We start from the raw sequence: 67445 nt of genomic DNA on the forward strand, positions 1-67445 counted from the left end.
ACCAGATGTTGATACACCAATAAGCATATATTGCATAGTTGGTGTCCCCTTCTATAGTTCTGTCACTCATTCCTAATAACCCACCTATAAAATCATGAACCTAGGTATGAAGTCATATCTACCAATGTTATCCCGATAGCAACAAAATTCTACAGCTCGTAAATGATAAAGAACAGCTGATAAGTACGAAGAAGCAAACCTGAGTATTGGCAAAATGGCAACATTGAATAAATGCCCCTAATTTGCAACACAAGCAGCCCAATTATCTTTGGACTTCTCAACAACATTTGATGCTAGAAGAAAGAAGTGAAAAGAGTGAATATATCCATAACACATAGATAAATATAGGCTAAATCCTGCATCTGTATAGTATGACCGACATCAATGGAGGAGAAATTGAACAGGTCAGGCTGTATTTCCCATCATGTATCCTCTCACTGGATCACAACACTCTAGAGCTCAAACTCCTCCTCCCGGAGTGCCAGCTCTGCAGCTTCCTCCTCATCCTCATCAAGAGCGAAATATTGGTTCCTCTCTGCTGGCCTGAACATGTAGAACATGAACAGGTAGAATGCCACAGTGGCCACCTCCTCTGCGGCAACACTCACCCATCTGTACTTGTAGTTGGTGATTGTCTTCAGAGCATACACAATGATCCTAGTGAAGTATAGGTATCCAATCACAACAACATAGAACTGGCGGAAAAGGGTGAGCTTGGCAAGGGTTCGGGCCGCCTTGCCGTCTGTCTTGGATGACTCCCGCAGCGACCGCATCGACCACACAACCGGGAAGAGCACAGCACAGCAGCAGGCGACATCAACAAACAAGAAGATCTGGTTCCATGTTACCCATCCCTGCAAGAATGGACCAGTCTCACCGACCACAGCTGCAGCAATGTTAGCTGCAACCTGCAATGGGATCACAACCATGAGGACCTTCTTCTCCTTGTCCTGAAGGAAGGGCTTCAGGAATGACCAACCGGTCCCAATCAGAGCAATCACAGCAAACAAGATCACACCCTTCACCAGCTGGAACAGGTAGAACATCACATCCCACCCGTGTGGTGTCCCTGCGATGCGGATGTAGTGCTGGTCCTCGGCCGCGGAGATACAGTAGAGCATGCGCGCCGCGAGCAGGCCGGACATGAGGTGGTGGATGCGGTGCGCCGAGAGGCGGTTGCGGTAGAGGGTGACGTAGAGCCAGACGGCCAAGAACACGAGGTAGCAGACCGTGAAGAAGGCGTAGATCGCCGGGACGGGGGCCTGGCCGACGGAGAGGTAGTCCTTGGAGCCATCCAGGTTGGTGTTGTACATGTCGGTGCGGACCTCCATGGTGACGGCCGTCTCCGGCGCGCAGTTGGCGAAGAAGAGGCTGTACTCGTCGGGTTGGGTGACCGGGAAGGTCTTTTTGTAGTTGCCGTTGCCGTCGAGGTCGGCGAAGCTGAAGAGCGGCTTGACGTAGGGGCTGGAGAGGACGCATCCCGGGTTGGGCTCGGGGTTGGGGTTCAGATCCGTGGGCGGCGGCTGCTCGTAGATGGCCTCGAAGAGCGCCTCGTCGGAGAGGAGGAAGAACCCGAACTGATCCGGCTCCGCCTTGGCGAGCTTCGAGGAGGTCCTCGCGCCGGTGATGGCGATGGACACGAACCCACGGCGGGAGAACCCGAACTTCTCGAAGAGGATGGACGCGCGGGAGTCGTCCTTGAAGGACTCCTGCTTGATCTCCGCCGCCGCGGGACGGAGGAGCGCTCCGGCGACGGCGATGAGGAGGAGGAGGGCGCGCGCGGCGGCCGCGGCGGTGGCCATCGCGGCGAGATCTGGGGGAGATGGGGGAGGAGGTGGAGGAGGTGCGCGAATTTGGCCAGACGGGTCGGAGGCGGTGACTTTCCTGGAGGCTTATGGAGGTAGGCGTGGATCTCACGTCCGTTGGATTTGCATCGAGATTGGTGCCAGGTGGGTGGGTGACTTTGACCGAGGGTACTCTTAGCAGGGAAGCAACGCGTCGGTTTCGCGTCGGTTGGATCGTTGGATTGTGATTGGACGGTGGATCTGATTAGTCGCGGCTCGATCAGTTTAGGCATTTTTTTTCCACGTTAGTTTAGGCATGTTTTGGACGCAGTAGCAAAATGTTCGTGCTTTCACTGGGCTCGGCCTAGCATAATAATAAAATTCCGGCGAAATTTAAGACGAAGAAGATAATTCTAGATTCTAGAAGGTTTAAACAGGATAAGGGATCGATGGAAAAGAGGGCGACGGCATGCCGGGTCAAGCACGGTCATCTCCTTCGACGTGTTCGAGAAGGCTAAAGTCGCCGTGCTTCGTACAGCCGCGGCCGTGAGATTATGCGCCTCAAATTGACCCGCAGGAACGAAAGGGTGTTTGTGTTTTAGGATATGAAGCAGTGAAGCACTGCTGGAGGCAGAGCGCGTATTGACAATGACATACCATTTCGGTCTGTTCGGATTGGTGCTATTTTTAACCGTACCATTTTTTAATAAAATTATAAAAAATAATATCTACATTTAGTTTGTTGTCAAACTTTGATAAATACATGAGAAATCATACCAAAATTTTAGTAATATTAACAACTTGCCAAAATTTTAATATTGCTAAAATTTTATAAGGTTTATTTTAGCTATAATCTGAACAGACTCTTCACCCTGGTGTTTTTGACGTCTAGAGAAATTGGTAGTAACACACTAGTAAGCCCATGACAATATGACATAAAGTACTTTCAGTTTGGCTATTTTCCCCATTTTCGTTAGCACGTTTTTAAACTATTAATCAGAGTGTTTTCTGTAAAATCTTTTTATAGATGAGTTGTTTTTTAAAAAAATAAGTTTTTCACGGTTAATCATATATGTAGCTAATAATTCACTCCCGGGAACTGACTTTAGAACACACCCAGAGCCTAACAAGCCAGGTTTAACTTTTCAATTTCGACGTAAACCATTGCTCACCGATTTACCCAAGTCCAATCGAAAACGAGTAAAATACCAACGATTTTCAATCAACACCATAAAAACCAACTATACCGATCAGTTATCACAAACCAAAACCTAATAGTTTCACGAGAGCCAACCGATTTTCGTGAAATTCCATCGATTTTGTGAGCCTTGCAAACAAGCGTCCGTGTGTCTGGGAGAGGCACAGGCTGAGGCGGTAAACACGCCTGTGTTTTATCCCCTGCCGCTGCACCGGTTTGTGCAATGCCTTGAAGACTTGAACGCACACCACCTTTCTCTTGTGGGTTTGGCCGGACTAATCACGCGTTTGACGTGAGGGCATGCGTCGCGGCGGGAGGAATCGGCAGCCGGCCGCGTGTTAGGAGTAGTAGCTAGCGAGCGTCGCCGGCGCCGCGCAGCGCTGGCTAACAAGGCCGGAGCTCCGAGATAGTTACTAGAAAAACATCCCAAGCGTGAGCCACGCGCCCGGCGGCAAAACCGGTGCGGAGCGTGACCCCTTTGTCGTACGTGGAGGGAGCGAGAGAAGGTACAGTGTCACCGCGCACCACACCACCGACAAGGGGCTGCGTCGCGTCGGTGCCCGCCCGTGCACCGCGGCCGCTGCGGCAACCGACGGTCCAGCCGTCCAGGCAGAAGGCAGGGCGGCGTGAAATGCGAGAGATGCTGCTACCGCCGAAACGCCGTGGGCGGGGTGACTAATCGGTAGAGTAATAATTTGCCAACGAGTATAAAATTCGTTTCTAAATCGAAATATCTTATATATAACTTATATCCTAACTCACAGTGTCAACTTTAGTCCCTCGATAATATAATAATTAGTTTTGGATGATGTAACAAGTGAGACTCATATGGATCCCGCATGTCATAGGCTAACTCTTCTCCTCCCCTCCCCCCCCCTCCCTCTAAATTGAAATATCATATATATAACTTATAGGGAAAATTGTAACCATGCCATTATAATTTTGCAAAATTTGAGATATGCCATCCTGACCCACATGTCATTGACCCTAACTTATATCCCAACTCACAGTGCAGTGTCAACCTTAATCCCTCGGTAATACAATGATTGGTTTTGGCTAATGTAACGAGTGAGACTCACATGGATCCCGTATGTCATAGGACAACTCTTCCCCCCCCTCCCTCCCCTCTCTCCATCTTTCTAGCTTCCTCTCCCTCCTCCCTCATGCATGAGTTTTATTTATTGAAATATTTAATAAAATATTTTGAGTAAATTTCACAAAACTACAGATATTTTGCACAATTTATCACAAAACTACGGATTTAAGAGCTTGTTTTTACAAAACTACAGATTTAGTGTCTTCGTTTATCACAAAACTACAGGTACTTTGTACAATCTATCACAAAACTACAGATTTAAGAACTTGTTTCACACAAATATAGATTTGGTGTATTCGTTTATCACAGTGCTACACATTTAGTGTCTTCATTTATCACAAAACTACAGATTTAGTGTCCCAATGGGACACTAGATTTGTAGTTTTGTGATAAATGAAGATATTAAACCTGTACTTTTGTGAAACAAGTTCATAAATCTGTAGTTTTGTGATATATTATTCAAAGTACCTGTAATTTTGTGATAAACAAAGACATTAAATCTGTAGTTTTGTGAAACTAGTTCTAAAATCTGTAGTTTTGTGATAGATTGTGCAAAGTATCTGTAGTTTTATGAAATTTACTCAAATATTTTTTGGTTTCAGAGTTTTACAAATCTACACCCTTAATTTTCTGCGGAAGGGTGTTTCTTAAAAAAAATCCCTTACAAAGGGCGTTTTTATGGTATGGCACACATCGGTTGACGTATGCTAACAATCACGATCGGCTATTTTTCAGGCAACCTCCTTATCACCCTCCCAGAAAGCTGCAAGAAGCACCTGCAAAATAACTGAGCTAGTCATTTACAGACAGCCCCCTTGCCACCCTAGTCCTAGAGGACTACAAGGTGACCGCTTGCAAAATATCGTAGATCACATTTTACATGCAGTCCCTGTCCATTCTCCCTCCGCATGACCGTTACACACTAACGGGCATGTGTTATGTCATAAAAAAGGCTCTTCGGAAGAAAAGCGTCCTCTCAAAGGGCAGTAGGATGTAGATTTGTAAAACTTTAAAACGAAAAAAATACTTTAAAAATGTAATAAATAAAATTAAAAAATAAAAAATTATACCGTCTTGAGGTACCTAAAGCGGTGCGGTGGGCCGGTTGGAGAGGCTCGGGGCCTGCAGATTAACTATTATGTGTTTGGGCTTACGGTTAAGATAGACAGGGACTTCTGGCTGGGCCAATAGCACTTGCAAGTCGCGACCTTAGTTTGTTTGGGCCTCCAGAAAATAGGAATTGGCCAGGTAGAGCGAACGCTCTCAGGCTGACAGGCCACGATTCTTGCAGGTTACAGTTCTGAAGAAAGTGTCACGAGAAATCGAGGTCAGAAAGAAAAACACACAGGTCAACTGCTTGATGAGGTATTCAGCCCATGGTATTTCTTCTTCTGCTCCTTGGCGCAGGGAGCCAAGGTTCAAGATGTCTTTCGATTAACGTATTATGTTTACTGACCATCATATCATGGACAACCCTATCACGCTGTTCTTGAGCAATCACATCGTTCTTATCTTTGCCTTAAAGCGCTCAAGGCCTGGAACTCTGCACGGAGGGTGATCTACAAGCGCATTTTTCCATTTCGGCCTTCTTGAGCCACGTTGCCTTTCCTCTTGGATTTGCATGAGCTTTTGTCAGTGTTCAACGTATCAATTCTCCTGCACCCATCTTGACAGCTAGCCCGTCTACAACAGTGTTAGGCTTTTACAAAAGAAACGAGCAAAATAATACTCTCCATCCTAAAATGTATCCTAAAATGTAGTAATCTAGGTTGGATCTAAACTACCAATCTGGATATAGGGTTCGTCAGGGGCGGATCCAACAAAGATTAACAGAAGGGTCTGAACAAACTATATAAAATTATAGCCCCCTCTTCTAATAAATGTATGACAGAACATTTTAGTGGGGTCTTCATGGGGTCTCCCATAGTTACAATACGGGTAGTGGGGTAGAGACCCCACGGTGGATCCGCCACTGAGGTTCGTAGTTTTAAGATGAATCTGATCTCATTTTAAATTGCTATATATTGAGACGGAGCTAGTAATAAATAGCATAAGCTGAAACATCTGTATGTATTATTGTACTACATGCAATGCATTTGCAGAAACAGGACTAGCGCCTTCAGTGCGAAACAGGTTGTAGGTGCATGTACAACACACACAGCATAAATTCCGATAAAGAAGTCGTCACAACTGCAACTTTTCCATAAGATAAGCAATTTTCCTTGATAAAGGATGTTTGTTCCATTCGTCTAAAATAGGTTATCTTCCAAACAACTAGTTCAGTCACATCACAGCAAATGTGTACAGTTGAAAGGAACCTGGTGTTTCTTGCGAGTATCACTGTTCATTGGCTGGGATTCTTTTCAAACATTTTTGGCAGTGCGAATCTAGTTATGCAGATTAAAGCAGAGAAGATGACTGCTTAGTGCCATATGTAATACGGAGTAATCATTAGGATCGGTACCTGGAGATTTAAGCAGTCAAAATTCTTCATGAACTTTCTGCCTTTAGATGATCAGATACCCCAGAATTGCTGCAAGATCAGAAGCTTTTGCTTGGTTCCAAGTTTGGAGAAGCGGCAAAGAACACCTCGAGCTTTGAGAACTTTCAGAGGGCCCTCCTCTCTTCTTACAGGGCAAAAAATATTGGACTCCCACCAAGAAATGTCCGGCAGCTCTGGCCTCGCTGCCCTCGCATGGGTTTAAAAAAACAGACATACAGTTAAAACACTATGCAGCGTGTTAGATTACTGTACAGGAAAAAAAAACTAACTCTACCATAATTTAATCGTTTAGGGTTTATACTGTCACCTCAGGCGCCATGCATTTTCAGGTACAATCATGTCACCATGTCCGTAAGAAAGGTGGTTATGAAGTTTTGCATGGGTTGTTCACCGTTTCTATAATATTTCCGAGTGCCTATGAATCTGTAGGGGGGCAAACTTGAATCTTTTTCAAGTTCCAACCAACACTAACCAAGTAACAGTGCCTGCAAAACATTCACCTTTAGACCTGCAATTCAGGGGATTAACTGTTCAGAGTTGCAGACTTTTCTACGACGATATTTTGATATAAACCAATATGTGGAATTTAGTAGGGTGTTAGGCACTCGATCAACACCTAACCTAATTGAGACCACTTTCTAATCAGCACTATCACCTGCAAAAGGTGCAGGCCTGGCCTGCAGTTTGTCAATGGGTGTTAGTTTAGATATAATTATGTCATGGATTAGGGCTGGGGACCTGGTGTTATTATAATTAGATCTTTAAGCCATTTGTGGAACGTTGCTTAGTGCTCAAGCTGGTGCTTGGGGTACTAGCAGATATAAAGAAGGGTTCAGAAGAATATCATAAAGTCAAGGGCTTTAATTTAACGGATAGCAAATGACAACCTAACGAATTTGTATATAGATATGTATAGGGAACAAATACCTCTGCCGAAATCCACGAGCTGCCAAGGTTCTTTTACCTCAGAACTTCTTCAGGGGCAATTAACCCTTATGTTCTAAGAATCAAGAAAGATATGTATATTAGAAAAGGGGGTGAATAACTTCTACAAACAAAAGAGAAATATCAGCTCAGATCAGAACGAGATAACATGAGCTTAAACCATGTCCACCTTAGGATAAGTGCTTATTAAGATAGGGTAAAAAAAATCCATCGTGTTCAAAACGTAAATTATCACGTGGAGGAGAAAAAAAAAAGAAAAAAAGAAACGCACTGTTTCATCAGTGAGTCTAAATTATAATGGTGCTAAGTTGGTCGATAAAGTTGTATGCAAAATACAATTGAATTTATAAAAAATAAAGGAACGGTCATATACCAAACCTAATTGTACTATTAAAATCACCGCACAGAATTGTATGGAAAAATCTGCTACTCCCTCCAATTTATATTATAGGAAAAAGTCCAAATACCTCCCTAAACTTTACATGGAAGTTTGTCTAGCACCTTGAGTTTTAAAAATCGGACATCCAACCCCCTAAACTTTACCATACCATCCATGTTATCTCCTAAGATGGTTTTAGATGATGGTTTTGCATATTTTGGAAGCTTAAACGAATAAGGTTGAATAATTAATATAATATATTTGTTTGTGAGTGAGACCATCCTATTATTAGGTTGGGACTTGTTTATGAGTGAGAGCTAATAAGGAGCAAAATGAAATATTTAAATCAAAACTTTAATATATATGTCCAAAGTGTATGACATGTGATCAAACTCATTCAACTTATATACAAATTAGATAAAAACCACTATGCAAAACTAACTTAGGGGGTTATATAAACGGTATGGTAAAGTTTAGAGGGGTTGAATGTCCGGTTTCAAAGTTTAGGGTGCTAGATAGACTTCCACCCAAAGTTTAGGGGGTTATTTGGACTTTTTCCTATATTATAAGTCACTTTGTACGTGTCCTAAGTTAAACCTCATTTAAGTTTAATCAAGTTTATAGAAAAATATAGTAATGTTTCTAACACAATAAAAATACAAGCAAAATGTATTCAATGAAACTAATTTTATTGTAGATATTAATATTCTTTTATAGATTTAGTCAAACTTAAAGATATCTGACTTAGAATAAATCCAAAGTGCCTTGTAATGCCGGGAGTAGCTCTTAACCATGCACAAAGGACTCGATGAGAGCTAATGCACGCCCAGTGATCAATAATTACAGCAAAGAGACAAAGTTGACATTGGATGCCAGCCCAGGAAGGGACAGTGGTTGCTAGATAAGAAGATTAGGGAGAGAAAATGCCAAGAAACAACGTCTAGCTGCGCACGCCCAGTTTGGACAGGGAACTTAAACAAGGGGCCTGAGCTCTTCCACTGATGTCACTCTCACACTTCCTCAGGTTGACATGAAGATGAAATAAACAAATAGCATGTTGATCCATGTTTTGAGGGCATGCGCTCGTCCTTTAAAATTTACAATGATAGACTTGAACAGGAAAGGTCAAGCAAGAGCTAATAAGATGTTTACCTTGGAAGCAAGTTCACTCCAGAAAAACCTTCCAATTGTTCAAAGGTCTTCCCAGGTCAGGTAGTTTTTGCCGGGATGATTTAACCATCCTGCACCTTCCACTCCTCCACAAACAAATAATTCAGGGCTACCATCAAGCGATCCAACCATCACAAAACCTCTGTCTACACTATCTTGCTTGAAGGAAAATGAGGCTTCCCATTGCAACCATACATTATCAGAAGGTACCAAGCAGTTTGTAAATCTTTGGTTAAAGTGCGCACCTCGTTGGCCTAGCTCTTAATGGATACCTTGTAAACCTACACGTTTAAACAAACATATAGCTTAAGTCATGAGAAGAGAAGCATGCGAAGGACGAAACAACTAAAATAGCCTAATCACCAAATGCACTGCAGCCAAAAAATAGGGCAATAATAGAGCACGACAGTAAATATGCACCATACTGGTACCATAGTAGTACTGCATTGCATATTGCCGTGACAGAAAGAGGATTAGGATGCTAACAAAAGGCAGATCATAGGGTTTAAGGGTAGGTCCCTCATAAGTAGTACTAGTATAAGCCAATTAATAAGACTCTTTAGCTACAGGCATCCTGCTTTAAAGCATGCCGAAACTCCTTCCACTTCCTTCCTAAAACACAACCACTATCTCTGCCAAAACCAAACCAGAAACACACACCAAACACACAAGACAAGGTAGCAACAACAATGGCGAGACATGGCCCTCAAAGCCATGACCAACCACTCCAAGAAGAGGACTACATAGACATGGACCTGAGCTCACCTGCAGCGGCAGAGGCGGTGACTGCCAGTGCCAGAGCAAGCTTGCTCTGCTACAGCACAGCCATGGCAGCCTCCCCACAAAACTCAAGGGAGTTCGAGTTCCACATGTCGGCTCCGGTTGACAAGTGGGAGCCCGCGGCATCACCAGCCGATGAGCTCTTCTACAAGGGCAAGCTACTGCCGCTCCACCTTCCACCACGCATCCAGATGGTCGAGAAGCTCCTCGAGAGTGCAGCTGAGAAGGGCCTCCTCTCCGCGAGCACTGCCCCAGCAACGCCATACCAGTCGTGCAATGCATCACCGGCAAATTCATGTTATGTCAGTGGAGAGCTCAATGCTGAGCATTACTTCCACGAGTGCACATCAGCTGGTATTGGTGCTGCTGAGGAGGCCGCCGCCTGCGAAAAGAAGCCATGGTCCAAGAAGCTCAAGTTCATCAGGCATCTCAACCTTGGCCTCAAGCTCAAGGCATCAAAAGCTTATATCAAGACAATATTTGCCACTAAAGCAGGCAATCCAGATGGCAAGACTGGTACACCTAGTGCAAATGAGCTCTCCAATGCGCAGTTCAAGTCTTGGAGGAAGAACCCATTTGGCCAGATCAGAAGCAACAGGTACATAGCCTCGCCTATCAGCAACAGTGTCACACTTGGAGGGAGGCTTAAAGAAGATGAGTGCGGCCACAGGAGGTCCTTCTCCAGCGTCATTATTCGATACTCATCATCAAACAAGACATCCTCAGCGTCATCATCGTCATGCTCTTCATCAAATTCATCCTCCTCCATACTAAGCTCCACTGACTCTGGTGTGGGGCCAGTGCTCAGGAGGAGCAGCAGTGCAAGCTCAGAGATGGACAATCCAATCCAGGGAGCAATAGCATACTGCAAAAGGTCACAGCAACTGGCCTCGGTGAGAAAGAGTGCAAGCGATGCAGGTTTCCGTTTCATGTCATCATCAGCGTCAAGGATAGCTGCAGAGTCTGAAGATCCAGATGATATAATTGAGATTTGCGGACGATGAAGTGTTTATGTACAAATTTAAACACTTTTGCTAATTCTGTACACTTTTGATCTTCAGATACCTGCAGACATGATCTTATAATGTCCTTCAGAAAAATTCAAGTAGCTTGTGTAATTTGTGTAAGAACAAATAGTTTCAAATTTCTAATTCTAATCTTTAACACCAAATAGTGTAAGCACTTGGAATGACTGTCTAATACCAGAGTGCAGATTTCCCATCAACAAACTAAACTGAAGTAAAAGTTTCTCTCATAACCATCCCTATTGCAGGTGCATGTGCAGTAGGCTACTAAGAAAAAAAAAGAAGTAATATAAACAAACATCACAATTAAGAGAAAATGGAGCATAATTAACCAAAGAGGGCCAATTACTTTTTGGGTGGACCTGTCGCTTTATTCTGTTTCTGTGTGTGTAACTGTCTCCACATGCAACCAATTCCTGATTAGATCTTAGTTGCTTGTTTCTTAAACACAATACAAGACACATTTTATTTTTAGAGAAGGGTATTTTTTACCCGGCCTCTACATCCAACCGGATATATACGGCCATTGAAAATAGGGAACTTAGCCCCGCAAACAACCCAATCTGAAATTCGCTCCATAGGAGATTTGAACTCAGGACCTTGGGGTACTACTCAGGTCACTATAACCACTAGGCTACATGCCCTTTCATATTCACTATACAAGACACATATTTACTCTCAGAAGGCTGTTTTTTCAAATGCATGCCCAGATAAAGCAAGACAATGAAGTTCTTATTGTGCAGCTTGAATATTAACAATCGGCATGGGCGGAGGGGCCTTACTTATGTATGTAACAATGGGCAAAGTGCGCCACTACATTAACTCAAGGGAGTCCAGCTTATGCACAAAAAGCTTTTCTGGCACCTTGGTATTAATAATTTAATCTGCATCTTGAGCTTTGCACTTCTGTATTATAATATTTATTATTTCAGGGGTTCTGAATGCAACTATCATGGCTCTAAGTTAACCAAGGAACACACCTGTACTATGGCAAGTACCTTGATTGGGAAATACACAGCACTGGTGGCCGACACACTTAAAACATGAAATCCAAAAGGACAAAATCCCTTTCTAGTTGTATATACATAAAAAAAATCCATTGTAGTGCTTATTAGAAACATCTGCTTATAGTCACATAATGCCCAACTCTAAAGCTGTGAATCACAAGGGAAGGAAGAATATGATAAGGCAACAAAATTAAATGAAAAAGAAGGGAAAATGTGAAAACAATGGAGGCAAGAGCTTTATGTTCACACTTGATGACTGCCTGGGTATCCTGATCTGTATTCGAAGACAGATTAAGATATAGGCCATTGGATGTGACAAAATTTCTCAGAATTTGCATAATAAATATCAGGGATTGATTGTGCTATAGTTCCATTGATGTTATTAGCATCATCTTTAGTGCTCAAAAAAGTTTTCAAGAGATGTCATTGACCAAGCAATTGCAATAAGAACAGGAGGTTCAATCAACAAAGCATGCCAAGGACATATACCAATATACCACGCCACCAATTAAAGCACAAAACAAAGGCAATCGTCCAATTTGGCCATTCCCATTTGGCATCAGGAGAACTGCAGCATGACGGAAAAGATCAGCTTCATTTCTGAAGTACTAAATTTCCAACTGGTTGGTTTCTTCATTTAAGCATAAAGTGATGAAACTACAGAAGATCATCTTTCCTTTTTTAAGAAATACAGAAGGTTGGGTAATAATATATAACACTCCTTACTAAAGTCTATCATAAATTGAAAGAAAAAAAATCCACTCAAGGGAATATTGTGTTTCTTGGCTTCAAAACAGAACATCTGGTAAATAAATGACCAAGTGAAGACAAATAAGCCTTAAACTAAAAGTGTGTGTCGATAAAAGGCAGGGCAGCATTGAAGCCAAAGTTAAGCAGAGTTACCGACCACATTGATGATGTTGGGCTGTGTTAGGATAGTACGCATGTAACAGGGCCTACTTTATGCCTCCCTGCTTCTATATAACCCTAACCCATAGTTAGCCAAATGTTTTCCATTGTTTATGAGCACATTGGTCTGTGTAGTTTGCATGACATAAGCTGCACAATTGTGCTTTTCATGAATTTAAAGTGTTCTAGGATTGCTTCCCTGACTTGTACTGTCCATTTCCTAATTAGTGAGCAAAACAATCGTAAGTTATTCTGGTGAGTGGTGAACCAAATCAGTCTTTTCCCCAGTGAGTGACACCTGTAATGGAGTGTAACCAGGGCACAGGCATATCAGAGACCATTTCTGCTCTGCACCAATCATACCTTTAGGCTTATGTATCTGGGTCATTTTTTCCAAAAAAAAAAAAAAGCACCCCCCCCCCCCCCCAAAGTACAGAAGAATCATTGCCACAAGTAAATATACGATGTAGCGAGGTGAGTATTGCTTCATTCATTACACTAGGTAATTTTGCTAGAAACCTACTGATAAGATCCAGGAATACCCTTACTAGTTTTGCTAGAAACGTTATAGATTCAATAGAAGATTGAAAAGGTCCGGGAAAATAGAAAGGCAAAGTTACAGACTTACAGCCACATAATTTAGATCCACAGTAAAATTTTATTTATGAAACAACATAAAATCAGTATTGTAAAAATTACATCAAAGGGCAACATTGTAAGAATAAGATGACCAATAGCATAAAGGGAACTAAAACGTGTCAGGTTCTGTTGTTACATTATGAAAACTGAAGAGCGCATCACAAACTATAAGTAGGCACAGAAAGAATAAGAAAAAAAAATCCTTTCTCATGAAAGTTGGCAATAGAATGAAAATCAAAAACAAAAAAACATGCAACTCACTGTACAATAGGTTGAGCTCGTTTGGTGCCATAAAATTCTGCAGCTGAAGGAGCCTTGCACAATTGGACAATTGGTATTCCATTTAGTTCTGAGTGGTTTGGTTGATACAGGAAGGAATTGTAAAAATCAAGAAATACTGTGAGCTATGTTATCTGTTAATGTGTATATCTGGAATTTTCATGTACATATCAATCCCAGAGACAGAGACTGAATCTAGGAGACCTTTTCTCTTACAAGGCATACACTTGGTTAAGCTCAGTCTCTGAGAGCTCAGTATTATCATACCAGGAGCTAGATCCACTTCTTCTTGACATCTTCTCTTTTTTTCTTATCTTCCTCATGCGCTTTGATTTCACCACATAGTATGTCATTGTACCCAGAACACCAGCCATTGTGATGCCACCTATCAAACTAACTAGTAGTGCTGCCCATTGGAAATGGCGGCCTAGCACAATATAGCAAGAGGCAATGAAAGAAATGGTAGTGCAAACTGATGCCAGCCACATAAGCTTGTTGATCACCTCAACAACCTTCCTCTCAGACTTAGTTTCTCCCCTGACAACCGTTATCTGAACTACGACCACCGCCAATGATGTAAACAGAGCTATAGCATTGAAGATGAAGAAAATTCTAAAGGAGGCTGCCTGAACAACAACCGCAACTCCATTGTTGGCATTTCCACCAGGCACAGTGAATATGGCTGCAAAGGCTACCGTGGCAAAAAGTACTGCAACAACAGTTACAGAGTTCGTTGCATTATTGATGCCTTCTCTGTGCAACTTTCTGAGTTCCTTAGCAATCCCATGCACATTTTTGTTCGTTTTTCTTGTCTGTTCCAGCTGTGTGTGGACATCTTTCTTGATCTCTGTCACTGTTTTTCGGAGCTCATCTCGAGGCTGATTCAGCTCCCTAGATCTGAGTGCGCCATGCTGAGATAAAATATCCTTTATTTCAGAAGACTCCTCACAGAGTGGCAAGGCTTCAGCTATATCATACGCAGTCTTGTGGTCTCTGGTTAGTGCATTGACATGGGTATCTGGTAATCGCAAGAGAACAGCAACTATCTGTAGAAGATAAGAAAAAAGAAATTAATGACTTATTTGATTATTTTAGATTATATTTATTAATACAAAAGGAACTAATGACTATCTATTCTGGTGAACCAAAAAATGCACAAATATCACTTAGCGCATCCTAAGAAAGCATTTGTTCATACAAGATAATTTGATTAGCTAGGAGAATAACTTGGTTTTAATAAATTTGATTGGATGATGCCCATACTAAAAGGGGTAACAACATAGCTAATCAAGGTATTTCTTAGAAGGTGAAAACACATGGCATCACCTATTTGATTTCATTTAAACTGTACATTAATGTTTCCAGAAGAAGAGTAAATCTTAATGGATATTTGATCATTCAATTAACAAGATATAACCATCAGGTAGAGTTCCATGTTCTTTTTACATTGTAGTTTTCTAGATATGAAGTAATCATATGAAAGATAAACATTCCATAGTGTTAGTAATTGTTTTCTGTATGATGTTCCTTCAGAACTGAAAAAGAATGCCAGTGCACAAGGGAAGACATAAAATTATTCAAAATGAAAACATTGAGAAATATGATTAATTACCTCTGCTCGCTTTTTCCTTGTTGCTACATGCAAGGCGGTGTTTCCATTTTTGTCTGGCAGCATTACAATTGCTGGATCAGCGTCGACAAGTGCTCTAAGCACATCACAGTTTGTTCCTTTTACAGCCATATGCAAGGCTGTTTGACCTTTCTTGTCATTTCTTCTTGCTAGCTGAGGATCTTTCTCGAGTAATGCTTTAACAATTTCAACGTGCCCTTGTCGAGCAGCAAAATGCAAGGAATTTTTCCCATTATCTTTAGCCATTTCCACCAATCCAAAATCATCTAGTTCTAGTAACAATTTGACAACTTCGGTGTGACCCCTCGTAGCTGCTGAAATAAGTGGACTAGTATTCGCAGGCCCAAAGGTCTTGGCAAGCAACCTATTGTGAAGTAACATTTCCTGCACAACAGCTGCAAGAAAAAAATGTTTGCTCAGAGGTTTGCATACTATATACATAAGGGATAACATCAAGATACACTGAACTGGAGAAAGACATTAGTTACATTATCCTAGTTGTTCCTATGTATGAAGAGAAAATGAACGACTGCATATATTGGCTTCGCTGTTAACATGTATAAATGAGAAAGTGATAGGTTTGTTCAAAATTCAGAATGTGTAGAACACATAAAAGACCAAAACTTTTAATTTGATTATGGAATTATGCACAGTTTTCTGCTACAAACCCAATATCCAGAAATTCAAGGTTACAAGTTGCCATGCTAACAATGAAATAACAGGCTAACATATTTTTTGAATCACAACAATTTACATAAGTACACTGACCTCAGAGGAAAGTGAACAACTAATATTCATGGACAGATGGGGGAAAAATCAGCAAGAAGAAGCACCGATTAATATGTGGTAGTCAGTTAGACATGAGTTTGTGTCTAAAGATTATAGAAACAATATTGTATCTAGCAAACTCAGGTCCTAGCAATAATTAGTGTTACGAAACACACACTGTTACTGTTTTTAATTGGAATTTATCCCTCCCTCTCTCTATGGACTTGCTAATTGCAGTGGAAGTTATACCATAAATTTTTATCATAAGAAATCTCGAAGTTTTGGAATTTACAGATCAATCAGACTTTTGCATCGAGTCCCAGTTCCGTGCATACGTCAATGCTCAAAATCTTGCCCAGCAGATAAACATATGGCAACAGTTGCTCTAAATGTGTCATCTCACCATGACGGCCTTCTCTCGCCGCGACGTGCAGCGCGTCGTACCCCGACCTGTTCTTCGCGGCGACCCCCTCGGCGTCGAGGTGCCTGAGCAGCTCCCTTACCACCTCCAGGTGCCCCCTCTCCGCCGCGGCGACGAGCGGCGTCTCCCCGGCCTCGTTGGGCTCCGCCGCCACGGCCCGCCGCACCTCCTCCAGCGCCTCCCTCCCCTCCCCGGTGGCCACGGCCGCCGCCGCCTCGTCCAGCGCGCGGCGCAGCGCCCCGGCGTCCCCTCCGCGGGCCGCCACGTGCAGGTCGGTGTCGTTGTGCCGCCCCGTCACCTGCCGCACGTACCGCCCCCGCTTCCCGCTCCCCGACACCGTCATCACCTTCACCGCCGCCGCCGCCGCCGTACCTCCTCCCTCCTCTGCGCCCAAACAACCAAAAACAAACCAAATCAGCGCCTCGAGCACGCACACTCCACCAAACCTGTCCAAACATTCCCATCACTCACCTTCATGGATTTCGAGCGACATCGCGAGCGAGATAAGCGAATGCAGTAGCCAGTAGTGGGATTATCCCTGGGTCAAAGCCGCGCGGTAGGGTTCCCGAGGTAGGGTTTCGGGCGGGGAGCGGCTTTAAGAGGCGCACGGCCGGCGGCGAAAGAGGAAGGCACGAGGAAAGAGAGGTGGGGGCGGAGGAGGAGGAGGACAATGGCGAGACGGTAACGACTCCCTTTGGATTGTAGCTTTCGCGGAGGAGGTTTTGTTGGGGTTTGGGCCATCAGCCGGGCGGGAGGTGGGGGGAAGAAAGCGAGGCGTGGGGCCCACTTGTCAGAGACGCGAGCGGGAGTGAGAAGTTGCCCGGTGGCTTCGACGCCGTCCTTTTCCTCGTGGAACGTCGACGTCACGGCGATGAGTCCAAGCGGAAGAAGAGATCGGAAGTGGGAGAGAATTGCGCTGTCGCGCGTCACGTAAATCCACGCACGGGGGGATTATGGGCACGTTCGGTTTTGGCTCTATCGAGCGGAAATTATACGTAATCGACGACCCTTTTTTTGCTTAAACTAACGCTGGTTATTGCGTACCTGCTGCGTGGTTAGTGATTGTACATTCGTGTCCTGTGTGTGTATCCACTGAGCCGGCAATGACACTTCGCAGATAGCCAATACAGCTTCGATCGGAGACCATTCAGGATCTTCCTTTGAGAGTTTGAGTGGACTTTGTTCGGACGCAATCCGATGCTGACATGAAAGGGAGCCCATGAAACGGGCGAGAAAAAGACGACCCGCAACCGGCGGTAGGAATATGAGGAAACGAGGGAAGGTTACGTGACAACGACACACCAAACTTCGCACTGTCGGATGTCTCGCACGATGATATTACTTAAAACTTTCATCAAACAGTACAAAAATGGGAAGGGCCATGACCGATTTTTTGCCTTTTTGGCCTAGAAGATTAGAGAGGGTTTTCAGGCAAAGAGGATATTCCGATGTGATGTTTTTAGCTAAGATTGATCAAAGGGGGAGAGTTTCCCAACTGATTTTTCATTCAAGATTAGTCTCATGTGATGTTATGAACATTAAACGATCTAACAGCGAAAACTTATGTTAGGGACAAGCTTAAATGCACTGACGTTTCCGGGCAATGGGAGGTAAAAACATCACGATCGAGATTGAATGATAGTTTGAAATCGAATGCTCGTAACGTCATGCAGATAGTAACGAGCTCGTGCTGGATGCAATGCAACGACCCTGCAAACTCCTAAAACGCTCTGTTTGACCTGTGTTAATCCCTTCCGGACTTCCGGTTGGCGGCTTGTCTGGGCCGGCCCGAAACGCGCGCGCCGCTGCAAAAGCGGAAACGGGCCAAACGGCCCGGTCGCAACAAATTCCAGCAGTAAACAGCACTACAGCAGGCGTTTCCCCGCGCGCGACTCAACAAATAGCGACGCGAAAACCTCCTCGTAGTCGGTAGCCATGGAGCCTCCTCAACTCGACGGCCAGTGCGGGGGCGAGCCACCGGCATCCGTGGAGGGAGTCGTGTTCATGCCGTACGCCACCGCGGACTCCTCGCTGCGCGTCATGGCCGGTCAGGCCGAGGGCTTCGGCCGCCACGCCATCGGCGGCCTCCACGGCGACGTCTACCACGTCACGACCCTCGAGGGCACGTACACTAACACACACAAGCCTATTCATATTCCATCTCCCTGCATCTAACAACGTAGCAAATGGGTCTCGATCTCCAGACGACGGGGACGGGTCGCTCCGGGAGGGTTGCCGGAGGCGCGAGCCGCTATGGATCGTCTTCGACGTGTCGGGCACCATCCACCTCTCGACGGGACTGCGCGTGTCGTCGTACAAGACCATCGACGGCCGCGGGCAGCGTGTGACACTGTCCGGCAAGGGGCTCCAGCTGCGGGAGTGCGAGCATGTGATCGTCTGCAACCTGGAGGTGGAAGGGTGCCGCGGCCACGACGCCGACGCCGTGGCGGTGAAGCCCGGGTCGCGGCACGTGTGGATCGACCGGTGCGGCCTCCGCGGCTGCGGCGACGGCCTCCTCGACGTCACCCGGGGCAGCACGGACGTGACCGTGTCCAGGTGCCGCTTCTCGGCGCACGACAAGGCCGTGCTGATCGGCGGCAGCGCCGGCCACGTCGAGGACCGTGCCATCCGGGTGACCATCCACCACTGCCTCTTCGACGGCACGCGGCAGAGGCACCCGCGCGTCCGCTTCGGCAGGGTGCACCTCTACAACAACTACACCAGGGGCTGGGGCATTTACGCTGTCTGCGCCAGTGTCGAGTCACAGGTAACTACTCCCTCCATCCCAAAATCCCAACCTAGTATTAAATAAGACGTTTTTTATACATAAGTATGTCTGATTTGTTGTTTTAGAAAGTATCACATCTAATACTAGATTGGTTTTTTTGGCCGGAGAGAGCACACCTGAAAAAAAAATCAGATCAAGCTGGAACTTCATTGTACGAGATTTTTTTTTTCGGGGAATTGTACGAATTTAACCTGAAGTTGATTACTGCTGCAGATTGTATCCCAGTGCAACATTTACGAGGCAGGGGAGAAGAAGAAAGTCTTCAAGTACATGATAGAACAGGTCATTTTCCTCGTTTCAGAACCCTGTACTAGTTCAGTATCTTATCCTAAATTATGTTACGCCACGTAATGGTGGATAAAACGTTTTAACTTAGATACTTCTAAAAATGCTTTGCATTGGTGAAATGGTGATTGCAACAGGCGGCAGACAGAGACCAGAGTTCAACTGGGTTCATCCGGTCTGAAGGCGACCTGTTCCTGAACGGTGCAGAGGAGTGCACTGCTCAGGATTCAGAAGCTGCGGCAGATGAGCTGTGGGACTTCAAGATTCAGGAATTGGATTTCTACCAGTCTTGTTCCGTTCAGCCGGCGTCAATGGCGCTCAAGGAGCTACTGGAGTGCTTCACCGGCTGGCAGCCAGTTCCGCTGCCGGAAGACACTTGCCTCGAAGAGGAAACTGATTCTGCTCCTGCTGACACTACTGCTTGACACATGAACAACTGTAATGAAAATAGTAGTAAAAATACCACACAGTCCACTTGAAGTAAATAAATCAAATAAAGTATCCACAATTAGTCAATTACTAATTTATTACTATAGTAATTACGGTAACAGTATTTCTGATAAGTACGAGAGCATATTTCCCATCCTTGAAGAGTTACCACGAGGTACTATGAGGTACGAGTTATTATGAGGTACCAATCTAATCTAACCGTTGGTTTAGCAGGGGTATGATTGGGCTAACAAAATAGCGACATCCTCTGAGCCGCCCTCTTCTCCCCTCTTCCATCTGCCGCATCACGTCGTTTGTGCTGGCCATCTGCGCCGCGCCGCCGTCGCACATCTAGGCTGCCGCGCCGCCGCCGTCGCATCGAGGCCACCCCCGGGAATGTCCGCAGGGTTCGTGACCTTCATGCCTGTGCCCTCGCCGCCAGCTCTCGCCCGCTCTGTTCTCGTTCCAATTCACCGCCCTCGAGATCGCTCTAAATCATCAAGCTTGTCCGCCGGCCCGTCGAGCTCGCTCCGATTCTTCAACCTCTGTCCGTCGGTGCACTCGAGCTGGCTGGTGCTTGGAGCTCCTTCTTTGCAGCTCCGTGATGTTCTGTTTCCACAATAACTTCACCAATGAATTTAACCTGGGCAAATCTGCCTAAGTGTTCATCCTTGTTGAAAAATCTGGATGAGAGAAACCCAACATCTGAAGTTCTTGATATTGATATAGATATAGTATGTATGCATGTTTCCTGTTCAATAAGCCAATTTATCTATCAACTAGAAATTTCAATTATTCAGAACGTTGTTTTCACCCATGGCTCCATCACCAGTCTTAAAAAAAAAACTATGGCTCCATCGTCTTGCCCTGGACGCGTAGCTGCTGCCTGCTGGTGGCCTTGGCTTCATACCATGATGCAGGGGCAGCGTCCACCTCCTCTTCCATGCACAACTGCAACAGTTGCTGCGGCGGCGAAGCTCAGCTCGGTGCCTCGGTCTGCATCGGCCTCTTAGCACAATGAGGAACAACGGCCACCATCCGAGAGGTCTCCGCCACCGTCGTCCACTCCCATGGCCGCCGCCTCCGCTGTACTAGCGCTGAGGACGAGGGAGGAGATAGGGTAGTACTCTGCCCGCATCCCCATATAGGACCACCTCCCCCGTGGTCACCGCCGCCGGGAGGCCGACTGCCGCATCGGGTTGCTCGATTTGTGGCGACGATAGCAAGCAGTGCGATGTTCCCCTCCAATTCATATGCGAAAGTACTACTCTGCCCTTCCACCGTTGAAAATTACTCGGTACCTGCTTTCCTAGAGACGCGGTACCGCGAGGTACCAAGCCTTTGCAACCGTTGGATGGTGCGTAATGGACGACTTGGATTTGGTACCTCCTTTCTTCAAGGACTGTAAAAACTCTCAAAGTACGATGGATATTGCGAAATGGGACTTCAGATGTCTGAAACTCTTAATTCTGAAGCTACCGTATATTATATTCATCAAACTTGTGGATCCGATGCCACTGTCCTGCAATCCAGATGGAATATACTGTACTAGTAGTATAAGATCAACATGAGGAATCAACTGATAATGCCACATGATTCTGACCTGCGTCCGCAGACATTCATCTGCATGCGCGTTGTTTTTATGGTCTCTGGAGTTCCATTTAGACGAGTTGCATTTTTAATCTTCTGATGTTAAGGAATCCACTCTTTTACACACACATGTATAAAACTGTTGCGTGTCATTGGCTATGTTAAGGAAAGAAAAATGCAGAGATTTCCCATGGTTGCTTGGTTGTAACTTCCCAGGTCTCACGATTTTGCGGTGCTCGTTTTTTTTTTTTTTTGGGAAGCAGTATATATACATATGCATAGTCGATGTAGGCACCAATCGTGTTAAGTTTGCTAGTTCCGAAAGCATCTGAAGACATAGACGCATATGGCCATGGTACGTTCAGTAACACCCTACACCAGTTCAGATATTCATTTGCGTATCACGGATCATGATTCAGGCTGAGTTCCTCAACCTGTTTTTTTTTTCTCTTGGCAGGATCAGTACAGTGAGAATATCAAGTATGACGAGGTTAGTTAATCCTGATAAGCGATCCCACCGTGGTAGCCTTCATAGTTTCTGATCGCCAGCCCTTTTTCTAACTCGATTTTCACAGGAGTTTTTTGTGAACTCCCGTGACAACAAGCTGTTCACCTGCAGATGGACACCGCATAAACAAGAACCAAAAGCTCTGATCTTTATCTGTCATGGTACTGCTACTAACAAGATTTCCCTTTTGTGTTAAATCGATTCAAAGAAGCGATTAGACAAACTGATCATTTTCACCTTGATTATTCTTCTCCAGGAATCGCAGCAGAGTGCGGCGTATCGATGAGAGGTATCAACACCATCCTTCGATTATTCATTTATTCTTGCCTGACTGAAATACTGACAGCTGCACAAATATTCAGACACCGCCGCTCGATTGGTGCGAGCCGGATATGCCGTTTACGGGATTGATCATGAAGGCCACGGTAGATCATCTGGTCAGAGATGCTACATACCAAACTTCGGTGACATCGTCTCAGACTGCGCAAACTTTTTCACGAGTATTTGCGGTATAAATCAAACGCATCGAACACGCAGTTTGGGGATGGCAAAACTCTGAAATTATGGTTGCTGGTTTCAGAGAAGCCGGAGAACAGGGAGAAGAAGAGGTTCCTGTACGGCATCTCCATGGGTGGAGGCGTGGCGCTTCTCCTCCACAGGAAGGAGCCAACCTACTGGGATGGCGCCGTCTTGCTTGCTCCTATGTGCAAGGTCCGTTCATGGCGAAATGGCTCGACAACGAGCTCTCTTTCCTCTGAAACCTGTAGAGTTCTTTATTTTTACTTATACCACCTCATGATTTTCTTCCTAAATTTCCCTTTTTCTAAACGATTTTCGTATGATTGTTTGCTACCTTATGATGTCAGATTCCTGATGACATGCGGCCTCACCCGATCGCGGTCAGCGCTCTGAAAATGGTGTGCGCTGTGGCTCCTAGTTGGAGAATCATACCCACACCGGACATAATTGACAAAGTTTGTAAAGATCCAGAGATGAGAAAGCAGGTATAGCTAACATGTGTTAGTTGCATGGCCGGAAGAAAAAGGCAGAGTTTACTGAACTTGTCTTTGTTGGTAACTGCGTTTAGGTTCGCTCAAATCCGTACATATACAGGGGAAAGCTCCCACTGAAGACCTGTCATGAACTCCTGATGGTCAGCCTAGACATTGAGAAGAACCTGCATGAGGTGAAAATGGTTTTATTTTCTCTCTATTCCTAATTGGAAGCAAAAAAAGCATGTATCATCATTAGAACAGCGTATTTCAATATATGCCATGTTTATTTTCTCGATTCGAGCTGCACACGACATGCAACTGATGCAAATGTGCAGTAACTCCCTGGACACTGCTATTCTGCTTAACATTTTCAGTTGGCAGGTGACACTGCCGTTCTTGGTCCTACACGGCGGAGACGACATCGTGACCGATCCTTCGGTGAGCAAGCTGCTGTTCGAAGAAGCATCAGGCAGGGACAAAACTTTCAAGCTTTACCCTGGGATGTGGCATGCTCTGACGGCTGAGCTTCCTGACGATGTCGAGCGTGTCTATTCTGACATCATCTCCTGGCTGGACGAAAGGTCGGATTGTGCAGGCAGTGTTCCTGAAACTTTCTGAGAGATGTCAATCATGTGCCATTGCAGTTTCCCTGTGCTTGTCCGCTGTAAATTTGTCCTACCGAAAACGATATACTGAAACTTGTTCTGAATAAATAACTCGTTCCGATCAGGAATTGCGCACTAGAGAAATGCAGAATGCAGAGAGCTTGGAACAGATCACATTGCTGACAGAAGATTTTTGTACTGGTAATCGGTTAAACTTTAGACTGGATGATGATTGGTTGATTGGAGTTGGTGTCGCTAAATTAAACCGAAGGTTTGACGTGCATTTGCTAACCACCAAAGGGTTGTTGTTTGTCTTGAAAAGGAGACAGGAAAAGGAGCGGCAGTTTGCGTGATTGCTTCGATTTGACGAAAAGACGAGGCGGCCACGAGGGAGAGGGACGCGCCGTCTCCGATCAGAAATTCAGAACAGATCGTCGTCGTTCGATGACGCGCGACAGCCTCGGTTTAACAGACTCGCGGATCCGAATCTCAAAGGCACGCAAGCACGAATCTAACAGTGCACCTACTGCCCGGGCCGTCCGTGGGCCAGATCTGGATGGGGAGAGAGATTCTGAACCCTTCCAAGTCAAGCGTCCAACGAATCCTCCATGTTGCGCGGGTCTATTTGCGTTTGGCACCCTGTACTGTATTATCTTTCAGAGAGGTTATTTCGAAAGCAGCGTGCACTTTTTTAAAAGAAAAAGCAAAAACATGATCAACGCACGTAACACTCGTCATCAATGTTCATGGAAGCATGGCTATTTGGGTGAGCACAATAATATAGCAACATTAGTGCACGGATATGGTTATTGCCCTCTTTGATTATAACATGACGATAAAATAGTACTTAGTTATATGGAGAAGAGTTCGTTATATGTAGTACTACTATATATATGATACAACTATTTATATTGGGTCAAACATGGTTTATATGAAAATTCTTGTCTGGAAGCATTAGTGATGTGGCGATCCATCCAACAGGGTTTGAGTCAAGGTGACCATAAAAAAAATATTAATACACATGGTTAATTGACAAAAAAAAACAAGTTTAGATATTTGCAGCCAATCACAATCCCTTTTTCGATAATAAACACGAAGTATATCATCGCATTAAGCTTTTAAGAGGTAGTTTACATGTAACAAAAAGAAAAGACAGTTTTAAACGGGTTATCTCTTGTAATATGTATACAGCCTATGGAGCTACTTCTACGATCCGAAATTTACCAAAGTACAACGCCAGCAAGCCACTAGGGCGCATCCTCTTTTGCTATCATCTTTGGTAGCTATATCCAGCTTCAACGGTATTGGTTGAAAGTTCAGATCTTTCTCTCATTTACAAATAACCTAAGCTGCTACAACCACAACTCTGTTGAAGCTATATCGCTTTTGTCGTTGGATTTTTTTGACACGATGCCTCATCACCAATGTACTAAGGATATGGTTGGTTAAGCAGCCAATTGCATCGAGAACAAGCGACGAGTTTAAGGAGAAGGGGATTGAGAAGATAGGGAAGATACGTAAAACGAGATGAGCTATTAGCGCATGATTAATTAAGTATTAACAATTTTAAATTTCAAAAATGGATTAATATGATTTTTTAAAGCAACTTTCACATAAAAAAATTTTAAAAAAAACATACCATTTAATAGTTTAGGAAACGTGCGCGTGGAAAACGATGCGTTTTCTCACTCAATCTCACCCTGACGAACATAGTCAAGAGAGTATTATTTGACAATATAACCGGTAAAAGGGGGGGGGGGATGAAAACCATCAAACAAGAGGGTCTTCTTCCTCACTTCCTGCATGAAATGCGGTGCTTTTCTAACAAAGGGCGAACTGTTGGAGGGTCAATTCGCAACAATCGCGGAGCAAAACGAAAACCCCAAATTACCCTCGCACACCTCGGCTTGTTTCTTCTCCTACCCCCCACCCCCCTTCCCCCAACCCACGCCACCACCACCAACCTCCTCCGCCGCGCCGCTCTCCCGCCATGAAGCAGCTCCACAAGTCGTCCCCCACCCACGCGCCGGCGGCGGCGCACGCCCCGGCGTCCAAGGCGTCCAAGGCGTCCCGCCCCGGGCCCCGATCCTGGGTCGGCTACCTCCTCCGCGAGCAGCGCCTCCTCTTCGTCCTCCTCGGCGCCCTGATCGCCTCCTCCTTCTTCCTCCTCCGCCCCTACCTCTTCTCCCTCTCCCCGTCCTCCCACGTCCCCGACCGCCGCCCGCTCTTCTCCTTCGCCTCGCACACCTCGTCGGCGTCGGGCGTGCCCCCCGGGTTCCGCCCGCCGCCGCGCCGCGTCGTCGTCACCGGAGGGGCCGGGTTCGTTGGCAGCCACCTCGTCGACAGGCTGCTGGAGCAAGGGGACAGCGTGATCGTGGTGGACAACTTCTTCACCGGGAGGAAGGACAACGTCGCGCACCACCTCCGGAACCCCAGGTTCGAGCTGCTCCGCCACGATGTCGTCGAGCCCATCCTGCTCGAGGTGGACCGGATCTATCACCTCGCGTGCCCCGCGTCCCCTGTGCACTACAAGTACAACCCCATCAAGACGATCATATCCTTCTCGTCCCGGATCTGCACATACCTTTGATTTGCTTACATTCATGTCGACTTGATTTGATCTTCTCCTTTATTTTTTTTTATTGGGTTGGTGGGTGGGAGATATGCTTGAAGCAAACTAGCACATAAGTGGTCCAGATCAAGCTCGTATGCTGAAACTTTTGGTGGTTGGTTTGGATTCAAGTGAACCCTGGATCCTAAATTTGCCTCCTTTTTTCAATATCAAGTGGTTGTTCTGTTGAGATCTTAGGAAGACGCGATAGATTTGTTAGTTGTGATGCACAGGTGGTAAATGTGGGGTAGCCGGTTCTACTGTAGTGCCATTTATCTACAGGATTTTAACAGAGAGTAGTAGTTGTTCCATACGTCCATGAACAATGGCTGTGTACATCCGTTTTGGATGTAGAGGCCGGGTTCTAACCCATTTTCTAAACATACTTCCATGAACAATCCTTGGCAGGATTCGATTAGTTTGTTCATTGAAATGCCATATAGATATAGCACAAACCAGCTTCTGTTGTACGAGAATTAGGAAAAGAGATCACCTGAATTTTTATAAGGTACATTTATTTTTTTTCTTAAAAAGGCTTTTTATGTGCTCTATCGTAACTCAATATATAGTTGAAGTTTTATAGTTAAATATAAAACCGTTATGTCTTTTACCTGGATATTTGACCAATCATGTTTTTTTGCAACTTATTATGTTATTTTCACTATTTACAATATAATCATGTGTTGCATCTGTATATTATCAAATCTGGGTTTCTTAACAATTATTACAAGACCAATGTCATGGGAACCTTGAATATGTTGGGTCTGGCAAAGCGAATTGGTGCAAGGTTCTTGCTAACTAGCACAAGTGAAGTTTATGGAGATCCACTTGAACATCCACAGAAGGAGACTTACTGGGGGCATGTTAATCCTATTGGTACCACATTATATAATCTTTTGGTTCTGGTCAGTCCTTTGCATTTGGACCTCCAATTAACTAAGCCCTGACTTCTCTCCCTTGTTCAGGTGTTAGGAGCTGTTATGACGAGGGGAAAAGAACAGCAGAGACTTTAACCATGGACTATCACAGAGGTGGTGGTGTTGAGGTAATAATCTAAATATGTCCCACTTATATTCCATGCTGGGTTTACAACATATTGAGATGACGATTGTATGCGGACTTTTGGGGTTCTAATATTTTCATTTACATGGATTTAGGTATTATGACAGATCTGTTTCATTTTACCATTTAGTCCTGAAAGATATTTTTTTTCTTTTGTTTTGGACAGTCTATTGCAGGGTGGGTGTGTGTGTTGGGGGGGAGGGGGCGATGATGATCTTTATTAGTTGTCATTTTTTAGTTAGTTCATTACTTTTTATTCAGTCTATATTATTCATGAAACTGAAAAAATGGTTAAAGTAACAATTACATTAACGTGTCCAACATATAATCTTGTTCACTAACTCTTAGGATGAAATAGAGTAGAATTGCTGCAATACTGTAGTTCGTATTGTAGCATTATGTGACTTCAACATCTTAGTAACTATAGCTATTCTACGATCTTTTGCTAACTGACTTATTATGCAGGTGCGCATTGCTCGCATTTTCAATACATATGGCCCTCGAATGTGTCTAGATGATGGCCGTGTGGTTAGCAATTTTGTTGCCCAGGTTCGTTTAACACGTACCGCTATTTTATTAACTTTTGGTTACACATTTGCGCTGTCAATATGAAATTCTGAGTTTATACATGATTATCATTGTAGGCATTGCGTAGACAGCCTATGACAGTTTATGGTGATGGAAAACAAACTAGAAGTTTTCAGTATGTTTCTGATCTGGTAAGCAATAAACAGTATTCTTATTGTGCTTTCTGTGTGTGTGTTTACTCATTAGTTACAGATGTTGTCCACTCTTTTCAAGTATGTTCTCCAGGCAGCATTCTTTTGCAGATTACTTGCATACTGTGATCCTAAATGAAATGAAGTGTTTTATGCACAGAATTCTGTTATAGCTTATTTTAACCAAAAGGCATTCAGTCCGGACTTCATTGGAAAAACTTGAAAAATTAGGACATATTCTTGAGCCTCAGGAAATCACCAGCTTATAGTATTTGCACTCTTTTTCCCTCTGTGCGACAATTCTGTTGTGCTTTCAATCATATGTTCAGCTCCTCCTATCTCCAGCAGATAAATGGTGAACGATGACTGCAGGATATTATGTTCCTATTGCAAAGTCTTAAAGTTCCAAAATCTTTTGTGGTATTTTTTAGGTTGCTGGACTGATGGCTCTGATGGAGGGTGATCACATTGGCCCTTTCAACCTGGGAAACCCAGGAGAATTCACCATGTTGGAACTTGCACAGGTTTGTACACAATTTGTTTTACAGATTTTTTTTCTTGAATTGGTGCATAAACAAACATTTTGCCTTCTCCAGGTTGTGAAGGAAACAATTGACCCAATGGCAACAATTGAATTCAAACCCAACACAGCTGATGATCCTCACATGAGAAAGCCAGATATTACCAAGGCCAAGCACCTGCTACGTTGGGAGCCAAAGGTCTCTCTCAGGGAAGGTCTTCCCTTAATGGTGAAGGACTTCCGTCAAAGAATTTTGGATGAGTAATCAAAACAATGTGTGTTTACTCATCTGGATTCTATATGATGCTGCAAATATAGTCAGTAGCACTTCACCTGCTGGATCACGCAGTACAACGTTATTTACTGCATACACGATAAATGTTGTAGAATTACTTGATTTTTTTGTATCTTGGTGAGACAGAACAGAATTAGTTAATTATTTGTCCACATTGTGAATCTTAGTAAGTCTTGTGAGAAGTATAGGTTTGTATATCAGGAGCTGTTATTGGTTTCAAATTTTCATCTAGCTCCTAATTGTAATACGAATATTTGATTCAAGTGAAATATATTCAGACGAGTTCGCTTTTTTGCTCTTCAGTTCAATCATGTTCCTTAGTTCACTAATGTTCAACTGCCAATCTATTGTAGTACAGCAAGCTTAACATAGTACAGTACTTTAGTCTTGACACCTGTGAGCATTCTCATCTTAATTTACATCATATGGTATGCATCTCTGCAAGCTCTCCTCTTCTACTCTACTTCAAATGCACTCTGAAACTAAGAACTGAGTTCGAGCTGACATTTCTGCCAGCTTTATGTGCGTCAGCTGCTCTGACAACGGCGAAACCGGTGGCGCCGTCGTACCGTCCTGTCCCTCCGACCACCGCGATGTGAGACTCTTCCTGGTCGTCGCGATGGACCCCGAAGAACCTGATGCTATCCTCCTCGCCGTCGCCGGAAAACAAGGCCGTCACTGCCACAATACGGCTATCGTCGTCATCCTCCAGGCCGGTGACGAGAACTCCCTGAAGCTTCCCAGCCAGTGGCATCCCGAACTCTTTCTTGCCGTGGAACCTCTCGTCGACGACGGCCGCCGCGCCGGGCTGGAGCGCTCCCGGCCGCGTCAAGACGCGCAGCCAGCCGCCGGAGTGGTGGCCGATTGGGCCGTGGCCGGCGAAGACGGGGTGTTGCGACGAAGGAACGCCGGCAGCTTCTGCCGGCGTGGCTACGGTGGTGTAGAGCGTCATGGTCTGGTCGGAGCCATGGGAGGGGAGCGTGGGTTTGTTGCTCGCCGGCCGGCGGCCGGCTGCCGTGTGTACCGTGGTCAGCAGGAGCGCGAGTGCAACGCAGGATTGGGCGAGGATGCGACGACGAGTTTGTGCTTGCATCTCGGCGCGCAGTTTTGACTCGTAGACGAGGCTTGGGAGTTTGGAGGTGTGGTTTTTTTGTGAGGTGTGCTTGTTTAAGCTGTCAAAATTAAGGTTTAGGTAATCAAGAGGCGACATGGAGTTGGTCTTATGCTAAACTGCTCCACTTTGGATCTCAACGACTCCCACTCAACAGTCAACACAATAACACGACCAGTCTGTAGTAGTAGCACGTAGTAGAAGCATGAAATGATCTGCTGTGCAAAAGCGTGCGGGTGTTTGCTCTCCTGTCCGGGGCAATGTCGATCATTAGTTCTTTATCACATAATCTCCGCTTCTGTAGACAATTTACGTAAACTAAATAATACGCATTCAGTGATGGTTTGCGTACAATTCAGACTAAATTTTATTCTGGCCCCACTGTGCAGCGACTAGTGATAAAACCCCGAATTTTTTATTCATAGTAATTAATGATCCTTAAATTAAATAAATAAATCTCAGATTAAATTTGTGAAAATAGGATGGACGCGGTTCCCTATAGCGTCTAGACTTGGACACACTTTCGAAGAGCGTCCAAAGGTGGACGCTGTTCTGGGCGGCGTCCAACCTGGTGCACCTCATCCTGCTCGGTTCGGATGCTCTTCGGTGCTCTCCACAACCATTTGCCACGGCACGCGAAGAAACGCCATCACCGGCTTCCCTCTCCTCGGGCCCAATGTTTGGATTGGTGATCGATCTTGATAAATTTGTTTGCAGGTTGGAAAAACCGGCCGCTAATGATGTGTTATGGATGCCTTGGTCATTCAATATATCAAAACTATCCGAAAACTAGACATTGCTATTTATTTTGTAAAATTATTTGTGTGCTCAAGGTCTGTACTTACAGTGCTCTACTTTCAAATATTAGTGAATTCCATTCATACCACTATCTAGTTAATTGTCACAATCTGCTAAAAAATACTGCTGTAACATTTGATTGGATTGAAAGGATATCGCTTCATTTTTTATGTGGTCAGAACTTATTGTATTCTGATATGTGGTGATATCATTTGAATATTTTTTTGAATCGTCTGAGCCAACACAATTGCTGAACCCGTAGCATATATGTATTCTTCTGTGCAGCCTTCTAGACGCTAATAGGAGTAACAAGCTAGAGCAAATGATTGCATCACATTGACAAAATTGATAACGTATACAGTCTGTTAGAGAAAGGGATGAAGGCAAAGCTATTTGCACTTCAATAGCTAAATACAGGGGCGCAGAAAATAATTAAGGACACAAAACGTCAATCGCCGATCTTTTTTTCAGTGATAGGTGAATGGAGAGGAAACTCACTGACTTCTAGTAGCCAACAGCGTAGACTTCGGCACCCAGAGACCCCAAATACGCGATCCATTTTGGCTGGACACATGACGCATGCGAACCAGGTTATGGACGTTTTTACAAGCAACATCCCGACCTGGACGCACATAGCTACAGCGTCCAATCCTGGACGCTAGAGTCAAGAGCGTCCTTCCTATATAGTAAATCCCATCCCATAATTACTAAATATTTAATTTAGGCATAACTAATTATCACAAATAAAAAAATCGGGATAAAACCTCTTCAGCTGCGCTCTGCCCCGCAGCGCTCCCCGCCGTTCCCAAATTTGTTGCGGCGGGAGAGGGTCGGAGAGACAAGCAGCGGCGGCGGCGGCGCGTGCTCGGCGGCGGCGATGAGGATCGAGGAGGTGCAGTCGGCGGCGAAGAAGCAGCGCATCGCCACCCACACCCACATCAAGGGCCTCGGCCTCGACGTGCGTGCTCATCTTCCGCGCTTCTCCGTGCAACGCGGGGGGGTTTTCTCCTAGGGTTTTAGCCTCGGGGTGATTCGCGTAGATCTCCGTGTTTTTTTTGTTCTTTTTTCTGACGGTTTGGCTTGTTGGTTTGGTTTCATCGAGCAGGCCAATGGGGCGGCGATAGGGCTGGCTTCGGGGTTCGTGGGGCAGGCGGCGGCGCGGGAGGCGGCCGGCCTGGTGGTCGACATGATCCGCCAGAAGAAGATGGCCGGCCGCGCGCTGCTCCTCGCCGGCCCGCCCGCCACCGGCAAGACGGCCCTCGCTCTCGGCATCTCTCAGGAGCTAGGTAGTAAGGTTGGTGCTTCAACTTATTCTCCTCGGACAAACTGTATTATTGTTGGGGTATTTGGATTGATGGAGATAAATGTTTGCTTCTGAAATGCACAATGCTACACTTTCTCCGCTGTATTTCGTACCGTTGAGGACTGCGCTAGATTTGTACTCGACGCTACAAACTAGGATGTTAGATTTAGGCTCCATAGTGAACACACACTGTTATTTACAACGGATGCTTACTGCAAGCTTATTCCAAGGCAGAAGTTTGCAATTTCGCTTGTCTGCTAGTGAAGAGATTGAGGATCCTCCTGGGGTAAAATGGTAGGTTCGAAAGGTTGCAAACCAACCAAACTGGGTCCGAATTTCACTTACAATTATGATGTGTGACGGGGGATAAATTTCCTACCTCTGATACGACATGCTTAGTTTAAGAGGTCTTATTCAGTTTCCTAGTTCTCTTCACTGAAGAATGAGTTAAATCATCTAGCTGCTCAGATGAATCCCATTTATCAAGTTCAATGAGGATTACTGGTGGACACTTGATAATAAGCCTTCTTGAAATGTTTGATTTTTTTCATTCTTCAATTAGCTAGTGTAAATAAGTAATTCTGCATTCACAAGGGCTCATCTAGCTCCACAAAGGTGTTTATATTGAGCTTCAGGTATTTGAGATCCATGCCTTGTCATTTTCTAAATTGAACTTTGATAGGATGATTCAATTAGATTTTAGATTCACCTAATTAAACTTGTGTTATGGTCTATGTTTTTGCCTTTCAGCATTTTTTGAGATTTGGATGTTTGTTGCTAGCTGGTTCAATATGTTATAGTGCCTTTTCGCCTGTTGGTGAAAAGTTCCTTATTCCTTGAAAATATTTGTGCTAAGATTTCTGAGGCTAAATTATTGTGGATCACTGGCATAAGATGTCAACTTATTGGATACCTGTACATTTTGTTTGTTTTATTCCTAAGAACTATATGATAAATTTTGTCTGTAATAGTTATGAGTTTTTTGTTTGATGCCCTACATCTACTTCAGTTTTGGTAAAAGTTCCAATGTATCTAATGGTTGATATGTTGTCTTGTTATTTCATAACACAGGTCCCCTTCTGTCCTATGGTGGGATCAGAAGTGTATTCCTCAGAGGTCAAGAAAACTGAGGTGCTGATGGAAAATTTCCGTCGAGCTATAGGCTTGCGTATAAAAGAAAATAAAGAGGTTTATGAAGGAGAGGTAAGCACATAGTTTTAGCTAGTTTTTTAAGTTTGTGCAAGGATAGTGTTCTTGAATTACGTTTTCACACTCATTCATAACTGATACGGTATTCCCATTGTCTGTTTCTAAAATAATATAAAACTGTGCTTCATTGCCTTTTAGGTTACTGAACTTTCGCCAGAAGAAGCTGAGAGTACAACAAGTGGATATGGAAAAAGCATTAGCCATGTAATCATAGGTCTGAAGACTGTAAAAGGGACTAAGCAGCTGAAGTTAGATCCTACAATTTACGATGCTTTAATAAAGGAAAAGGTTTACTTCCTGATCCTCATCCTTATGTCGTGTGCTAGACTTTAAAAATACATTTCTTTCATGTTTTGAAATTTGAGTTTGTTTGTTTCTTATTCAAAAGAATGCCTTCTGTTGAATATTTAATATATCGTACAAACTTTGGAGAATGTTACTTGTAGAAATTTGCATGATTGACTTCAGATACTCTACTGTGTAAGAACTCATAACTTATCACTTTGGACTGGAGCTGATTAGATCCCTCGGTACTGAGATTCATTTCTGTTACTTCCATTTTCTGCACAAGATGTTTCATATTTATCATCAGCTATCTGTGGGATGCAGGTGGCAGTGGGTGATGTTATATACATTGAAGCTAATAGTGGTGCAGTGAAAAGAGTTGGTAGATGTGATTCTTTTGCTACAGAATACGATCTTGAAGCTGAGGAGTATGTTCCGATTCCCAAAGGAGAGGTCCATAAGAAAAAGGAAATAGTGCAGGTAATTTGATGAATCTTTGTCTTAAGGATTTTTGCCCATACATTTTGCACAGTCAACTCTTCTTTGCATTGTGCTATCCATTAATTAATGTTGTTGATAATCGAAGAAATAAATGTATCGTGTATTCGTGTTTAATAAATTTGAAGTACAGTGTCAAATGTCGACGTTTAGAAGATTGAAAGTAGAGCTATGGTGCATTTTGTGGCCATCACACCTTGTCTGAATAGAGGGGATTACGACCAAGTCTGACACCTTTATGGAGAATTGAACTTACATCCCTGCTAAACAAAAATAAATAAGATTTTGTCTTATTCACCTAACTGTCTACATTTGTAATTGTACCTCCATTGGTAAATAATTTCATAAGGTTAACAAACAAACACTAAGATTTTATCAAATCCATGACTTGATGTCTTACTAAGACGTATTATAATCCTTGGAGTCATTAGGTTAACAAACAAACACTAAGATTTTATCAAATCCATGACTTGATGTCTTACTAAGACGTATTATAATCCTTGGAGTCATTAGGTTTGATTAATTATTGTTACATCTGACAAAGGTCAAGCTGTATGATTTGCCTTTTTATCTATTATCTCTCAAACATTATATTCTTTTACTGCTGTATAAGAAAATTTGTTCTCATATGCAGTGTTAGTGCATTCAATCTTTCTGCTTATGGCTCTTAAGTTATATGGAAGTTAATGAATATAGGAAAACTTCTCCTGTCATTTATGTACAGGATGTTACACTTCATGACCTTGACGCTGCAAATGCTCAACCACAAGGAGGCCAAGATATTTTGTCCCTTATGGGGCAAATGATGAAGCCACGAAAGACTGAAATCACTGACAAGCTTCGGCAAGAAATCAATAAGGTTTTTCAGTTTCTGATTGAGCGGCACCCATTCTTTGAAACTGGATTAAATTTAATGAACATTCCAGGATCGATGTATGATCTTTAATCTTTATATTGCATTTTAGTAGGTGGTCAACAGATATATTGATGAAGGAATTGCAGAGCTTGTACCTGGTGTTCTGTTCATTGATGAGGTATCTTCTTATTTTATCCGTATGATTGAAAGTTTACTGCTCTCAGTGGGCTAATTTTGGAGTCAGAAAGTACAAATATGAATGATGGTGTGTTTATATGTTGTGAAGCATACAGTGTCTTGTCCTTGTGAAGCAGTGCCATGCTGTATAACTTATTTATTACTATTGTTCTACTATATGGTAGAAATATGTCTTAATGTTGTTTGATTTAATTACTTATTATTGTTAGGAACTTTAATTGCAGGTCCACATGCTAGATATTGAATGCTTCTCTTATCTTAATCGTGCTCTGGAGAGCCCATTATCACCAATTGTGATACTTGCGACAAATAGAGGAATATGTAATGTAAGGTAAACGGTTTGATTTACCGCTCGAAGCACTCTGTCACATTGCAGTACCAGAGTAATACTGCGTCTATCAGTTTGTCTATTACTATGCTCCTTAAAGTTAACAAGTCTTTTATATACTTGTGTGAATGTGTCCAGAGGAACTGATATGACAAGTCCGCATGGTATACCAGTTGATCTTCTAGATCGATTGGTGATTATTCGAACAGAAACATACGGTCCCACTGAGATGATCCAGGTTTGATTTTGGGTCTTATATCAGTTAGGCTTTTTCTGTCTAGAAATGTGTGTGATTCTTGCTCATCGCCGTTTGCAGATTCTTGCTATTAGAGCACAGGTAGAAGAGATTGAGATCGATGAAGAAAGTCTTGCATTTTTAGGAGAGATCGGACAACAGACATCTTTGAGGTATGATTCTTAGGCTGAGTTATTATCTCCACTTTCCCAACTCACTTCCCTCGTTTTCCACGCGCACGCTTTTCAAACTGCTAAACGGTATGTCTTTTGCAAAAATTTTCTATGTGAAAGTTACTTTAAAAAAATCATGTTAATCCATTTTTCAAATTTATTTTAGCTAAAACTTAATTGATCATGCACCAAACGCTGCTTCGTTTTGGGTGCTAGGGGGTGAGGGTTCCCACCCCTCACTCCCGAACACACCCTTAGTTGTTATTGTAAAAGGTAAAAGAATAGGTCGCTTTGTGCTCACCACACTGCTGCTTTTTGGTTGTTATTGTTCCTCCTGGCTATGCCCACAAATTTGCAAAAGATAGTTAAGCTGAAACGTTGAGTAAAGGGAATATGTTGAGTGGACCGGTCTTACCTTCCAGTTTCAGTGTTCTACTATAAGCATTTTTAATTGAGATTGCTACTGATGAACGACTGTATATCTTGAATCTCTTGCAGGCATGCTATTCAGCTGCTATCACCTGCCAGCGTAGTTGCAAAGGCTAATGGGAGAGAAAAGATCAGCAAGGTATGTATTGACATTTCATCAGGATATATTGTAACATCCTCTTCGCCTCTTCGCTCCTAGAGCTGCTACCTGCACTTATATTGTGATATTATTCTTACTATCTTACACACGGTGAACTCATGACCTTTACCAGGCCGATCTTGAGGAAGTCAGTGGTCTGTACTTGGATGCTAAATCGTCGGCGCGTCTCCTTCAGGAGCAGCAGGAAAGATACATCACCTAAGATCTCTTGCTGTACGACGATGTATTTGTCCTTAGTCATTCCGCTGGATCTCTGATAACTTGGTACTAAAGTGCGAAGACTTCTTTAGGGCACTGGATTGATTTATGCGGAAATGTAGAATCCGAACTCTGTACTCCCGCCAACCTCTAGAGGAAAACTTGATTTCGGCATATTGCTTGTTCACATTACTCCTTGCTGAGTAGATTGCATATGAATTATCGTGTATTTTGGTTTCCCATGCTAATTAGTTCCAGATTCCGTTTGTCATCTGTCGATTTTTTTCATTAACCAGCTGCTTATCATCTTATTCTTTGAAATGTGGTTGGTATTATACTCCCTATTTGATTGGGTTTATCCAAAATTTTTCCGCGGCGATGCGAAGGCATCTTTGCGCCTCATCTGCGTTGAGGTTTTGAGGACGTGTTTTATGCAGAGGGGCACATCGGTGCGTCCGTTCCAGCGTCGCTGTTTGCTGGCCCCTGCTTTTTCTTCCGTATAATAATGACATTTCCATGTCGATTCTTGATCATTCCTACATTCATTGAATCGTAGAGCGAAATGCCCTGAAATTTGTCAATAGACGATATAGATATATTTTGCTAATTTCTGACCATCACTATACCGCTAGAGATTACTAGGCAGCACTCGGCTACTGGAGGCTTAGCCTCACGTATTGCCGTGGTTCAGTCAGATCACGGCGAAAACAACGTCGTCGAAGCCCCAAGAGGGAAATGACGCACGCCATGACACCAATTCACCCTGCAACGCGACACCCTGCCCGATCGGCATCACACAGGCTGCACACGTACGCCTTGTTGCTCGCGCACGGCCCTGCCAAAATTAACTTTTGTGGTCATCAGGTCAAGTGGTTGCTCATCAACGCCAAAATTCCGGCAGAAACGTACCTGCGACGTTCCAGGTGCACTGCACCTCGCTGGCAGTCGCAGCATTGCACTCGAGACCGCGAGGCGCGCGTCTTAGCTGGTGAATCCATCGAGAACCTGTGATCCACATTTGATCGGTTTTTGCGAGCTGTGATGCTCGCCATCTTCCGTTGTGGATAGGGGGAGCTCGAAATATCTCACACAGTAGGTGACAAGTCCTCTTTGCTCTTTAGTCGCCGTCGATATATATTTTTCTCGCCGCGGCGACACATTTTATGTGGCGTTCCGTCGAGCATAGTAGATGGGCCATGCTTTGCATGATTTGGCCATTTGTAGCTTTTCGTGTCACGGATTCGATGATTATTGCATCTGCGCCCGGTGATCGAGGAAGCTAGGGAGGTTGGTCTCTTTTGTCTTTAGTTTTTCTGATCGATGGGGAATCGAAGAGAGAGGTACTATCCAAATTCATTTTTTACCTGTTTCATATAACCAATATAAAACCAAAATATTACAATACCTCTACTTTATCAAATCTCAATACAATTATTCTTCACTTTATTTATTCACAATACAATTATTTTCTACTTTCACAAACTCCGATGCAATGATTACTTTAAAAATAAATTTATTTTGAAATAAACGAAAGGAGTTAATTTTACTATGGAACAGAGGAAATATTTCGCTATTGGTCCGTTTGATACTCCCTCCGTCTCATTTTAAGTGCAACCATCAGTTTTTGCACCCAACTTTTATTGTTCATTTTGTTTAATTTTTTATAATTAATATTTTTATTATTATGAGATGATAAAACATAAATAGTACTTTTCTCGTGACTTATATTTTTAATTTTTTAAAAAAAGTTTCGAATAAGACGGACGATCAAAATTGGGCTCGGAAAATTATGGCTGAATCAAGACAGACAAAACGGGTACCAATTTGATCGCACCGTGCCGGTACACTGTATCGGTATGGGCGTGGGCCGCCGGATGGCCGGCCGATCAATTCGTACTACGATGCAATTTGGGCAGCCAATGGATGGAGGACACGTGGCTCACGATCTCACTGACAAGCTAGATGAAGACTAGCACGCACGGCTGACCTGGCGCACTCCCATATTCCGGGAGCAGCTTAACCTTAAATCTCGGCCACATTTGGCCCAAATTTTCCGGAGAGTTGTATAATCAAATCGTGGACAATTAATTATCAACAGTGCGTGCTACAGTGTTTATATGTGTGTGCTCGATTTGCACCTCATATATACTACATATTACTATTATAGATATCGATGCATAGTGGCATACGCTACAGTAGTACAGTGTATGATGTGATGAGTATTTGTGATTTTTATATAGATTTACTGAATGTTACGGTATTGCCATCTTCGACAGGTGAATGATTGCAATACTTACCGTAATTCCGGTTTTGTTAGGAAATTCAGCGAAGCGCAACCAAATTGTGCTTATTCTATTCCTCTTTAGTGGGTAAACGATGAAGAATTTTAGTACGTAGACAGTATACTCCTACCTGTAAGTTGGTACGACATAGCTGTCCCCAAAGCTGTTCATCTACGTTTTCTCTCTTGAAATGGAGACTATCAGCAGGAGTTGTACCGGGCTTGGTCACGTACGGATTAGTAGCAATGAAGAAGCTATATGTTTCCTCAATTTTTTAATACATGATGTCGTTAACTTTTTAAGATACGTTTGACCATTTATTTTATTAAAAAATATAAAATTATCATTTATTTTTTATGATTTGATTTATCGTTAAATATTCTAAAGCCTAACTTAAATTATTTTATATTTGCACAAAAAAGTTTGAATAAGACAAATGGTCAAACGTTTGTCAAAAAAGTCACGGTGTCATATATTAAAAACAAAGATATTATATGGTTATTGCGTAAATGCTCAACGCCGGGCGACCGGCGCGGGGGGAGCCGGATCGGGCGCTTCCCCCTCCTCACGCGCAATGTCTCCTCCTGGCCCCACCATGTATCTCCACCATATATTCCATTGCAACAAATCATCCACATATTTTGGAAACCCTCTATTAAGGGAATTTGGTTTATTTTTTGTTCCACCAAAAATGTTTCATATAGTGCACTCACAATGTTTCACTATGTATAGATCTAATGTTGCAGTGAACTAAAATACTCCATTGCAACAAATCACCCACATATTTTGGGAACCCTCTATTAAGAGAATTTGTTTTATAATTTGTTCCACAAAAAATGTTTTACCTAGTGCACTCATAATGTTTCACTATGTATAGATCTAATGTTGCAGTGAACTGAAACATACTTTTACTATTTGCTGAAATATTGTTTTTATATAAGGTGAAACAACATCCGATTTAAACAAGTGAAATATTTTCGATCTACTTAGTGAAACAATTCCGATATACCTGGTGGAACATCGTGCAACATTTAAAAATAATTCAATAATAAGCTAAATTTTTTTCATCAGAATACACATGGTCTTGTTTTGAAGATTTAATTGCAACAAATTTAATGGTGCAATCGGGTCATGATTTGGATAAATAATTTAAGAGAAAAATAAATTTAAAATAGTTTTGTACGCATGCGTGACGCTGACGTCATGGCCCAATTTTAACCCCCTCCCAGTCCCATCGGGCGTCCGAACCGGAGTCGCTTCTTGATTATTAGTATATGCAGCTTGTTAATTTGATGCTACTAGGTCACTACTATTTTGGTACTATCTCATCCTGCAGTGTACACGTTAGCTACATCCACTGTTTGAACCGGAAGATACATCGGTGATAGTCATGCATGTCTATGTACGTATGCCTATTGATCACGGTGAATTCCAATTCCAATGTACTTCTGGCTAGCAAGTCACCATCCACATGCATCGGACGGCCTGAAATTAACGAGCGTGCATAATTAATTACCTCGCGAACTGACCGTCAGGGAGCGAGATCAAAATCAGGCCACATAGAAAAGCAGGGGACTGGGTAAGGTGAGTGCGGCGGGTGGGCCCGGCAAAATCCCCCGCCACCGCCTCTCCGCGAATGGGGAGGCGGCACCCACGTGAGCAAGCCCCACATGCTGACATGTCCCCACTCGATCGTCGATCCCCCCCTATTTCTACCTCCTCCACCCCGCTGCTTGTCACGCTCTCGTTGGTCGATCACTCCATCGATCCATCGATCGATCGCTAGCTACTCGCCGTCGTCGACCGGTCGATCCGCCATTAGCGAGCTGCAAGGCTCTCTCGCTTATAAATCTTCCGAGTAGGCAAGCCTCAATCGATCCGAGAGTTTGGTCGTTGATCGAGCTGATCGATCGACCGGTGAGTGGTGCGTGGTGTGCGGCCATGGACGACGGCGGCGGCGGCGGCGGCGGCGACTCGTCGCCGGCTTCGTACATCAGATTGGTACGTCTATTGTGGCGTCTCTATTAGTACGGCGTACGTGGTCTGCTAGCTTGATCTGGATTGTGGCCTGCGAGATGCATGTATGCCTCATTCTGATGAATGTATAGATGTATGCTGATTAATTTGCACGCAGGTGCAGCATCTGATCGAGAAGTGCATCTGCTACAACATGAACAAGGAGGAATGCATGGAGACGCTGGAGAAGCACGCCAACATCAAGCCCGTCATCACCTCCACCGGTAATTCGCTATTTATAGCTTCACGCCACATTTGCATAAATGGCTAAACATGTTTAGTACCTTTCTTTTTAAGTACTATTTACCTAGGAGTTTATTACTTGCATTGCAACTGTGCGGTGCATATGCACATGCAGAAGCTGTGGCTTTCATCAATTAATGCATTACATTGTGCACGCTGCATGCGTTTAGTTAATTTGTTTGGCCATCGGAGAAAAACTCCCATGTCTCTTTTTTTCCCCTTGAAATACGAATATAAGATGAATACTCCGTATTCTATATGACGATATCTGCTCATTCGTCGAGAATTTTTCAATATTTTTTCTTGATTATGCTGTCTGTGAGCAGTGTGGAAGGAGCTTGAGAAGGAGAACAGCGAGTTCTTCGCCACGTACAAGAAGGGCCAAGGAGAGGAACCAGCGGAGAGCAAGAGCAGTAGTTCTTCACAGGAAGCTGCTGGTTCCAAGAGATCAGGCGGAGACGACGACTAGGTGCATGCATGGCACCCACGAGAGAGGGGGCTACTTGTACAGTAGGATATCCATCAAGTCGTAGTACCTCGTACTGTCTTACATCTAGCTGTTCATAGTACATAGCGTATAGTAGTAATGTAGCCGTTATTATGTACGTTTTGCCCCGAAAATAATTAAGATTCGGATTCGCAGCTAGCCATCGTCTAGTTCAGCCGGTGGTGTTGCATGCATCCGGAAGATGACGTACGTGTGTACACATATATTCACATTCGAGTGCCTAGCTACCTTGTTGCTGTCAGTAAAAAGATCGATGGATCTCTCTCGGTCGATTTTTTAAGTAAATGACGCCGTTATTTATTTCACATTCATCTTATTCAAAATATTTATACATATACGTAGGATATATCATGCTTAAGTATTTTTAAATGATAAAATAAATTACAATAAAGTAAGTAATAATTATCAAAATTTTCTAAATAAAAGAAATAGTTAAACGTGTGTTCAAAAATTAAGGGAGTTATCAAGGTACACAAAGATCAATTTGGTACTACTCCCTCCGTTTCAGGTTATAATATGTTTTTGATTTTGGTTAAAGTTAAACTGCTTCAAGTTTGACTAAGTTTATAGACAAATATAATACCAAATTAGTTTTATTAAATTAATAATTAAATATATTTTTATAATAAATTTTGGCATGGTTTATATATATTGTAGGTAAAAGATGCAGTCCATGTATGTATAATTTCCTGGACGAGGAGTTGTGCTTCTCCCAAAGGCCTTGATGCAAACGTAAGGTGAAATTGTGCGCGTCGTCAGAGTACAGGCGATCTGGCTGGGTTTTTTTTCTCTCCTCCGGATCGTACACACCGCGCGCATTATTATTGGCGTACGTACTCGATCGACCGCGAGCGCGACACGCACGGGCGAGCGATCGTCGTCAGCCACTTGGGAGTTGTACCGAGGGGGAGCGAGAGCGAGAGCGAGACGCGTGCCGCGTTGGCCACACAACACAGGTATACGCAGGTACATTAGTAGCAGACTATAAAACAACTATAAACATATTTCGACAAAGATAAAATAGTATAGAGAAAAACAGCGGGCTACAGAATTACTATAGTACGGACTTCAAAATATATGTGTGTATGACAGGTAGGATCATGTATTAATTATGTAGCATATTTTTATAAGTAACTATTGTATGAATTGACTATAGATGATTTAAAGTCAGTAGATGGGTATACTATTAAATTTGCTCTTAATACTACTCCCTCCGTCTCATAATATAAGAGATTTTGTCATTTTGCTAGCACTGTTTGATTACTCGTCTTAAAGTACTTTGGATAATAAAGTAAGTCACAAATAAAATAAATAATAATTCTAAAAATTTTAAAATAAAATGAATGATAAAACAGTACAAGTAAAATATTAAAATTCTTTATTTTAGGAGATAGAAGGAGTAGCTAGTAGTACTACTATAGCTACTGGACCGCGCGTGGAGTCGCCATGGGGTCGAGGACACACGTGCGTCGAGAGAGTGGCGAAGCAGCGCAAGCTAGCAGTAGCTAGGTCGTGTATAGCGCGCGTGTGTGGACGTACGTGCGCGCGCGCGGTGATCGATTGGTGGCCGCCGGTTTGGTGTAGACGTGCAAGTCTACGTACGTACTGTTGCGTGCTAGTGCCGTCGGCTGCGGTGCACCACACGTACGCGTATGCGTACGTACGCGCTGTGGTGTTTGTTTTGTCAGGCCCTACCGCGTATCGGTAGGAAGGTAGGTCGATTGGTCGATCTGTCGGCCGCGCGCGACGTTTTGACGTGCGTGCTTCACATGCTTATACGTATTTCCTCTGTTTTAAAATGTACTCCCTCTGTCCCATAATATAAGAGATTTTGATATTTTGTTTGTACTATTTGACCACTCGTTTTATTAAAAAAATTGTATAAATATAGAAAACGAAAAGTTATGCTCTACAAATATAGAAAACGAAAAGTTATGCTTAAAATACATTGGATAATAAAGTAAGCCAAAAAAATAATAATTCCAAAAATTTTTAAATAAGACGAATGGTCAAACAGTGCAAGCAAAATATCAAAATCCCTTATATTAGGGGACGAAGGGAGTAAGTATTTTTTAGGTTGACACGAGTATAAAGAAAGTGGATGGGTATGGTTGGAGAAATAAAGTAAATGAAAGATAATGATTGTGATTGGTTGAGAGGAGGAGGTAGACGAAAAAATAGCTTTATTTTGGGACAAGATATTGTGCTAGAAATAGCTATATTTTGAGATGGATCGATGTAGTACTAAAAAGGACCTAAGGTAGGAGTACTCCGTACATTTGCAACATTTTCTGCTTGATTAAGACCCTGTTTGGGAGCTTAGCAGGCTTCTCCTAAAATCTACAGCTCTCCAAGAAAAAATATCCAGATTTTAATCTAGATTCTAAAAATTTGTAGTTGTAGAATCATGAAAGTGAACCCAAATACAAATCGGAAATCATAGTTTTTCAAAATTCTCATCAGCTGCTTCCTGTCATAATGTTAGGCTTCCAAATAGACCTTATTTCCACTAGGACTGATCTATCAGCCCATCAGCGTACGGACTAATGATGTGAGTGTTTTAACCTGGTTGTTAGGATTCCAATCCATATCATAGTTTACAAGTGGTCAAGTGCTTGTGCAAATAAGTCTGGAGCTACTTAAGCTTCTATGTGTTCTTGTGTATAGCAATCGTGATCAACCTTTTGCCCAGTGTGCCCTAGGCAACTTATATACCGCCCAAGCATAATTAACCGTGTCCTAAAAAAAAGCATAATTAATCGTTTTGGGGCTAGACATGCATCATCGTATGCTCTGTAGCTATTGTCATGCACTCATGCCATTTATCACACCGTTATTATTTCTTACCACACTGTATTATCTCAGGTTTAACTATGCCTCCCCTCGACATAATGCGTCAGTTGAAGGGAGGTGTAACTGCAATGTAATTATATGTAACTCGTTATGAAACAAACATGAAAAGGTAGGTGACTAGTAGGCTTCCATCTCCATGAGATCCCTAGGTCTATTCCCACTTCACGCATGTGGTGTGAAATTCTTTTATCCATGCCCTAGCACAAATCTTAACACTCATCTGATGACCCACCCCGAAAGTTTCTGTAAAAAAAATTCTGGCGATAGTTTTATAACAAATCCGTTTATCTTTACGGCGCTCTTCAACCATGCACGGTTTAAAGATCTGTGGCGGAACCATGCACAGATGCATTCGACCCTGAAAGTGAACAATCCGATTAATGATAGATTGCCCCCCCCCCCCCCCCCCCCTCTTTTCAATTAAAAAAAGTAGTAGGACTATACAGGCTTTTTAATGCAACACTTAGGTAGGAGTACTGGGCTAAGGGCCTAAGGCCAGGCCATCTGATGTAAGAAACTGGCCATCTATTCATTCCGGCCCAGCGTACGTGCTTACGTTTTTCCTACTGTTCTTGCGGAAATGCGTGTCTTCAACGATATTTGCTGCAAGATAAGTGCGTTAATGATCAAGAATAAGTCCACTACGGATTAGAGAGATTTATTACAGTAAACGCGATATTATTGATTTATTGGTACAAGGAGAAAGAGACAATCGATGATATATATGAACATATATAAGGGCGATATCGGAGTAGATCAAGGAGTAGATGTCAAGGCGGCGGCTGCTGCTGCTGCCTCCCTGTTCGCCGACTTGGGCTTAGGCGGCGGCACAACCGGGAGGCGGTGGCCGTGAGGCGGCGAAGGTGGGAATGGTTCCGTCGGGACGGGCATGAACGGCAGCTTACTCTTGTCCGTCGCCGTGGCCGTGGCCGTCGTTGCCGGAGCAGCAGAAGACGAAGCTACGGCCTGCAGCTGCAGGGAGGAGATGCTTGGCAGCGGCAGCAGCAGCAGCACTGTTGCCGCCACGGCCACTGCAAGGCCTCGTCCGAATCCGTGGCCACGGCACCCTGCCATCTCGATCGAATCCAACAAAATCAACAATATGAGATCAAGTAATTCCCCTCTCGTTCCATTTATAAGCAGAACAGAGTAGCATCATTAATGCTGGTGTTATGATCTGCTTGCATAGTTCGGGAGTGGAGTAATGAACTGCTCATTCTTCTAGAGTACTAGCAAGTATGATACGTGTGATAAATGTATTTATGCATATGCATGTTACTCCCGCCTAACTTGCATCCATGCATGGAAACTGAAATAATCAACCGATTGCTAAGCAGTAGAACAAACAAACAAACAAACACCACACTCGCACAAGCACACATGCGTGCAGATTAATGGATTCTACAGTAGAGTAGCATATATATAGACCGAGTAAACAGATCTCATGATTCGTAGCCGAAGGAGCAGAAGACCGTATATTAATGTAAAGTGGCTGTGAGCCTGTAATTACCAGGCATATGTCTCTCTAGACTTTGAGTATAAATTGTACTACACGAGATGATCGAGATGACGGATTTAACAGTCAAGAATCCTATAGTCTACAACAAGTAGTTACAAATCACAATCTACGGCTTTGGCACTGTCACACCCGCCAATCCAGTATACAGAATTAAAATCTCATACACCCGCAGGTTTCCTGACGAGCACCAGAAATTCTGAAACTAATTGCTGCTGCTAAACTTAATACCAGTGGTTGCGAACTTGCAACCTGCGTCTGGCTATTTTTCATGGGACAGAGCGTGCTCGGGCCGATGGGTGAACTCGTAGTCGAGGTGCACGAACGCTCGCTCGATCTCAGGCAGGCGTTCCAGTTTCTCCTGCAGGGCCTCGCCGATGTCGTGCGCCTCTTGCAGCGGCATGCTTGACGGCAGCACGATGTCCACCTCGACGAAGTAATGGGAGCCAAACGTGTACGCCCGCACCGTGTCTATGTGCCTCACGGCCTTGTGGTGGTTCCAGCATAGGTAGGTCAGCTTCTGAAGGTATTCCGGCGAGGCTGACTGCCCGACCAGGGAGTGGACGTTCTCGAGCACCGTCATCGACCATGTTCTGATCGTGTAGATTGCTAGCTGCAAACGAGAAAACAGAAAGTAGTCTCTGAAATACAGCGTGTTTTTCTTAACAAAAACCTAAGGAAACGTTTGGAATACAAGATTCTTGAGTAATTCTCATGTTTGAAACGTTTGGACGTTGCAAAGGACTACACACCCAGGACGATGGAAACCACTGGAAGCTATTTCATCAGACTTTCAGTAGAGGAATTTAGTCAGGCAGACTAGAAATATTCTCTCTTTTAAACCAAGTCACTGTCAAGGTTATGGACACCAGTTTTGAAGGAAAAAAAAATATTGGTCCCTTTAAGAAACCGGTAACTGCCAGTTACTGGTTTTTACCGGACAAAAGAGCAAAATCAAACACTAATTCAAAAACCTGTAACATCCATAACAAATCGAGCCGGTTTTTTAGTTCAAAACTTTGGATTCAAACTTTTGATATAGCTAATGTGTAGTTGTTCATAAAACATATGAATATGACTATGCATGGTTGTACAAAATGTGTATTCCAAATTAAAATTTAAGTTGTTCTGGCCAGTACGAACAAACCAGCTCGTGGATAAATGGCAGTAACTGGTACTGCCAGGATTTGCATCTCTGGTTACAATAAAGTCATAGCTGATCTTTTCATCATGGTATGTTTTCCTTTTTTGAAAGAATATATCATGATACATGGAAAATTGGCAGAAACTAGTTACTTTTCCCAGTCAATTCCCAATCAGGATGATGTGCCTAGCTCCAAATTAACGATTAGATCAAATATAGCATTTACTTGAACTCTAGTTTTACACTACTGCAATGGAACAGGAGAAAACTTTTTGGTACTTACGATGATTGCACCAACTGGGTCGATCCAACCTTCGATATAAGTCGCTAGTAGTGCAGCAACAAGACCAATCATATTTGTGATGACATCAAAAAAATGATCCTGTGCATAAGCCTTCACTATTTCATTTGTGAATGTCCGGCAATATAAAACAAGGGCAAGTTTCACTAATGTCACTGCAAGCATGATGTCCACAACCCACTTTTCTTGCTCTTTTGTCAAGCTGAACTCATCCCCCTGGAGAACAAGACAATAAGTTCAGCAATCAGAAAGGTATATGGCAAGCTACAACAGAATTTCAAAGCCAACAAACATCAAAGACACTTATCGTTCTAGAAAAGAAATCCTCAGGCAAAGTTTCTGGTCAAAAGCAAAATGAGAGTAGGAGTTCAAGGCCAACAAAACATCAGCAGACTTACATCAGACAACAACGAGCGTACTGATTCTAGGATGATCTGAAGGCCAAGTGTCGCCATAACAGAGGCAAAGACAAGTATTCCCTGAAGAAGATATTGTGATGGAACAGTCAACATATTGAAATTTGGAACTTAAAAGTGTATGACTGATAATACTAAGTGAAAAGAGAAGCGATAAACTCGATCATTTAGTGAAATTAGACTGAAGGACTTATCATAAATATTTCCATGCATAAATTGTCTGCTGCCGGAGTAGCAAAGATATTGATACAGTAGCATTGACCTAAGAGCAAGAGATATCTGGGGGAAATTGGGAACGTGATTTCTAGTAACTATGAAAATCCTCAAAACACAAAATTCCGCATGTTACTATGGTCCATCTGCCAGGAATGTTTGCAATAGTTTAGTTTCTTTTCATTCCTGGAGCATTTCCACTTTTTCTTTTCATTTTGCGGAAAAAAGAACATCACAGGGAGTAACTGGCTATGCATCATGAATAGCCGAGAGTTGAGTCCCTTGGAATCAATTGCATAAATTACAGTAAGAAGAATAAGCATGGCAAACATGAAGGTAATCTTGTGATAGGACTCACCAGTGGCTGCATACGCTTTTTACCAATAGGGTATCTGTAGGGATTTGGTGTTTGCATAGAGAAGGCAGTAAACCACAAGATAAATCCTGACAACAAGTCAAGAAGAGAATCCAAAGTCGAAGCAATAATAGCAAGTGAACCACTTCTCACAGAAGCATACACTTTCGCAGCAAAAAGAACCATGTTTGCTATGTTCGATAGCCGGATGGCTAAAGTCTCACTCCTAGCAACCTTCTCACGCTCTTCCTACAGGCAAATAAATTTATGTTCAGTGTTGCAATGCAGTTGTTAAACAATTTGTCTTCCCTACTGTTACAACAGAAAAGCTTATCAAACATACCTTGGACATTCCTGGAAGAAAACCACGATCAGTAAGTGTATCCATTTCATTAAAGCCCTCTAGCATTTCCACTTGCTGTTGGTAGTATTCAGCAACTACGTCCTCAGGACCTTGAGCTGAAGATAGAATCGTACATCAATCACAGAAAATTATGTCCAGCATGAAGAAAGATAGTGACATTAGTGGAGCAAGCAGGCATGTATGCTTCACATGTTCTACTGAATTATACCACTTCTCAGTGAACCTGATAACTCTGATATCTAATTAATTATATTTCATCTATTGATTATATCACATGTAGAACCACTGAATAAAATGCTACAGCTATTGAAATGTACAGGATAAAAATGTCAATTCTGATTTAAATAGTACTACTAGTACTAGGATTGTGGGGCCTTGAATTCAACCACCAATAGACCACGACTTTAAGCCCACAAGGACTCCCTACTTCTATAGCCATGGGAAAGCAGTGATTGACAATACGGGAGAGAAACGACTACTAGATATCCAAACCCCAAATGTTGAGTGCGGCCAAATGACATGATTGGGTTATTAATTCAACTTTTTGTGCCCAATGCAACTTTGTTAACCAGAACAAAACCTCTAAAATTGCATAAAAGGGTAAAATAATTGTGACAATACATGAACGCTAAGACACCTGGTGCCCTTCTCACGCTGTCAGTCACCCACACCCAGTGCCCCAGTCTTTACAACTCGGCTCAGTGCTAACCACCCCCGCTGATAAAAAAAAAAGTTTTCTTAGAACTCTGTTCACGTGCACTCCAAGAACAGAGCAGCTCACGTGAGGACCGTCCTGCCCTGCCCCAGATGAGCACGATAGTATAGGCAACTAGGCAATATCAGAAAGCTAGAAACAACAAATTCCTCATTCCACCAATATAACATTCCCCATTCCTATTCTTATCTGCCAAAGGTTGCACACGAAGAATCTAGCCTACCACTACCGTCAACATCCTAATCCAATCCCCATCTATACTAGCACAGCTGAGCTCTTGCTAGTTGCTGAAACGAAAAATAAAAGGAGTTACTGCCTTTTTATATTATAAAGGCCTAAACGGAACTGCTTTTATAGAAAGCAGATAAAAATAAGTTACTTTAGTAGATATCTATTGCAAAAGGCAACTACCGAAACAAATGAACCATGTTGCCAACACACGAGAAAAGGCAAACGAATGAAAGCCTAGATCAAGCAACCAAGCATACGAACACAACAATATATCCATAAGACCATAAACATCACACGGTACAAGGGTAGCAAGCGCGCGACGGCGAGTTGGAGAGAGATCGTACATAGGACGCCGAGGCAGTGGTGGTGGAGCCCGCGGGGCGGCCGCCTCTCCTGCTGCACCTCCGGCGGTCGGAAGCCGTCGAAGTTGAGGCGCCACGACTTCTCCGCCGCTGCGCCCGCGCCGCCACCGTCGCCACCGCCGCCGAAGGAACCGGCCTCGACGGCGGAGAGCAGGAGCAGCTCCTCCCCCTCCTCCCCACCGCCCGCGACCGCCGCCGCCATTATTCCACGAACCAGGGAGCCGGAGGCGACGGCGCGCGGCACGCTGGTGGGCAGTCTCCCTCGGTCAGTTGCCCTCCCGCCGTGCGGCGCGGCGGCGCCACGGGGAGAGGAGAACGGCGAGGCGGTTGGTAGTTTCGGCGAAGCGGGGAACGCGGGCGCTCGAGCGACGCAAAAAAAGAGTGCGGGTCTCGTGATTAAAGAGGAGGGTCAAGAGGGCGGCGGGGGGAGGGAATGAAAGGAAGGGGAGGGTTAGGCCGCGTGCGCCGAGCCCATACACCGCGGGAGATTGATTATAATCACTCCATGTCTCGGTGGCTGTCGAGCCCGTTTATTACACATGTCAATTAAATTATTATATACATTTTTTTAAAATAAAAATCAATTGATATGAAATATATCATTCGATATACATACGAGTTTAAATTTAACATCTATAAAAATTTATTAATTAAAGCTTAATTCTTTATGCTTTCATAACTTTTCATAACTTATAGAGTCGAGTTTAAACTTGTAAAATTTAACTTCTACAAAAGATTAATTAATTAGAGCTTAATTTTTTATGCTTTCATAACTTATAGAGTCGAGTTTAAACTTGTATATCGGTGGAGTGACATATTATATGTCAATTTATTTTGATTTTTTAAATAAATTCTTTTATAACTATTTATGACATACAATATACATATAAGTGATTAAAATTGTTTTCCACGTACATAGTCGATCGCCGCGGTCTTTGGTTTGACAAGGACGGCGGTGCACTTGGCCTACGGAGGAGGACGGACAGGTGGAGGGTGCACAATTTGAGAGGATACGGATCCCCGCGGTTGCGTGGCGCGAGGTGATACCGAGAGGATCCGGTTCAGCGCAGTAGGAAATGTGGCCCCCTTCTCCGGTTTAAAAACGCATTCGCCTGATTGCCTCTCTCTGTCCCCCGTACACATATCAGGAAAATGGCCGATGCTGATTGCGGGGGATTTTAACTACTTATTTGCCATCCTTTACCAGATCCATTTAATCCCTCTCACAGTCACAGCAACCCCTCTCACTGATTTTGCTGTCTTGCCAAGTTGCACTGATGAAGCGACGAACAGTTGTAAACGTGGACGGGGCTCCTGGCTTGATAGCTGATGACACGGCTGGTGCGAGCCTATGTAGGAGAACATGATTACTCGGTTAAGATGAACTTTCGAGAAAAACAACTATAGAGCTCAAGTGCATTTGGGGTCAAGAAGAGAGTCGCTAGTTATGACTGATCGGGGCGGCGCGTGCGCCCACTTGCAAACGTGAAACAAGCGCGCGGTGTGGTCGGAGTCACCTCCCGCGTCGAGATCGCCGTAGCTTTCGTCTCCCGGGGATAGCGGCTAGGTGCGTGTACTTCCAACAAAAAGATGTCGAAACTGGAAGCGAAGTGGACCATATCGTCCTCGTGTTTCTTCCACACAAACGACGCACGCACCTGGCACCAGAGAGCCACGTACGCATGGGGAGGCAGTGGCAGAGCGAATGATGCAACAGAGAGCCACACGGTTGGGACGGGAAAGCAGATCGCATCATCGCATGACGCTGCCTCGCCTCGCCGCTGGGATAAGTGGGCGGGAGCAGCCGGAGTCGTCCTGGCCGTGCCGATCAGGCCGTTTTTTTCACCGCGCGAGCACGGTCTTATCGCCACCGGGGTGCATGAGCTACCACAATCCTGTAATCCACAGGAGGAGTCGTTGTCCCTGCTTGGCCCACGACCGTCTACAAGCAGCAGCAACCAGGCAGCCGGAGCAGCGCCTTGCTACCGATGGATAAACGTCTCTTCGTCGGAATGTGCACGTTTGCCGGTGTAATGATCCTGGCTCATTCGTCGCGGGAGACGTGAACCCTCCGAATGGAAAGGCAGGAACCTGGCGAATAACGTTCATCACGATTTAGTATATTCCACATATTGACGGGGGAGCTCAGGGAGAAAGGGACTCATCAGGGACACGGAGGCAACCAAATAATTGAAGATCATAAGAAACAAAAAATTGAGGGTCTCGGGTTTGGTGGGAGAATGGGAGTCACGTCAATAAATCGGTCAACAAGAGAAAAAAGAACCTACCTCGCTGAAAGAACACATGCAGTAGTATATATTAGTACAGGGTTGTTGGTTCGAAACCTGTGATCAAAACCGCTGCTCGCCGTCTTCAAACAAACGCGATCTCTGTAACATATGATGATCGAAGCAAATACGACTATACGAGAATGCCAGGTTCGAAACCTGTGATCAAACCTGCTGCTCGCCGTCTTCGAACGCGATCTCATGTAACATGACGATGGAAGCGTTGGCGCCCGTTCCGAAGGGTTAGTATATCATACCTTACAGAGTTACAGGCTCTTGTACAATTGACCCGCTGCTACAGCTTTGGAGGCGATCTTTGGGCTGACGTCACGTAGCCCAATGAGTAAAACATTTACCAGCTGCTCATCCATTCACAGTAGGAAGCAGCAGCTCTCCAAATCCACCTTCGATGAGTAAAATCTTTCGCATGTCCAAAACGAGCCTAAACTACCAGCATTCTGGGGTTAGTCTATCTTGCCTATAGAATGATTTCATCTTTAATCAACAAAACAAGCCGGACTAATTTTGTTTCACTAGTGTTGACACTCGATGTTGATAAATTACCTTCAACGGTAGTTTCACTCAATTGCAAAAATGAAAACGATAAATTAAAAAAAATACTCGTCCTTGCTTAAATATAGTTGTAAAACATTTTCCAGCAGATTTCAAATACTCAGTTTGTCAAAGAAGATATTGTAGCAGCCAATAAGATGTTATCAGACCAAATAACAGTCTTTTTTTTTGCCAGAAGATAACTTTTGAGTAATGAGCCTTTATAGAAAGAAGAAACAAGCAATAGATGAATACAATCATCACATCACTAAAGTTTGATAAAGGAAATGACTTTTGTAAGATATTAAGAACAAGCTCACCTGGCGCAAACGATAGACACAGGTTGAGTATAGTTTTAAGCTCAAAACCCACAAGGATTTATCTAACAAACATCTCCAATCCAAGAGCTTGGTGGCTGCTAGTAATATGGGAACCAGTAAGATTTTAAAGCCAGTACTTTACGGTATATTCAGGTAAATTAGATATATATCAGCTGCTATCAAGGATTCTGGACTTTAGTCACAGTTGACAATATTTCAAAGTTGAGCACATCTTGAGATTTAGACTACTGTCCACAATTTCAAAGTTGTCGCAAACCTTTCCAAGCCAAGTGTCAGACTCAAAAGCTCAGTTAATTACCAAACTTTTATCCAACACCCGAGACTTGTTTTAAGAAATATGACCAGTCACAAGCAAAACTCACCAGGGTGTAACTTTAACGTCCGGTTAGTTTCCAGGGCTAATCATGCATTTCAAGGTAAAATAGAATGGACATGAAGGTCAAGTGAACAGGCCATCACCAATTTTCACGAGAAATACTGAGATCCTAAATGCACATAAAATTATATTGATAAGCCTATCTCCACACCAAACAGGACATGGTCAGAATGCAATGCTCACCTTATATCACCAGCTCACCATCAAATACAGTGTACCAATCTTTCATGAGAGCCACTGGCATTCCCTCTATCCTCAATTGACTCCACCAAGTTGAGATTTCTGCATGCTACCTGCTAGTACTGGGCAGTCTTGCAAAAATTAGTATGAAGTAAAATGTGAGGTTTAAAGACAGGAACTTGTAAGAATTGAAAAATATCTCCCAGTTAAAATAAATCGGCAGTCGTAGAACTCTGTCTATATACAACAGTTACCTTGCACATCATCGAACAGAATGCGAGTTAGCACATTTCATTTTTGTGGAACATCTTCACTTTTTTTTTGGGTGGTTCTTACACATCAAAATGAAGAAATACAGCATTGAGCATTTTAATCTCAGTATAGTCTCAGTAACCACATCTTCTGTGGCATCTTGTAAAGAACGGGTGTTGAAGAGCTTCACGTGCCTTTAGGCGCGCATCAGGATCATACCGAAGAAGGCCTTGAAGAAGATCTATAAGATCTCCAGCAGAATGATCAACATGTTGCATTACCAGATTCTGCATGAGTTAGCACAATTCGAGTGTCAAGAGGATACCACCTATGAGCGACACTTGGCAAAGAGGGGAAAATGCTAAGAGGAACATACTGACTACATCAGATAACAAAGTACCTGCAGACGAGGCAATTTCCAGACTGCCTTCAGGCTTTCCCGTGAGGCAGCCCCCTCTGGCCAGTCCAACCTTAATCCACGTCTGAAATACTTTTCAGCACGGCGACTGTAAAAAAGAAGTAACAAGTACATGCAAGTGATTGATAATTTGAAAGAACTTCAGATGAAACTCAGCAGCAACCTAAGCCTAGATGTAAACCATCTTATCTTAGATTATAATAAATCATGAAACTATAACGAAGACCTTGTATACATACTCAGCTCTGACAATCATATGTTTTGGAAGGGGACCTAGAACTCTCTCCATCATAGCCAAATGCTCCAAATTTTCATGTGTTTGAAAGAGAGCTTCACCCTAGTAGAGAAAATCAAAGAGGCAACATATCAATAGGAAGCACTGCAAATTCGCGGAGCCGGCACTGGGCTATAGAGAAAATCAAGGAACTACTCAGGTATAGATAGTGTGAACTAACCGAGCAGAGTTCAACTAAAATGCATCCCACACTCCACAAATCACATGAATAATTCCACCCAAGACCTGCAAATGAAAACAGAGAAAGGAAATAACTAAACAAAGGTACCATAAACAAAACACAGTAATATAATTATGTGTTCCACTTTATAGGGGGGAAATGGAAAAGGATATGATGTTAATACCAAGGATAACTTCAGGGGCACGATAATGCCTTGTTGATACCACATAATTGTGGTCTTGGTGTTCGAATGTTGTACTTCCAAAATCAATCAGCTTGATAGCACTAGATTTTGGAAGATTCTTAAAAAAGGAACCATCCTTTGGGGGCCGTATTGTAACCTTTATGGAAAACAATATAAAAATCAGTAAAAAATAAATGTATGCTCGTACTAATTGACATAATGTAATGGCAACCACAAGTGTTAACGGATAAAATTGCAAAAGATTATAGTTCGAATGACAAAATTTAGTATTGAAGCCACCTTATAATCAGGCACCCGGATAGATTCTGATGAAACAAGGAGAATGTTCTCAGGTTTCAGATCTGTGTGAATAAGTCGCAGGTCATGCATAACTGCAAATATTACAATAAAATAAACATTAGAATAATACTGTTAGGGGCAAGATAAAACAAAACGTTAATTTGCATAACCAACAAACAGCAGAAATTAACTGAATACCCACATGCAACAGACTCTAATATTTGTCTGGCAAATTCCCGAACAAGGTCGATCGGAAATGCACGATAACTATTCTTTCGGAGGAAGTCATATAAGCTTGGTCCGAGCCTCTCAAATACCTGACAAAGTTAGTAATTCAATATTAAATTCTGACCATCCAAAACATGAAAGGAAGCCTTCTTGATGCACATGTACTTACTATACATATATGATTACGATAGTCAAACCAATTCCGTATTTGCACACAGCTGCAGGCATAGAACCATTCATGCAAATCCATCAACTCAATAAAGAGTCAAGACTTAGCAATGACGAAAGTAGTTTGCTTACCGGCTACCAGTAAAATCATGCTTCCCAAGCCTCTGAAGCACATCAATTTCAATCATAGCAGCCTCTCGATATTTCTGAAGGGAGCGCACAATTTTGATAGCCACTGTCTCTTGGTGTTCCAAGTCCCAGCACTCTAAGACTTGTCCAAAAGTCCCTGCAACACAAATTAAGAAAGGTAGTTGTTGGTAACATGTACAAAGGGCAAAACTTTTGCAGCATAAGCATTTATCCTGAACTATTCCTTATAAAATGAAATGTTGAAATTTAGAAAAGGAGGAGCACACTGACCTTCACCCATCTTGCTAAGTATTCTATCTGCAAAGCCATAGACAAGAACAAAGGTTAAACCTCAGAATTATCTCAACCAAAAGAAGCATCGCCAACAAAACATAAGTTCAGTACAGCTGGTAGAGATGCAGGGCAGTTGACAACACAACGGCAATAGATATCAAGAATGCACGACCATTACACAATGTCAGAAGTTATTTGGGCAACGAACAAAGGTATGCAAACATTTTACCCTGATTTAATTGACTGTAAATAATGAATGGTTATTTAATGAGGCTTGAAATGCCATTCAACCCATAATTAGGTGGTTGAAACACGGTGTTGCATTTAACCAGTAACTGACAATCATTAAACAGCTACATAAGTCCCAAATATCAAACAAAATGAAAGTTCTGTGTCCAGTATTTCAACAATTGTGGCAAGATAAACTTACTCCAGAAGAAAAACAGTTTAACAGTCTAACCAAGCAAGCGATCAGAAATGCAAACAAAAACAATAACCCTATGCAATAAATAATACTGAGTTGTGGAAAAATACATCTTGGTGTAAGGTTCTCCCCAACTGCGAAAACATAGTGTCCATCCTTGTCATCTGGCCTCCAGGGAGGCGAAAGATTGCGTGGTGGTCCTGTATAATAGATTGGTGGCGGTGGCAGAAAAGCGGTCGCAAAATTTCCATTGATTAGTTCCTGCCCGCAATATAGCATAGGAATTGCCTACAAAAATAATTAGCCACGTAAATTACTATTAACCATATACATCAAAATTGGTAACAAGCATATAAATTCTAAATGAATAGAAACAACTGCATACTGATCTCCTGTGTTTTCAAAGTTCAATGATATTTACACCCCACTTAGCACCATTAAAGTTATCTATCTGTTTTGTTTGATAGTCCTAAATAGAGAAGTACACCGGGTAACCCATATGTTTGACAGCACTGAATGGACAAATACCTCAAGTAACGGTTGTGTCCCACCAAAAGAGAACAATATCGATTAGCAAAAATAATGACAGAATATCAAACTTTATTAGCAAGTTCCATAAATTTGGCAGCACTTAGGCACATGGAGGTCGTGAGATTGCCCCTTTTCTCCATATTGTTCTTTCGATCAGCAACTGGCTCCGATCCTATCCCACAAATTCACAATATCACATCGATGATCCTCTGCAACAGCGCAGCATATCCCCAATTCCCAAATATGCACACCCAGATCGAACCGCCCCGCTCTAAATCTAGCGAAACCACGACTAGATCTAGCCAAAAACTACCACCGCAACCCACACGCCCGAGAGAGACCGGATCGACGCAGCACATAGCGCATGGATTATACCTTGGGGGGCTGGAACAGCGGGGGCGCGACATCCCAGGCGAGGCGGGGCCGCTTCCGCGGCCGCTTGTCGGCGCCCTGGTGCGGGTACTCGGCGAGCCACTGCGCCTCCATTGCAGAGTCGAAATCGCCAATTAAGCCATCGGCGAGGCCAATCCGGCGGGGGATTTTGGGCGAGGTCGCCGCACGATCCGCGGGAGGAATCGGGATGCGAGGTTGGGGAATTCGGGGAAGAAGCGACGCGAGATTGGGGAAATTTGGAAAGAGGGGGAGGAGGGGAAGCTCGAGGAGGAGGTGGTCTGGTCTGGTGGTGTTCGCGTCCGCGCAACCCTGGTTTGTTCTGTGGAAGGCGAGGTTAGCTAACTATGGTTAGTTCAATTTTTTAGCTTTTTTGCGTACAAGTCCCTCGAATTAATGAGTAATTGTTTACAGTCCAGTTCCCTTTGCTAGTTAAACACGTCTTCGAATTATGTGTGAATATTTCGGCTGTGTTGGGTTGTTTTGAAAAATACTCGTGCAAATTTCCGTCGGACCCTTGCCGTGTTTAGATTTTTTTTTTCCAAAAACATCACATCGAATATTTGGACACATGTATGGAACATTAAATGTGAACGAAAAATTAATTGCACAGTTTATATGTAAATTGCGAGACGAACCTTTTGAACCTAATTACACCATGATTTAACAATGTGATGCTACAATAAACATTTGCTAATGACAAATTAATTAGATTTAATAAATTCGTCCCGCAGTTTACAGGCGGAATCTATAATTTATTTTATTATTAATCTACGTTTAATATGTGTTCATATACTTAAAAAAAAATTAGCCAATCAACTAAACACACCCTTTTTCCTAACCGCAGTTGGTGGGAAACGGTTTGAACTTCCAACTGTGCCACTGTTGTCCATCCCATTTTGTCACTGTTGGGCTATGTAGTGTTGTTATCTTTCCCATTTTGTCCTCACAAGAAACTCTTGTTTTGTTAACTAAATAAAACCCATGATGCTGAAATTCTGATACTCCTATTGTTGCTTTTGTTGACTTCAGAAATAGTATTGTTCCCTCTCAGAAAAAAATATTTATGATTGTTCCATGCTAGCATCTTTTTAGGTAAAGGTTATTTAATTTTGAAGGAAAGCTAAATATATCATGCCTATTAGCTGTTTACCATGCTTTCTATGTGGAGGTTCCATGCTGGCTTAAGCTTTTCATGAATATATGATTTTATGAAGTAACCAGTCAAAACAATTGGCAAGCTGGGTTTGAGATAGCGGTAGATAAAAATTGTGTGTAGAGCTGTCAAAAAAGCTCGAGACTCGCAAGCTACTCGAGTTCGGCTCGCTTTAGGCTTGATTCAAGCTCGGCTCGTTTTATTATTAAACTGAGCTCGAGCCTATCACGAAGCTCGCAAGCTTCTCGAGCCGAGCTCAAATAGCTCGACGAGCTTTTGCTGCTGGGCTTACGTACAATTTGCCATCCCTTATGCTAATCTGTTAGGGCTTGTTTAGTTCCCAAAAACTTTTCGTGAAAACATCACATCAAATTTTCGGACACATATATGGAGCATTAAATATAGATAAAAAGAAAAACTAATTGCACAGTTTGTATGTAAATTGCGAGACGAATCTTTTGAGCCTGATTAGTCAATGATTAGCCATAAGTACTACAGTAACCCACATGTGCTAATGACGGCTTAATTAGACTCAAAAGTTTTGTCTCGCAGTTTCCAGGCAAGTTATGAAATTAGTTTTTTCATTCGTGTCCAAAAACCCTTTCCGATATTTGATCAAACATCTGATGTGACACCCAAAAATTTTTATTTCACTGACTAAAGAACTAAACAGGCCCTTAGTTGTCTCATCCAAATTTTCCTCCAAGCTTTCCCACAGGAGAATAGCTAGCGGCCGCTCCTCTCACATCAAACAGCAAAATGCTGCATGGCACACTAAATGCCTTCATCTTTCTCCATCACTCATCCCTCCCAACGAAAGCTTATGTCCTTCATTTTTCTTCCCCGTGACTTGCGAAGCTAACAACAGGCAAGCTCGAGGCTCGGTCGAGCCGAACTCAAGCCTACCATGAAACTCGAATGTTAGAACAGGCTTGACTCGAGCCGGCTCGAGTCTGTGTCAAGCTCGAGCCTAAGCATATGAGCTTGCTCGAGCTCGGCTCGTTGACAGCCCTAATTATGTGTGGGCACATGAAACGAAAAAATTATTAGCACATGATTAATTGGTTTTAATTATTTTAAATTTTAAAAATATATTTATTTAATATTTTAAAGTAACTTATATATAGAAATTTTTTGCGTGAAATGTATTATTTAGCAACATGAAACGTATTGTTTAGCAACTACGCAAGTGCACCTTTAAACTTTGTCGCACACTTCAATATGTGGATTTTATCATGATATAGCATAAAAGAGAACCACCGTATAGATACATCCCAGTTGTTTCAGACGAGGAGAAATCAGGACGATGGGGGACAAGTTAAAGGCAAAAGGGAAGCCGGTAATAAACATAAAATGCAAGCTGAGAATTAGTGTTGGAACACTTATCTCTCATAGGCTACTTTGGATCGAAAGAATTTACAAAATTTTCACACGAACTTATTAAACTCCTAAAAGTTACTTAAAAAAATCCTCCACTCCGAAACCATGACACATCCTTGCCCTAATGGCCACCACCCAGCCAAAAGAACTAACAACATCCTTTCATAAAAGTTTAAGATAACTGACATATGCAGCCCTATCTTTTTGCTCATGTTTATACTTACCAGCCAAATTTTGAATTTTCAATTTTTTTTATCAAAGTTCATTTTTCAGCCTTTGCTTTTTAGATCGTTAAGAACATGTATATAAAAGTTTTCTTCACAAATTAGTTTTCGTTTGCAAATATTCAGCGAAACAATAGGGTCGATGCTCCCTCCATTTTATATTATAAGTCGTTTCAATTTTGATTAAAGTCAATTTGCTTTCAGTTTAATCAAGTTTGTAGAAAAAAAGTTATAACATATTCAACCTAAAATAATTTTATTATGAAAACATATTCAATATTGGTTTAATGAAGCTAAGTTGGTATTGTAAGTATTACTATATTTATCTATAAACTTATTAAAGTAGTTTAACTTTAACCAAACTTAAAACAAATTATAATCTAAAACAGAGGGAGTATCATGGAACGGTAATCATGTTATGCTACAAAATACTATGTGTCAGGGGATCATCGCCGAACAAAATGCAACAAGTAGCAACGGTGATGCGGTTGGCATCTGGCAACATCTACGACCTATTTTGACCTGACTAATCACGCTCCAGTCATCAACACATTCTTCCATGATCAGCTTTTCCTCCTTTCCCCGAAAGAAAGCCCCGGACCGGATCAGGCCGGTGCCGACTCTCCCAAGTCCCAACAAACAAAGGGCTGTGTTTAGTTTCTTTTAAAGTTAAAAATTTAGGTTGAAATTGATACGATATGACTGAAATTATGTGTGTATGACAGATTGATGTGATAAAAAAGGTTAGAAGTTTAGATCCAAAAGATCTAAACACTAACGTGTGCCGAAATTGAGGACCCCAGACTTCCACGGTGCTGTAGGGCTACAGAGAATTCCGACGCGTACAGCCGTTCGGAAACTGCGACAGCGCTACTGCGCGTAGCCGTCGACTTGGGAAGCTGGGAGTTTTGGGCCCGAACGGCGGTGGGCCGTGTGGGCGTCCGAACAAAACGGGCCGTCACGGCAGAAGGCCGGCCCACTCGAGCATTGCACGAGAGGCGATTCTGGATTTTTTTTTCACTAGCAAATATGCCCGTGCGTTGCAACGGGTGAAAAAACGTAATGATAATATACGTTTTTCATGCATAACCATGTCGATAACAATCAGAAAATTAGAACTACGAAATTTTATTTTCTAGCGCGTTTTCTTTTGTGCTTTTTTCTGACATTTTTCCCTCACGTGTTTTTTTAAACCGTTTTTATTTTCTCGCGCATTTTTTCCTTTTTTAATATTCTGTAGAAACTTCTCTTTTTATAGTTAGATTAGATTACATTAGAGATAAAGAAGATATATAAATGGACTAAAAAACGACGAATATAAATTTGACTTTTTTCCTCCGCGCTTTTTTCCGTCCTTTTAATTTTTTTTCTCGTGCATTTCTTTTACGAAGGGTTTTTTTCACCACTTTCACATAGTGTCAAACCTTTCTAGATATAATAGGATTCGATTTTTTTTACCGCATCACGTATAATTCCTTTTTCTTTAGAAACAGACAATTTTTTCGCCCTTTTTTATCGCGTCAACGGAGTCGGAATCGTTTTGATTTTTTCCCCTTTTTTTTGGATCGGACAGATATTTTTTTGTCCGGTTTATTTCGCCCGATCGATTTTTTTTACCGCGTCACATATAATTCCTTTTACTTTGGATTTTTTTCGCCCTTTTTTTACCGCGTCGACGGAGTCGGATTCGTTTTGATTTTTTTTCTCCCTTTACTTTGGAATTTTTTCGCCCTGTTTTCACCACGTCGACGGAGTCGGATTCGTTTTGATTTTTCCCCTTTTTGGCTTTTTTTGGATAGGACATATTTGTTTTTTTTTCGCCCCGTTTTTTTATCGGACTTTTATCTTTTTTTTCGCCTGGTTTTTTTATTTTTTTTACCGCGTCACATATAATTCCTTTTTTTTATCGGAAAGTTTTTTTTCGCCTTTTTTTACCGCGTCGATGGAGTCAGATTCTTTTCAGCTTTTTCCTTTTCTTTTATCGGACAAATTTTTTTTTTGCCCATTTTTTTTCTCCTGTTTTTTTCGGATCGGACTATTTTTTTCTTTTTTCGCCCGGTCGATTTTTTTACCACGATATATATAATTCCTTTTTCTTTGGAATAGGACAGTTTTCTTTTTATTTTTTTTAAACTCTTTTTACCGCGTCGATGTAGTCGGATTCGTTTCGATTTTTTTCCTTTTTTTGCTTTCTTTTTTGTCGGACAGATTTGTTTTTTTTCCACCCGGTTTTTTTCCGCCCAGGTTTTTTTATCGGACTTTTCTTTTTTTTTTTTTTTGCTCCACGATACATATAATTCATTTTTCTTTGGAATAGGACAGTTTTCTTTTTATTTTTTTAAACTCTTTTTACCGCGTCGATGTAGTCGGATTCGTTTCGGTATTTTTTCCTTTTTTTTCCTTTTTTTTGTCGGACATATTTGTTTTTTTTCCGCCCGGTTTTTTTTCGCCAGGTTTTTTTATCGGACTTTTCTTTTTTTTTCGCTCGGTTTTTTTCTCCCGTTTTTTGACGGACGACAGAAGCACCTAGAGAAGTGTTTTTTTTCTTTTCTCCAATCCAATACAGATCGGATCTCTTCCAGGGAAATCAGATTTTTTTTCTCCAGGGAATCGGACTCTTTTTTTTTCGCTTTTTTTATTCATTAAACGGTTTGTCTCTCGGACTTTTTTTTCCCTTTTTAAGGGATCGGGTGTTTTTTTGCCAGGGACGGGTGTTTTTTTCGCCCGGTTTTTTTTTCACTTTTTTTTTGGATCGGACTTTTTTTTTCGTCCGGTTTTTTTGATCGGACAAACTTGGTTTTTTCTGCCCGGTTTTTTTTCACCCGGTTTTTTTGACGGACGATGGAAGCACCTCTTATTTTTTAAGTAGTAGTAGATTTTATTTTTTAAAATATTTAAAAAATATTATACCGGCAAAAATATTTAAAAAATAAACCTGTCGCCCAAGTGGAGAGTCGCAAGGTGACGTGGCACACGGCGTTGTGTGCACGTTTTGCGCTGAGGTCCCTTGCCGCCTTCTGTAAGGGCGGCAAGGGGGTGAAATGCATTTTTTGCCGCATGCAAAATTCGCATGCCCGCTCAGCGGCCTCTAGCGCCTGCTCACACGCATCATCCTGCCACCCTCAGGAAGGGTTGCAGGGTCTATTTCTGTAAATATTTTCACCGGTATAGTATTTCTGTAAATATTAAAAAAATTAAAAATGAACAAAATTCGGCGATTCTGCACGGCGGTGAGAGCGCTGGAGGTTCCTTTCCAAACGCCATGGAGCGCTTCCAAAGTCTCCCGATCACGGGAGAATTAACGAACACTAGTAATATGCCCGTGCTAACGCAATGGTGATAATTGATAATGCAAAAACCAAAAGGTAATATTTAAGATTCAGGAATAAAATAACGATAGAGATATTTGTATTGTTCTCATGAATATTATTATACTGTTAATAACTTCCCAAAGTTGACCATGAATAGAGTTCTACAATATTTTAACATTTCAAAACACAATGTTTAGAAGTAAAATATAGATACAAATATCACCTGCAAGTTCTACAGGTGCTATTTTTTCAATACATGCATCGCCTGGAAACATTCTGCAGCTTCTACTCCTCACTGGTCACCTTCCTCCTTATAGAGCACCTCAAGAAGCCACATGAACTTCTCTATCGAACGCATATCAGTAGAAGCACCATATTGAAGACAGTGTGTTTGCCTACCACGAGGCACACGCTTATAAAGACATATTCATCACTTAGCAGTAGTAATTTAACTCCCAAAATATTTGGCAAAATATCCCGGATTCTATTAAAGCAAAAATATGTATCAAAGTAAATATATAGGCTTTTACATGGCTCCAATTTTGTTCATGTAAATGAGTTGAAAAAGGTAAAATGAACATGAATATTTTGTTAAATCTGCAGATAAACTTTTCGGATCATGGAAATGCATGTGTCAAATTTCATATGTTCAGATCAAATTTCATTATACCCTACGAATACACAGGACGCGTAAATCATCAATATTGCACACTACCAACAACTAGGCACCACAGAAAGCAGTCCGAAAAAAACAAAGAATGCATGCAACATTTCAGGAAAATTAAGAACGATACGATGTGGTTCAAGAGAATAGGCAAGCATGCATAGGTGGTACAGTGGCAAACAACAGAAACGGATCAATAATAATATAATTCTCACTCATATTCTTGTAAACTATTTAATTCTGATATATAAGATAAAATACTGAAGGAACATAAAGAGAATAAAATCCAGTATCAATAGAAACTTATGAAAGTGCGGTGTGACAGTATAATTCTATTTGACTTTTTTCAGTGATGAATAGTTTCAGCATATTTGGTTCTATTTTAAATGAATAACAATAGTCAGGAAACCTATTCATCTAGATCATAGCATTTCATAAACCTATGCATCTGGAAGATCAATTTGAACAAAGCATATTACTGTCTTCCATTTAAAATAAACTACTATCTTCCATGAAGGCAAGGTATAAGTTACAACGCTATGATGGCAATACATTTTAACACAAGCAAATTTATGTATGGTGCCATCATTTTTTTAGGGTGGCAACAAGGTACCAAGTACCCAGCTGGTTATATAATTGTGCTACTCCATGCAAGAAGACAGAGAGATTAATCAAAGCCACTAACTATTCAGCATATTTTTTTTATTTTTTTAGAGAAGGGTATTTTTTTACCCGGCCTCTACATCCAACCGGATATATACGAACTATTCAGCATAATATTACTAACTACCAAGATGTTCCATCTTATAATATTCAGCATGGTCCAAATTTAGTAGTTAGCTACATTGTCATCATATGCTCTTAGGGTATATAATTTTACGTCTATCTGCTCATGTTCAAAATTATTTCCTGAAAAGTATATAACTAACTGTTGTTACCTTTGGTTCATGTACGAAAGCCAGAGGGGACGTTACCTGGTCATGTTCAAAATTAATGCCTGGACAGTGCTGAAGACAAGTCCTGCGTGTGGGCATCATGGACTGTAATAAATGCCTGCATAAACAAATTAATTCTCAGTAGGTGATTTCGATTTTTTGTCATTAACGTGACAAACTGAACAGATGCTTCAGTTAGTAGTATGTTTCTGTAGGACACATGAATGTGAAGCTCGTGGAGAAAAAAATAATTGTTTTAATCCAATTTCTGCACACACATATGTTCTGCAAGCATTTCGATCAAGTTCACTCGGAAGTCTAGCATTTGATGTATTTTATGCAGAAGCAGATGAAAAATATATAACCTCAAAAGGTTGATGATCGATTTGACTACCACTACTGTTAGACTTCTGTCCATTCAAATGGCTGTTTTCAGTAAGAGCGTTGACCTGGTTGCAATCTAGTACTACTAATTCATGCAAACATCCTAAATAAGCACCAAAATATCAATGGTTGGGTTATTGACGTGGGCATGTTGGTGTGTTTCTGTTCGGTGCATCCACCATGCATTTATCCCATATGTACATATACCAGGACCACAAAAAAACTAATATCCTCCTGAATAGTGCTTGGCAAATGCACCAGAAACTGTAATTGTAGTCTTGTAAAATATAGTAAGGCCCTATTTGTTCAGGCTTATAAGCCAACTTATAAGCCGAAAAGTCTAAGCCTAAACAAACAAGCAACTTATTTGTTTGGCTTTTTTTAAAGCCATAAGCCACTCTAACACTATTAAGCCAAAAGCTAGATTGGAGAAGCTTTTTTGGCTTATGTGAGGTTGATGTATGACTCCACCACTAAACTTAGGACATTAAATCTACCGGCTTATAAATCATATAAGCCAATAAGCTGACTTAAAAGTCTAAGCCTAAACAAAGAGGGCCTAACTTAGCTGAGGTGAATCGTAGATCCAAATTTTACTCCTAGCCATTCGGTTAGGGCAGCAGAGACCTTGCAGCCACCTTAACGCATTTTTTGATTAAACCTAACTTTTAAGGGGACCATGCACGCTAATATATGTCAGTATGAGATTAGTTTTTTTAAATGAAAAATATATTCTTTATGACAAAGTAATTGGAGAATATTAAGGACGGCGGGATGGGCGCTCGCTCGCTGCGTCCACGTCGGATTTTGCTACAGTAGCTACAGTACGCGCGGGGTGGAAATTATGTGAAAAAGCCCTCCGATTTTTCGTAATAATGTATAGGTCCCTAGCGTCCTGTGTTTGAAGAGGAATAATCGCGGAAAGGGGCTTTTTTGTGATATGTGGAAGAAGAGGGGCTTTTCCGCAAAACAGCATCCACTAACGCATACCCCCCAAAGCCCTAGCTGCCGCCTCTCCCTCTCCCGCCCCCCTCCCGCGCCGCCGCCGCCTGCGCCTACCCTCGCGCCGCCGCCGCCTCCGCCTCCCCCTCCCCCTCGCCCCGTCCACGTCGCCGAGCGCCGCCGCCGCCTCCACTCCCGCCGCCTGCGCCTACCCTCGCGCCGCCGCCTCCGCCCCCCCTCCCCCTCGCCCCGTCCACGTCGCCGAGCGCCGCCTCCGCCCCCTCACGCGCCGCCTCCGCCTCCCCCTCCCCCTCGCCCCGTCCACGTCGCCGAGCGCCGCCTCCGCCCCCTCGCGCCGCCGCCTCCACTCCTGCTGCCGCCGCAGAGCGCCGCCGCCGCTCTCCTTGTCCCGCGCCGCCACCGAGTGCCTGCCATCTCACCCTCTCCCTCTTCTTCTCCCGCCGCCGCCGCCGCTGCCGCCGTCACCGAGTGCAGCCGTCTCCACCTCCGCCACCGCCATCGCCGTCGCCGAGCGCCACCGCTGCCGCTCCTTGCTATCCCTTTCTCACCCCGCCTGCCTCCGGTCCCCCTGCTTACCCCGCCTACCTCCCCCATGATGCGGCGGCGGCGGCGGTGGCGACGACGACGACGGTCGATGGGGTCATTTCCTCCCCACAGAGGTGGGGGTCCACGCTGGCT

The 67445-nt window shown here is 42.9% G+C and overlaps 11 protein-coding genes and 1 long non-coding RNA gene across 15 annotated transcripts in view; 7 read left to right on the top strand and 5 right to left on the bottom strand.

Annotated features, from left to right (window-relative positions):
- Nucleotides 1-206: 206 nt before the first annotated feature.
- Nucleotides 207-1863, bottom strand: LOC4327461 (protein CANDIDATE G-PROTEIN COUPLED RECEPTOR 7). The gene has a single exon (XM_015765441.3). The coding sequence runs from the start codon at nucleotides 1800-1802 to the stop codon at nucleotides 453-455; it is 1350 nt and encodes a 449-aa protein (XP_015620927.1). The 5' UTR covers nucleotides 1803-1863; the 3' UTR covers nucleotides 207-452.
- Nucleotides 1864-9480: 7617 nt separating this feature from the next.
- Nucleotides 9481-11078, top strand: LOC4327462 (probable membrane-associated kinase regulator 4). The gene has a single exon (NM_001409073.1). It carries the CDS (start codon nucleotides 9765-9767, stop codon nucleotides 10857-10859), a length of 1095 nt encoding a protein of 364 aa, NP_001396002.1. The 5' UTR covers nucleotides 9481-9764; the 3' UTR covers nucleotides 10860-11078.
- Nucleotides 11079-13506: 2428 nt separating this feature from the next.
- Nucleotides 13507-17228, bottom strand: LOC4327365 (ankyrin repeat-containing protein NPR4-like). Its single transcript, NM_001409074.1, has 4 exons — nucleotides 17005-17228; nucleotides 16516-16917; nucleotides 15327-15739; nucleotides 13507-14760 (listed from the first exon to the last, which is right to left on the bottom strand). Exons 1-4 carry the CDS (start codon nucleotides 17024-17026, stop codon nucleotides 13927-13929), a joined length of 1671 nt encoding a protein of 556 aa, NP_001396003.1. The 5' UTR covers nucleotides 17027-17228; the 3' UTR covers nucleotides 13507-13926.
- A 908-nt stretch (nucleotides 17229-18136) lies between these two features.
- On the top strand, nucleotides 18137-20116 carry LOC107276207 (probable pectate lyase 4). The gene is made up of 5 exons (XM_066308155.1): nucleotides 18137-18143; nucleotides 18207-18265; nucleotides 18467-19300; nucleotides 19535-19603; nucleotides 19744-20116. Exons 1-5 carry the CDS (start codon nucleotides 18137-18139, stop codon nucleotides 20029-20031), a joined length of 1257 nt encoding a protein of 418 aa, XP_066164252.1. The 3' UTR covers nucleotides 20032-20116.
- A 1802-nt stretch (nucleotides 20117-21918) lies between these two features.
- On the top strand, nucleotides 21919-23857 carry LOC4327366 (caffeoylshikimate esterase). Its single transcript, XM_015765765.3, has 9 exons — nucleotides 21919-21980; nucleotides 22083-22115; nucleotides 22201-22294; nucleotides 22390-22422; nucleotides 22496-22642; nucleotides 22714-22844; nucleotides 23000-23137; nucleotides 23221-23319; nucleotides 23510-23857. The coding sequence occupies exons 1-9, from the start codon at nucleotides 21972-21974 to the stop codon at nucleotides 23744-23746; spliced, it is 921 nt and encodes a 306-aa protein (XP_015621251.1). The 5' UTR covers nucleotides 21919-21971; the 3' UTR covers nucleotides 23747-23857.
- A 1818-nt stretch (nucleotides 23858-25675) lies between these two features.
- Nucleotides 25676-29242, top strand: LOC4327367 (UDP-glucuronic acid decarboxylase 1). Of its 2 annotated transcripts, none has more exons than XM_066309910.1 (7): nucleotides 25676-26292; nucleotides 27078-27220; nucleotides 27310-27389; nucleotides 27872-27955; nucleotides 28051-28125; nucleotides 28557-28649; nucleotides 28722-29242. In XM_066309910.1, the coding sequence occupies exons 1-7, from the start codon at nucleotides 25724-25726 to the stop codon at nucleotides 28908-28910; spliced, it is 1233 nt and encodes a 410-aa protein (XP_066166007.1). In that variant the 5' UTR covers nucleotides 25676-25723; the 3' UTR covers nucleotides 28911-29242. The 2 variants fall into 2 exon arrangements, with proteins under 2 accessions (XP_066166007.1, XP_015621250.1); XM_015765764.3 differs by having other exon boundaries at nucleotides 25676-26287; nucleotides 27073-27220.
- A 2395-nt stretch (nucleotides 29243-31637) lies between these two features.
- On the top strand, nucleotides 31638-36992 carry LOC4327368 (ruvB-like protein 1). The gene is made up of 12 exons (XM_015784968.3): nucleotides 31638-31807; nucleotides 31955-32143; nucleotides 33224-33355; nucleotides 33500-33649; nucleotides 33971-34126; nucleotides 34869-35003; nucleotides 35113-35178; nucleotides 35423-35529; nucleotides 35665-35764; nucleotides 35843-35934; nucleotides 36433-36502; nucleotides 36636-36992. The coding sequence occupies exons 1-12, from the start codon at nucleotides 31727-31729 to the stop codon at nucleotides 36723-36725; spliced, it is 1368 nt and encodes a 455-aa protein (XP_015640454.1). The 5' UTR covers nucleotides 31638-31726; the 3' UTR covers nucleotides 36726-36992.
- Nucleotides 36993-40595: 3603 nt separating this feature from the next.
- Nucleotides 40596-41908, top strand: LOC4327369 (uncharacterized). 2 transcript variants are annotated; one of them, XM_015773637.3, is made up of 3 exons: nucleotides 40596-41004; nucleotides 41138-41243; nucleotides 41589-41908. In XM_015773637.3, the coding sequence occupies exons 1-3, from the start codon at nucleotides 40945-40947 to the stop codon at nucleotides 41729-41731; spliced, it is 309 nt and encodes a 102-aa protein (XP_015629123.1). In that variant the 5' UTR covers nucleotides 40596-40944; the 3' UTR covers nucleotides 41732-41908. The 2 variants fall into 2 exon arrangements, with proteins under 2 accessions (XP_015629123.1, XP_015629128.1); XM_015773642.3 differs by having other exon boundaries at nucleotides 40699-41004; nucleotides 41144-41243.
- Nucleotides 41909-46069: 4161 nt separating this feature from the next.
- Nucleotides 46070-50644, bottom strand: LOC4327371 (metal tolerance protein 5-like). The gene is made up of 6 exons (NM_001409081.1): nucleotides 50223-50644; nucleotides 48912-49027; nucleotides 48572-48817; nucleotides 47983-48063; nucleotides 47567-47800; nucleotides 46070-46752 (listed from the first exon to the last, which is right to left on the bottom strand). Exons 1-6 carry the CDS (start codon nucleotides 50440-50442, stop codon nucleotides 46402-46404), a joined length of 1248 nt encoding a protein of 415 aa, NP_001396010.1. The 5' UTR covers nucleotides 50443-50644; the 3' UTR covers nucleotides 46070-46401.
- Nucleotides 50645-54156: 3512 nt separating this feature from the next.
- On the bottom strand, nucleotides 54157-58064 carry LOC4327372 (serine/threonine-protein kinase AFC1). 2 transcript variants are annotated; one of them, XR_003240213.2, is made up of 12 exons: nucleotides 57736-58064; nucleotides 56940-57117; nucleotides 56403-56429; nucleotides 56115-56268; nucleotides 55984-56032; nucleotides 55789-55903; nucleotides 55587-55678; nucleotides 55287-55443; nucleotides 55103-55167; nucleotides 54874-54984; nucleotides 54630-54735; nucleotides 54157-54516 (listed from the first exon to the last, which is right to left on the bottom strand). XR_003240213.2 is itself a non-coding variant. In NM_001409080.1 (12 exons), exons 1-12 carry the CDS (start codon nucleotides 57844-57846, stop codon nucleotides 54364-54366), a joined length of 1305 nt encoding a protein of 434 aa, NP_001396009.1. In that variant the 5' UTR covers nucleotides 57847-58031; the 3' UTR covers nucleotides 54159-54363. The 2 variants fall into 2 exon arrangements, 1 of the variants encoding a protein (NP_001396009.1); NM_001409080.1 differs by having other exon boundaries at nucleotides 54159-54516; nucleotides 54887-54984; nucleotides 57736-58031.
- A 5900-nt stretch (nucleotides 58065-63964) lies between these two features.
- On the bottom strand, nucleotides 63965-65657 carry LOC136356259 (uncharacterized). Its single transcript, XR_010740938.1, has 2 exons — nucleotides 65460-65657; nucleotides 63965-64216 (listed from the first exon to the last, which is right to left on the bottom strand). It is a non-coding gene; the product is annotated as an uncharacterized lncRNA (long non-coding RNA).
- Nucleotides 65658-66817: 1160 nt separating this feature from the next.
- Nucleotides 66818-67445, top strand: part of LOC4327373 (replication protein A 70 kDa DNA-binding subunit D) — an 11898-nt gene continuing 11270 nt past the window's right edge. Inside the window, exon 1 of the mRNA XM_015766110.3 lies at nucleotides 66818-67445. This exon is cut by the window's right edge and continues 261 nt beyond it. The gene's annotated coding sequence lies outside the window, so the exon portion shown is untranslated.

The sequence above is a fragment of the Oryza sativa genome, chromosome 1 (assembly GCF_034140825.1).
Source record: "Oryza sativa Japonica Group chromosome 1, ASM3414082v1".
NCBI classification, from domain to species: domain Eukaryota; kingdom Viridiplantae; phylum Streptophyta; class Magnoliopsida; order Poales; family Poaceae; genus Oryza; species Oryza sativa.

Excerpts from the sequence above, each read along its gene's own strand:
- LOC4327461 (XM_015765441.3), bottom strand. The coding sequence starts at position 1,802 with ATGGCCACCGCCGCGGCCGCCGCGCGCGCCCTCCTCCTCCTCATCGCC.
- LOC4327462 (NM_001409073.1), top strand. The coding sequence starts at position 9,765 with ATGGCGAGACATGGCCCTCAAAGCCATGACCAACCACTCCAAGAAGAG.
- LOC4327365 (NM_001409074.1), bottom strand. The coding sequence starts at position 17,026 with ATGTCGCTCGAAATCCATGAAG. Across the intron at positions 16,918-17,004 it reads GTCGCTCGAAATCCATGAAG|AGGAGGGAGGAGGTACGGCG; the intron begins GTGAGTGATGGG and ends GTTTGGGCGCAG. Across the intron at positions 15,740-16,515 it reads GGCGAGAGAAGGCCGTCATG|CTGTTGTGCAGGAAATGTTA; the intron begins GTGAGATGACAC and ends TTTTTCTTGCAG.
- LOC107276207 (XM_066308155.1), top strand. Across the intron at positions 19,301-19,534 it reads GCGCCAGTGTCGAGTCACAG|ATTGTATCCCAGTGCAACAT; the intron begins GTAACTACTCCC and ends TTACTGCTGCAG. Across the intron at positions 19,604-19,743 it reads TCAAGTACATGATAGAACAG|GCGGCAGACAGAGACCAGAG; the intron begins GTCATTTTCCTC and ends TGATTGCAACAG.
- LOC4327366 (XM_015765765.3), top strand. Across the intron at positions 22,643-22,713 it reads CTTTTTCACGAGTATTTGCG|AGAAGCCGGAGAACAGGGAG; the intron begins GTATAAATCAAA and ends TGCTGGTTTCAG. Across the intron at positions 23,138-23,220 it reads ATCCAGAGATGAGAAAGCAG|GTTCGCTCAAATCCGTACAT; the intron begins GTATAGCTAACA and ends AACTGCGTTTAG.
- LOC4327367 (XM_066309910.1), top strand. The coding sequence starts at position 25,724 with ATGAAGCAGCTCCACAAGTCGTCCCCCACCCACGCGCCGGCGGCGGCG. Across the intron at positions 27,221-27,309 it reads GGGGCATGTTAATCCTATTG|GTGTTAGGAGCTGTTATGAC; the intron begins GTACCACATTAT and ends TCCCTTGTTCAG. Across the intron at positions 28,126-28,556 it reads TTCAGTATGTTTCTGATCTG|GTTGCTGGACTGATGGCTCT; the intron begins GTAAGCAATAAA and ends GGTATTTTTTAG.
- LOC4327368 (XM_015784968.3), top strand. The coding sequence starts at position 31,727 with ATGAGGATCGAGGAGGTGCAGTCGGCGGCGAAGAAGCAGCGCATCGCC. Across the intron at positions 33,356-33,499 it reads AAGAGGTTTATGAAGGAGAG|GTTACTGAACTTTCGCCAGA; the intron begins GTAAGCACATAG and ends ATTGCCTTTTAG. Across the intron at positions 36,503-36,635 it reads GGAGAGAAAAGATCAGCAAG|GCCGATCTTGAGGAAGTCAG; the intron begins GTATGTATTGAC and ends GACCTTTACCAG.
- LOC4327369 (XM_015773637.3), top strand. The coding sequence starts at position 40,945 with ATGGACGACGGCGGCGGCGGCGGCGGCGGCGACTCGTCGCCGGCTTCG. Across the intron at positions 41,005-41,137 it reads CGGCTTCGTACATCAGATTG|GTGCAGCATCTGATCGAGAA; the intron begins GTACGTCTATTG and ends ATTTGCACGCAG. Across the intron at positions 41,244-41,588 it reads GCCCGTCATCACCTCCACCG|TGTGGAAGGAGCTTGAGAAG; the intron begins GTAATTCGCTAT and ends GTCTGTGAGCAG.
- LOC4327371 (NM_001409081.1), bottom strand. The coding sequence starts at position 50,442 with ATGGCGGCGGCGGTCGCGGGCGGTGGGGAGGAGGGGGAGGAGCTGCTC. Across the intron at positions 48,818-48,911 it reads TTCTTCCAGGAATGTCCAAG|GAAGAGCGTGAGAAGGTTGC; the intron begins GTATGTTTGATA and ends ATTTGCCTGTAG. Across the intron at positions 46,753-47,566 it reads ACCCAGTTGGTGCAATCATC|CTAGCAATCTACACGATCAG; the intron begins GTAAGTACCAAA and ends TCTCGTTTGCAG.
- LOC4327372 (NM_001409080.1), bottom strand. The coding sequence starts at position 57,846 with ATGGAGGCGCAGTGGCTCGCCGAGTACCCGCACCAGGGCGCCGACAAG. Across the intron at positions 56,269-56,402 it reads ACTTAGCAAGATGGGTGAAG|GGACTTTTGGACAAGTCTTA; the intron begins GTCAGTGTGCTC and ends TTTGTGTTGCAG. Across the intron at positions 55,904-55,983 it reads ATCGTAATCATATATGTATA|GTATTTGAGAGGCTCGGACC; the intron begins GTAAGTACATGT and ends TAACTTTGTCAG.